At 42.7% G+C, this 71481-nt stretch overlaps 3 protein-coding genes across 3 annotated transcripts; 2 read left to right on the top strand and 1 right to left on the bottom strand.

Annotated features, from left to right (window-relative positions):
• Positions 1-6623: 6623 nt before the first annotated feature.
• GCNT2 (glucosaminyl (N-acetyl) transferase 2 (I blood group)) lies at positions 6624-13394 on the top strand. Its single transcript, XM_068396810.1, has 3 exons — positions 6624-7332; positions 11922-12014; positions 13204-13394. The coding sequence occupies exons 1-3, from the start codon at positions 6708-6710 to the stop codon at positions 13392-13394; spliced, it is 909 nt and encodes a 302-aa protein (XP_068252911.1). The 5' UTR covers positions 6624-6707.
• Positions 13395-22873: 9479 nt separating this feature from the next.
• LOC137661504 (transmembrane protein 14C-like) lies at positions 22874-27354 on the top strand. Its single transcript, XM_068397075.1, has 4 exons — positions 22874-23033; positions 24431-24532; positions 26508-26592; positions 26816-27354. The coding sequence occupies exons 1-4, from the start codon at positions 22958-22960 to the stop codon at positions 26871-26873; spliced, it is 321 nt and encodes a 106-aa protein (XP_068253176.1). The 5' UTR covers positions 22874-22957; the 3' UTR covers positions 26874-27354.
• A 2496-nt stretch (positions 27355-29850) lies between these two features.
• Positions 29851-58978, bottom strand: MAK (male germ cell associated kinase). The gene is made up of 15 exons (XM_068396546.1): positions 58955-58978; positions 56936-57275; positions 54011-54065; positions 52938-53059; positions 51797-51876; positions 49943-50075; positions 49677-49848; positions 45274-45441; positions 43173-43493; positions 41930-42120; positions 41261-41391; positions 39454-39582; positions 37449-37523; positions 34587-34715; positions 29851-31264 (listed from the first exon to the last, which is right to left on the bottom strand). The coding sequence occupies exons 2-15, from the start codon at positions 57034-57036 to the stop codon at positions 31110-31112; spliced, it is 1962 nt and encodes a 653-aa protein (XP_068252647.1). The 5' UTR covers positions 57037-57275; positions 58955-58978; the 3' UTR covers positions 29851-31109.
• Positions 58979-71481: the final 12503 nt, after the last annotated feature.

Raw genomic sequence — 71481 nt, 5'->3', positions numbered from 1 at the left:
CACAGAATCACAGAATCACAGAATGTTAGGGATTGGAAGGGACCTCGAAAGATCATCTAGTCCAATCCCCCTGCCGGGGCAGGATTGCCTAGACCATATCACACAGGAATGCGTCCAGGCGGGTTTTGAATGTCTCCAGAGAAGGAGACTCCACAACCTCTCTGGGCAGCCTGTTCCAGTGTTCAGTCACCCTCACCGTAAAGAAGTTTTTCCTCAAATTTAAGTGGAACCTCCTGTGCTCCAGCTTGCACCCATTGCCCCTTGTCCTGTCAAGGGATGTCACTGAGAAGAGCCTGGCTCCATCCTCTTGACACTTGCCCTTTACATATTTATAAACATTGATGAGGTCACCCCTCAGTCTCCTCTTCTCCAAGCTAAAGAGACCCAGCTCCCTCAGCCTCTCCTCATAAGGGAGATGTTCCACTCCCTTAATCATCTTCGTGGCTCTGCGCTGGACTCTCTCTAGCAGTTCCCTGTCCTTCTTGAACTGAGGGGCCCAGAACTGGACACAATACTCCAGATGCGGCCTCACCAGGGCAGAGTAGAGGGGGAGGAGAACCTCTCTCGACCTACTAACCACACCCCTTCTAATACACCCCAGGATGCCATTGGCCTTCTTGGCCACAAGGGCACATTGCTGGCTCATGGTCATCCTGCTGTCCACTAGGACCCCCAGGTCCCTTTCCCCTCCGCTGGTCTCCAACAGCTCTGCCCCCAACTTGTACTGGTACATGGGGTTGTTCTTGCCCAGATGCAGGACTCTACACTTGCCCTTGTTATATTTCATTAAATTTCTCCCTGCCCAACTCTCCAGCCTGTCCAGATCTCTCTGAATGGCTGCGCAGCCTTCCGTTGTGTCAGCCACTCCTCCCAGTTTTGTGTCATCAGCGAACTTGCTGACAGTGCACTCTAATCCCTCATCCAAGTCATTAATGAATATATTGAATAGAACTGGTCCCAGTACCGACCCTTGAGGGACTCCGCTAGACACAGACCTCCAACTGGACTCTGTCCCACTGACCACTACTCTCTGGCTTCTTTCCTTCAGCCAGTTCACAATCCACCTCACTACCCGATCATCCAGACCACACTTCCCCAGTTTAGCTGCGAGGATGCTGTGGGAGACCGTGTCAAACGCTTTACTGAAATCGAGATAGACCACATCCACAGCTTTACCATCATCTACCCACCGGGTAACATCCTCATAAAAGGCTATCAAGTTGGTTGAGCAAGACTTCCCGTTGGTGAAGCCATGCTGAGTGCCCCTAATGATCCCCCTATCCTTGATGTGCCTAGAGACAGCACCAAGAACAAGTTGCTCCATCACCTTTCCGGGGATGGAGGTGAGGCTGACCGGTCTATAGTTCCCCGGGTCCTCCTTCTTGCCCTTTTTGAAGACTGGAGTGACATTCGCTTTCCTCCAGTCCTCAGGCACCTCTCCCGTTGCCCACGACTTAGCAAAGATGAGGGAGAGTGGCCTAGCAATGACTTCCGCCAGCTCCCTCAGCACCCGCGGGTGCATCCCATCAGGGCCCATGGATTTATGGACGTCCAGGTTGCTTAATTGGTCCCTGACCCAGCACTCATCAACGAAGACAGATTCCTCCTCTATCCTGACTTCTTCTGGGGACGCAGGGGTCCGGGGCTCCTCAGGACAGCCTCCAACAGTATAGACAGAGGCAAAGAAGGCATTCAGTAACTCCGCCTTCTTTTTATCCTCTGTCTCCAGGACCCCCACCTCATTCATCAGTGGGCCTACATTGCCTCTAGTGTTGGCTTTACCTGCAATGTATTTGAAGAAGCCCTTTCTGTTGTCCTTGACCTCTCTTGCAAGGTTTAATTCCAAGGAGGCCTTAGCTTTCCTAGTTGCCTCCCTACATCCTCTGACAACAGACTTATATTCCTCCCAAGTGGCCAGCCCCTCCTTCCATGATCTGTACACCCTCTTCTTCCACTTGAGTTTGCCCAGCAGTTCCCTGTTCAACCATGCAGGTCTCCTGGTACCCTTCCTTGACTTCCTACCTGTTGGGATGCTCTGATCTTGAGCTCGGAAGAAGCAGTCCTTGAACGCTAACCAACTATGTTGGGCCCCCTTACCTTCTAGTACCCTGTCCCATGGGATTTCCCCTAGCAATTGCTTGAAAAGGCCAAAGTTGGCCCTCCTGAAGTTCAGGGTTGTGATTGAGATGCAATGAGTATTGCCAGTCCCATGAGAAGAGCTGTTAAATCTTCAGCAATTCCCTCAGGCTATGAGCTGCAAGAGAAAGTTTGCGTGCAGCAACTGGCTGTTACAGAAATCACCCTCTCATTCCCTGCCCTGTTCGAGTGCCCAGTTATATTCTGGCAACGGAGCAAGGCTACAGATGCATCCTGCCATGCTAGAGCAGCCCTTTTAAGCTTCCATGAAAAGACCCTGACCTGTGGTTCCATTCTCTCCCCCAAAATGCTGACGATGTAGCAATGGTGTCATGCTCAGCAATTCTTTGGTTCCTGTCATTGCAGAGAGCAACAGCAACAAGTTTGGGGTGGTTTGCCCTTACATGGAGTGCAAGGTGGCTAGCAGTTGTGCCAGCCATTAGCCACAGTAAGTCACCTCTCTTCCCTGCTCTCATTCTGGCCAGCACAAAATTCACCCAGCCACCCATGGACAGTATGGTCCCACCTCTGGGATGTGCCTTGGTCATGCACATCCCTCCATAGAGATGATGAATAGTGTTTGGCAGGCGCTTGGTGTTAGGGAAACTGGGGTGGGGTGCAGTGAAAGTAACAGGACAGAACCACTTTTATTCCTGGTTTCTGCAAGAAGTCTGCAGAATGGGGACCAGCTGTGGGTCATGTGTCCCAGAAAGGGAGGAAAAAAAGGAGCACCATGTCACTTTTGCTCTCGTGCCAGCCTGAAAGGGATGTTTGGTACACAGCATGTCATCACTGCCTGCTGCAAAACCAGACAAACTTCTGCATCTGTGTGAACACAAGGTAGCTGATTACCAGAAGGGGTGACGCACTGTGTCCTGTGCAAGCCCACAAGGCAGATCACAGAACCACAGGGCCTCCAGCAGCTTCCCATCGAGCACAGGCACCTGGGGACATCAGCAACCTCAATCTGGTATCTTTGAGTGAGGTTTTTTTCTCCTGTTGCTTCTAATCTGACACAGAAATTGGGAAGCCATGGAAGATGATGTTGCATTCTAGCTTGTGCTTGCTTTTCCAAGGATTCACCCAGCTGTGTGCCAACCACAATTTTAAGTGTTTTTGACATAGTTGCATATTGTGTCTGTCTAAGTGCAAAGAATCAGACTCACCTCAGCTCTCTTCAAGCAGGATGAAGGCTGCTAACATATTAATTCATTTTGTCAATGATTGGGAAGGAATGAAAATGATGGATAGTTTCATTTGTGAGTGGAGTGTTAAACCACCCCAAAACTTTGAAAATATATTTGCGCCATCCTGACGGTAACTCTTAAGTTGGGAGCTGAAGCCTAGACCGAAAAATAAGGAAGAGACTTGGTATACAGTGTGTCTGAGGTAACGGCAGGCATGCGGTGGGTAATTCTGTGAGGCAAGCTAGTACACTCTCAAGACAGACGGGAGTTGTCCTCGTTAGAATTTCTCTGCAGTTTATCTGAAGCAGTAGCTTCACATCCAAACGAGAGCTGGTGGCTTTCAAGGAACATCTCATTCACATCCCTTGGGTGTGGGTGTGAGATACAAGAGGAATACCAGAAAATTCTGGGTAGTATTGCTAGCACGTTTTAAGTTTTTATATGGCCATTTGCCAGTACAAACAGGCCTGTTTTTTTTCCAGACTATTTAGCTTCCACTGAACTTCTCATTACAGCAACTTAATAATTCAAAACTACTTTGGTGCCTCTCCACCCCATTGTCATTTGTAGACAGGCTCCTGGAACGACCTCTCCGCGACTCATGCATCATACTAACTTGCACCATTGCAGTTCCGTTCTGCCTGTTAAAATTGTTCCTTTTCCTTAGCTTAGTGCACACCCTTCAAAAGACAGACAGACAGACAGACAGAGAGGCAGAAGATTTTTAATATGATTCCAGACAGTGATGCTAGTTGAATAAGCCATGTTCTAGAAAAAAAGTATTTTGTACTTATGTCTGCAGCATTACTCATAACTAATCCTTGTTCTCTTGATCATGTTCTCTATTATTTTAATGAGACTTCCTGATTGAGCAAGAACTTCTCATAGGAATAAGGTATAAAAATAATAGGGATTTTCCTGTGACTGTTATTGAGTCTCATACCCACAAAGCTGTTGTAATCTCATCATCAAAACCTTCCTCTTTCGGAAGAGAAGGTGTTGCAAAACAGTCGCAGCAATCACAAATACATCTTCTTCATGGCAGAATTTTCTGAAAAATCACTCTTGTCCTCTATCCACCATTCAGATATTATAGTTCATCTGAGAAGATACAACTTAAAATAAGGTTTGGTCTCCATGCAGTCTGCAGTCATTGGAGTTTAAGTGCTACTTTCAAAAGGAGCAATATTTTGCTCCTCAACCAATTGTTTGCTTCTCACTAAAACACTAAGTGATGACGGGATAAGGAAGGGTATGTCTTGAAGAAGTCTTTTTGAAAAGCCACAGCTAACAAATGGGCTTATGTTCCTTTGCTTGATTCTCCTTTATCTTCGCAGCTATCAGACATAGGTGTAATAGGCTTCATCAGCACAACTCCTTGAAGAACAGAATCAGATGAGAGTAATTCAAGGAAGAAACTTTCTTTCTAAATTCTGGCATCAGGTAATGTCTGTCACAGCTCATGCATGTAACCAACTAAACTTCAGTCCAGCTGCAGTAACAGGGGCTTTTCTTGACGTTCCCAGATGCTGAGCTGCCAGCAGCCCTTGTTTTTGTTAGGGGGGAACTCCAATCAGGACACCTGAACCTGTCCCCTCCTTTCACCTATGAGCAAATTCATCTGACCACACCTAAAACTGTGTTATGTGTGTTGAGAGACAAACCCTGCTGTCAGCACCGTGCCTGGGCAGCCGGGGTGGAAGTTGGCAGAACCATACCTGAACGGGTGCCAGGGTGGGCACTGTTGGTTCCTGCAGAGCGTCTCTCCCGTTGGCTGTCCTCAGCACCTAGCATGTCCCCACAGGTCCAGCTCACTTCTACTCTGGGAAGCAGGTGTTTCCTGAACAGCCCTGTAGAGTTCAGCTCCTCTGATGCAGGACTGCAACCCTGCCAAACACACCAGAGTTAGTTTATGGGTCAACAACAGCTCAGAAAAAACCTCCCTCAAAACATATAATCAAATAAAGCTACTAGAACTGAGACCCTTTCCTTATTATCCTTCAGATGATTCAACACAGGGGGTGCAGTTTAGCTCTCTTACGGCTGTCAACAGCCTGACTGCTTAAGGAGGTAGTATGTATTACCTTAATTCAGACCGCTGTCTGGAAAGAAGTAGTTTTAAATAAGCTTCTCTTTTTCCTGAGTTTTATTTCCTTCTCTCCAGGTTCTGAGGTCTGCTTTAAAGCTTGACAATCTCGAGTCTATTTTAGTTAACCCCTCACCTCTCCACACACACATTTTTGCATTCACATACCCCACTGAAATGAAAATTTATGGTGGCAAAATACGAAATTGAGCCTTTGTACATTTCTAAGGAGAGGCGGTGGGTTTTTTTCTCCATTGTTTCAATCTTATCTTGAAAGAAAATATCTTCTTCTGAGGACTCCCTCATATCTTTACCAGCTGACTCCCTCCCATGGACAGGTGGGAGAACTTGTCTTGCAGGACAAACAAGAAAACAGACAAACCAGGATTTCAGATCAAATTGTTCTGGCATGCTGTCTTAAGGGCCCAGTCAGACAAATTCTTGTTGCTGTACAGGGTTAAGAGGTAACCGTTTCCATCCTACCCACATTTACTCATCAGCTTCTCTCCATCCTCCTAACACTGACAGCTTAACTCCTTGATTTCTCCCTATGGCAGTTCTGTAAGATGACAAAAGTTGAAAAAAAACTCAAAACAAACCAAATTTACTGTTGGAGAGCCTGGAAGGGACTAAAATAAATTGGATGAACATGGGAGTGAAGCCCTATGTCCACAAGTGGAACTTCTCATGCAGCTAGGAGGGTTGCAAGTGCAGTGTCCACCACCAGAAGGCAGGGCCGGCCCGCGGGGCGTGTGTCCCCTTGCCCCCAGCACTGCCAGCACCAGCCTGCGGGCTCTGTCTGGAAAGGCGCCATGAAGGCGGCTGGTGCAGGGAGCACCCTTGGGTGCTGGGCCAGCTGTGGGTGGTGGTAAGGCCTCCATTACTGAGTGTGGGAGGCAGCTCGTGGTGGTTTCACGGGTCGGCCTCACATTTGTGTCCCCTCAGGGTGAGACTTCTTGGGAGGTGCCGGCCAGGCCAGGGGTGGGCCGAGGCTGGTGGTGTGGGTCATGCGGCGGCGGCGAGTAGTGGGGCTGCTGTCAGCCACCACGGCACTGCTGGGTGCTGCCATGTTGCTGAGGCATGTCAGGCGGTGGGTGGCTGGCAGCGGGGACTTCATGGAGGCCACGGCACTGGAGTGGGCGTGTGGCATGCTGCTGGCCGGGCGGGCCCCCCACCTGCGCGGTGAGCCACTGCGGCCAGGGCCAGGGGCAGCCCCCTGCAGCGCGTACGTGTCCCACAGCCACTACATCACCCGTGCTCTGTCGGCAGAGGAGGCTGCCTTCCCCATCGCCTACGTCATGACCCTGCACAAGGAGTTTGAGACCTTCGAGCGGCTCTTCAGGGCGGTGTACATGCCCCAAAACATCTACTGCATCCACGTGGACGCCAAGGCACCGACCCCCTTCCAGCAGGCGGTGCAGCGCCTGGTGGGCTGCTTCCCCAACGCCTTCCTGGCCTCCCGGGTGGAGCGGGTGGTCTATGCTGGTGCCTCCCGCCTGCGGGCCGACCTGCACTGCATGAGAGACCTGCTGGCCTCAGCCGTGCCCTGGCGCTACCTGCTCAACACCTGCGGCCAGGACTTCCCCTTGAAGACCAACCGGGAGATCGTCCGGCTGCTGAAGGGCCTCGGGGGGAAGAACGTCACCCCCGGGGTGCTGCCTCCCCCCCACGTCACCGCACGCACCAAATACGTGCACAGGGAGGGGGCCGGGCAAAACACCTCTGAGCTGGTTACCCCCCTGCTGCGCAAGGCACCCCCGCCACACAACCTGACCATCTACTTTGGCTCTGCCTACGTGGCAGTCACTCGACCCTTTGTGGAGTTCGTGCTGAAGGACCAGCGCGCCATCGATCTTCTGGCCTGGTCCGAGGACACCTACAGCCCCGATGAGCACTTCTGGGTGACGCTCAACAGGATCCCAGGTTGGACACTGGGTCTGAGGAGGGCATGGGGGTCCCCACCCTGGCACCTGCTGCCTCGGTAGAAAGTCTCGATAGCTGGCACTGCTTGGCTGCTGTGTGGTGCCAGCCCTTTGTGGTGGCCACCACAGCTCACCTCTCTGTGGAGGAATTCCCTGCTGTGGCTCTCCATGGTGCCCACCAGCAGTTTGTCACCACTCCTATTGATTCACATGGAGAAACACCCAGGCAGGTGATAGCCCATGTTGGCAGCACTAGTGGCAAGCAAGGAAGGTGTACTGAGCCTCCTTAAGTTTGATGTCCTGGAGATCACCTGGCTGAGCTGTCTTCTGGTGGGAACAGTACCTGTGACAGGTCCCCAGGGATGGTGGACTTTGCAGTGTGATGATTTTAGGGATGTCACATGCCTTCCTGCTTACCAGAAGCTACCCTGCCCTGTGAAGACTCAGGGATGCAGGTTGGCATCCACTTGGCTTCCACTCGGCTTCCACTCTCTTCAGCCTTACTGTCTCACAAGTCTCACGTGTACTTTCTTGTACTATCTTTCTTCTCCAAAAGCCAGCAAAGGGGTTTGTGAATTTCCGGGTCCCTCACACACACTGATGGGCGGCATGCCTTCACTCGCAGGAGAGAGGGTATGCACTTGCCCACCTATATGTGGTCCACCCCAAGTCCTGCGTGTTTCCCAAACATAAATACATGGCCCCACAGTCCAGCAAAAGTTATGGTTGATTACAACCAGGTCTAGCAGAATACTATTCCCAAGGGTGATGTGTACACCACTTCAGGCAGATTTCTGAAGTACATACTCCTGTCCACCAGCTTATAAAGTGCAGGAGAAAAGCTCGGATCAGTTGGTGGCACAGAAGTGTAAAGAAGTTCTCTCCTTCCCTAGAGAGAGATGCCAACGAGGAAGCACAGGGTGCTTCAGGGGACTGGTGGAGACTAGCCTGTGGGCAGCTAGGTTTTAACTGATGTTTTGGGTTGATCCTGGAGTCACAGGTATGGGACTTGGAAGGTCAAGGCAAATCAGGCAACCTTTTATGCTGCAAGATTTCCAGCCCAATGCCAGTTTATGTGAACGTTAGAGAAATGCCAGCACAGTGGCTCTTTCTGTGTAAGCTGTGGATGTTTGTCTTCATAATACATGGTAGCGATGCAAGGAGGAAAGGGAGTTGGCTCCTCTTGGAGCCAATGCATGCAGATCAGCTCTCACTGGAATTGCAATGGCAGAAAACCAGGAAGAGCTTAGCAGAGAAGCAGGTTGTGTTGCCCTTGTCCTGTGGATGAGGTACAGGCTCTGAAGCAGACCGTGTTTTTCTTGCCTCCAAACCTCTGCCACCAAAGGAAGACATGAAATTAAAGGGATCGGAAGGGCTGGCCTGTCTTTCCAGTCACTTGTGGCTGTCTGCACACCTGACCACTGCAGTTCCACTGGTGGCAGCAAACTCTTTTCCAGGGCAGCGCTCAGTACTGCTGCCTGTGAGGCGGCTCTTCCCCGCTCCTTGTTTTCGGGGACAAAACTCTGCTAACCTTGATGGAGTGGGAGATGAAAGTAGAGTGAGCAACTTCTGCTGAAGTTTACATTAACTTTCACTATGATTTTCAGACAAATCGTATTTATAAGAACAGGACCAGAGAACAGCTTCCGAATCTGAAATCAGTTGCTCAAATATTTAAACGAAAATGTGGCAAATCCAATTTTTTTCCCAGTGCTGAGCTACACTTTTTCCCACTCTTTAATTAACTTACAAAAATGCCTAGTTTACTCAATTTGGGAGATGATGAATAATGTGAAGTCATTAGTTTTGCATTCCTGGGAGGCAGTGCCTTCCAGTGTTTTTGTGGATGTCCTGGGGTCGTTCCTGTTTTGACAGTCATCTTTCTGCTTTCCCACTGTGTCAGCATTTTCCAAGTCTTTCCACAAACCGCATTTAGTGCCATCTGTTATGAACAGGTTTTTAATTCGGGATGGTAATGCACGTCCCAGGACATTTAAAGTGTTTATCCCCTACCATTACTGCCTCGTTTTGTCTGTTATAAAGTGTTATCTTTAGCTTAATGCTTTTTGTGAAAGAGTAACATTTTCTGAATTTTCCCCAGGACAAAACCACACTTTTTATTTGGTAATGGCCCAATATACACAGGGGGCGAAATAAGGTAGTGAAGTTCTGTCTGTAGCAGCCATGCGTCTCTGTTTATGGCAAGGTGCTATGGTGGTTCTGCTGCTGGATCATACTGTCTTTTTGCACCCAATATAAAAGTCATGACTTGGTATTTGCAAATAGCACTGAGGGTTTCTTGTGTGTGCTGCAGTCACCAGCTGAAATTGTGCTTTACAGAACTGCTGGCAAATTACCCTGTTTAGGATTGTAGTTAACCAGCAAAATAAATAGTCTATATTAATACACATTTTAAATGAAGTTACAAAAATCGGGAAGATGGGCTAATTGGCCTTGAAGAAAGAGAGAGGTCAGAACTGGGATTAAAGTGTGTGTTTTACTGTAGTTAAAATACCTGAGGGGCTTATGTTCCCCATCTTTGCACAGGTCCCACAACCCCAAGCCAGTGCTATTATGCATTCTGTACGAGCTCTAACAGGCTTCGTTCTCATCTCATTGTAAATCAAGGGAAATTGCTGCCTTTTCAGTATACAGAGTCAGTACAAATGATGGATAATAATGCAAAAATTATGAAGATGTTTTCATAAAAAGCTGCATGGTTCCCTCCCTGCCCCTCATATAATTGTTTCCTTTAAATGGAAAACAGGAGGAAGTAGGAATAACAGGCCTTAAATATCCCTATTAAAAATCTGGAAGAAAAACACTTGAAAATGTTTAGCTGTTAAAACAGCTTAACTTTTGCTTCAGCTACTATTAGATTATTATCAGGATTTATTAGCATTGATTAAGAGTAATAGTACTTAACACTGGTATCACTATTGGACTCCCCACCCACTGTGTGTACAACTGAGACTGACAGATATGGCAGTTTTGCTAGCAAGGAGGGCTATCCGCTACGGGGGGGCTCTGGGGTAGGGGATGAGCTTCAGCGGCGTGAGCAGCACAGAGCAGCGATGCCCCAGCTTACCTCTGTCCCTGCCTTGTCTCCAGCCTCCCGCTGCGTTGGGGTGTGCGAGGAGCAGCTCAGTTGGTACAAATCCTCTCCTCCTCGGTCACTGCCACCAGTCTGCGCTGGCCCTTCTATTGCATTTGTTAAAAAGCTGGAGTCCCAGGTACGCCTCAGCGGTAACACTGCAGTAATTCTTTGCATTTGAGCAAGTCACTCTTTTCCTTTGCTTTCAGCTTCATGAGGTGAAAGCAAGAACAATGTCTGTGGTTTTGTACCTGCTGGCGTGCATGTTGGCTCCCCACACGTTGCCTCTTCTGCCTTTTGATAGCTCAGGTACAGCACTGCGGTCATTGCTTGCTGAGCAGGAAAGAAGTTTTTTTTCCAAGCAGGCAAGTAATTTATATACAAGTGTTTGTGCTGCAGTGAGAAACTGGGGCTTTTCCAGCTTTTCCTAGCAGAGTGATTTGTCCATCGGGTGGCGGGTACACAGTCTGTATCGTTGTTTTTTTCTCCAACAACTGATTGAGCCAATAAGAAAGATAAAATTTGCTGAAAGGGACGAGTTCATAGAAAGCTTTTATTATTTCATACCTTTGCTTTTTTTTTTTTTTTCTGTATTCTGAAGACAGTGTCAGGAAGTACTTCAATAAACTTCTTTCTTTGAATTGAATACGATACTTCAGTACAGATCAGGCACGGAGGTTTCCCTACACGTACCTACCTGATCAGCTCTTGCTTTCAAAGGCAAAGACTTCATCCTGTGGCAATGGTTTGTTACAGTTACTGTCTTGCACTGAAGATACTGAAATTGCCTTGACTCATAGCATTGCCTACACGTTACATACATGTTGCCTGTTTACTCTTCAGCAAATACCAAACACTGTGTGTTCAGCATTTCCCCATTAATTACTTGAAATGGATGTTTGCCAGGTTATAGCAGGACTTGATCATTTACTGATGAGGAGAGGTCCTCTTACCACTTTATCTCCTAGATAAGTAAGTCCTGTGACCTGCCTAGACTTACATATATTATTATATAACATTATAGGCTATACTAGAGTTTCAAGAGCTCCATCCAGTGATATCATGCTTGAATTTGTTTTGTTAGCCTCTTGTCTTTAAAAAAAAAAAGGAAAGTATTTACCACTAAATTCATGTGAAGGTATTATGTGTCAGTGGCCCAGTGTTCAAATAGCACTTGAAGGGCAGTGCTGGTTGGGAAGGTTACATGAGTGATCATACATGCGTGCAGTATCATACAGTATCATAATAGCTAGTATCATACTGAGGCTGTTGTGAAGGAGGGATTTTATTTCTCAAGTGAAATTATTTAGGTCTTTATGTCATGAAAGCTGCTTTCAGTGAAGAAACTTGACAACAACGTTAGCAGCCTATGTTGATGCATATTACTAGGTATTTCATCCCAGTTCTGTGGAGAAAAATTTCAGAGAGTGGACATAAACCTGAACACATAGTTGTTACAAGGACTAATTATTTGATTTTCTGTTACCTAACTGCAGGTGTCCCGGGCTCCATGCCCAACGCATCATGGGAAGGTGACCTGAAAGCAGTGAAATGGATTGATATGGAAGACAGCCATGGAGGTTGTCATGGTAATGTGTACATTTTCCCCTGTTTCTTCTTCCTGTTCATACAGTGAAAAACACTCCACTGTTGTTCCTGTACTCCTACAGCCTCTAACCATGATGTGAGACAGTTTTTAGACAGCACTTCATCAGAGAGAAGACATTAAAAAGGAGTTATCATCTCCTTCATAGTCCTTATGTGAATGATAATAGCGACCTAAACAGTGAGAAAGCTGAAACAGTTACTTCTTCATCAGGAATTTTATAGAATATATCAGCCTTGGAAAGGGGGATATTTGTCAGCACTTAGGGTTCACATGAGTCAGCTGACTATTTTCTTGAAGGCCTTGTGGGAATTTTCTTTCAGGAGGGCAGGAATAGCCTACATGTGTATCCCACACTGGGACATAGATGCGCTAGAGCCAGCAGCAGTGTGCAGGGCAGGTGCCCTGGGTGAACTTGGACAAATCCCAGCTCTCAGCTGGGCAGTGATGCCTGCCAGAGCCACAGCTGACGGAGAACCTAAGGAGCTGAGAGCTGATGATGGCTGAGCTTTGAGTTTTCCTACGCAACATTACTTCATGACATGATATCAGCAGTACATAATCTTCTGTATGGCACACTTAATTTTTCAGTCACTGGTTTGTCCATTGTGTACTGCTACTACTTCTGACATATCCAAGTGGGATGAGAAAGGGAATGCCAAAATGCTAAGGATACAAATTTTATTTCAAGAATTCTTAATCCATAACATAGTTGTTTGTGTTGAGGAGAAAAATTTTCAGAATTTCAGTCAGCTTCAGTTACAGCAGTTTCACGTTGGCATAACTACATTGAAATCAGTGAAATTACACTAATATCACCCAAAATTAATTAGTGGAAAATCTAGTATGAGTAAAAGTATCAGTTTCTCTTCACTGACAGAAGGAAATTCCCCTTTGCTATGTTTCACTCTTGTCTGAGAAACAATCTCAAGTAGTAACACTTGTTTTCTGAGTTATCTATCTCCTTATATTGCCCATTATTTATTTTGAAGTAACTTTCTTCATTTCATTCAATTGTTCATACTTATTCCCATTGCACATCCAGTAGGACTTTTAGCATGTTTGTTGTGTAGGAGTTTACTTCTAGTGGCTTTGCAGATAAAACTTCTTGAAAAGAATAATTTGGATCCTTGATTCTGACATCATAGCTTTTTTTCTTTTACTTTTGGCAGGCCATTACGTCAGAGGCATTTGTGTCTATGGAACAGGTGACCTCAAGTGGCTTTTTAACTCCACCTGTATGTTTGCAAATAAGTTTGAGCTTAAAACATACCCCCTGACTGTGGAGTGCCTGGAGCTGAGGCATCGGCAGAGAACCTTGTCCCAGAGTGAGGTTCAGGTGGAACCCAACTGGTATTTTTAGCTAGCAAAACCCCAGGCTACAACATCCATAAAAGCTGTCAAGAGAATAGCAGCAGCAGTCTTCATTTCTGCTGTGCCAGAAGCATAAATTCATGAGATGGGTTTCTTTAGGATGTTCTGCAGATGCAGCTCAGGTTGGCTTGTCTCACACTGCCTGCAAACCTCACCTTCCACTTAACATCTGGAGGCCAAAGCGCAAGAGATCTAAAAAGAGACTCCAGGGCAAAGCTCCTCTTGCAGCTGTAGGAGCTTTGCCCTTTTGCCATTTTTAGTGGGCTGTTTTCCAGCCCCAACTTTTGTCTTGCTACACTGTCATTGTTATCTTTTTCTATAAAAGTATATACAGAGTGTGCTGTTTTTGGCTGTGATAGAGTTAATTTTCTTCATAGCAGCTGGTATGGGACTCTGTTTTGGATTTGTGCTGGAAACAGTGTTGATAATACAGGAATGTTTTAGCTATTGCTGAACAGTGCTTAGACAGCATCAGGGCCTTTTTTGCTTCTCACCCCACCCCACCAGTGAATCGACTGGGGGCGCACAAGAAGTTGTGAGGGGACACTGCTGGGACAGCTGACCCCAACTGACCAAAGGGATATTCCATACCATCTGACATCATGTTCAGCATATAAAGCTGACTGAAAACAAGGTATTCATTCAAGTGAGTGAATTCCTTGGTTTGCTTTGCTAGCATGTGTGGCTTTTGCTTTACCTATTAAACTGTCTTTATCTCAGCCCATGAGTTTTCTCACTTTGACTCTTCTGCTTCTCTCCCCATCCCACTCCGGGGGAGTGAGCGAGCGGCTGTGTGGGGCTTAGTTGCCGGCTGGGGTTAAACCACGGCACAGAGTCATGCACCCCAGCATTTCTTGTGTCTATAAGACAAATGTTCACATTGGTAAGCAAAAAGGTAATGAGTCACAGTCAGCAAGATCTTAAAAGCAAAAACACAACTGGTGGCTGTACATACAGATACTGTTTTGTCAAAGACACTGGTATTTACTGCAGAGAACTGATGAGAAAGTACTGGAAAAGGAAGAAAGATGCTGCGCTTCCCAGATCTTACGTGTTCTTCAAATATCTGTCGGGACAAGGTTTGTAAGAGAAAACAGCATCTTTTACTAGATCAGTGGGTGTGGTTAGAAAAATCAGAGAGGCTTTCAGGCACAGGAGCCCTTCTCCATGTCTGTAAAATGGGGGCTTGCATATTTGTCTTACTTGGCCAACTAACAGAACTGAAAAAAAAACCCCTCTCTACATGCAGATTTTGGCTCACCAGTGTCCTTAGATCATCACGTGTAAGGACTGAGGGAGAAATGGAAAGTGGGGAAGGAAGTAGCAAGATAAATATTTTCAGGGCTGAAAGAGCAGTAACTGAGCTTTGGCAATAAGTCAGTAATTCTGTGTCATATTTGGTATGACATGAGCCTTCTTCCCAAGTTTACTTCCTTTCATCTTCGTATAATGGTTACTGCACATACTTAACCTTGGGGATTCACTTCACCATAGCCCTGTTTTTATCCCCCAATAACAGCCACTAGAGGGAGGCCACCAAATAGCTGAGCAGATTTTCCCTTCCCAGTCTACATAACCCTCTAAAACACACAAAAATCTCAACAGACTAGACGTGCCGCAGAGAAAAAAAATCAGTGCTCGGGAATATTTTAGTATGGCAAACAGAAGGTAAAAGTTAGGGGTCTCAGTCATCGTGTTGTAAAAAACAAAGCAAGGAAGCAAAACTATGAATGCTTCTTCCTGTAGCCATGACAGTTGTATTTACGTGGCGTTTTAGCAGCACTGTCGAGTGACACAGTCAGCAGCACGGAGACTGTATAAATTGTGATGCCTGAATCTAAGGAGAGTGTGTGCTGCTCTCTCGTCTCTCTTCTGAACAAGCGATGATGGCTCAAAGGGTACCTCTTGAATAACAGCAATTTACCACCAACTTTATTAAACAATTGCTAATTTCAGGATCTTTTGATAAACTGGATTGCAAACTGCAGCAGTTCAGAAACGACAGCACATCATATTTAGATGTCCTGAAGCATGGCTGGTAACCCCCAGGGAAGGTTCTGAACAGGCAGGATCTGCCTCAGTCAGCTTATTCTGCATTTATAGCTGCCAACACCTAATAACGCAGATCCCTGCAGAAAGGCACCAAGAATTTACCTCCAGAGCAGAACATGTGAAAATCCTGTTCAATTTTTTGGGGAGGGGAGAAGAAGAGAGCTTTGCTAAATTGCTGCCACAGTGGCACCTGAAGAGTGAAGTATTTCAGAGAGAGTCATTTTTTAAAAGAGGGAGGTTTAGGGTATCCGACTTAACAGAGGTCTGGAACCAGCTCCCTGCCCCTTTGCTCTAACAAGCTGAATATCCCCCAGATTGAAACACCTCAAATAAAATAAAGGCATTCTCACCATTTTATGTGAACATTTAAAGTAGCCCGGAGTACAAACAAGATTATATTTCATTGTTCAGACTCCACAGGCAAATGGCAAAATATCACCCAACAGCGGAAGCAATAAGCTTGGCAGTTTGAAACTATGTATATAAAAGGGTGGTGTACTCTGAGCCTGAACAAATATAAATATTTTAAGACTGGGTTATATTACCTGTTTAAGTAAGAACCCAGAAAAACATCACAGATTTCTGTCCAGCTGTGATTTAGAGGGCTGTTTTTTTCATGAATGCTACTCCAGGTTATGTTTTTCTGTAAGTAAATTAAATGTTTTTACTGTGTGACTGATTTTTAGGTGCAACACTTGCCTCATCAGCCTCTTCTTTTTTTTAAAAAGAAAGAACATTACAGTTAATCATTGTAGAAGAGAGAAAAGAACAATTTCGGGCAGCCAAGCTTAAGAAATGCATCTAAACCAATGAGTCCTAGCAGTATTAGCAGTACTTTGGAAGAGCAGTAAAAGACAGGTAAAAATGAAAAACTGTTGGATGTGGCTGGTAGGAAGGACATTAAGGAGGGTTAGACTTCTGGGCACAACAGTAACAGCAGTGATTCAGTTCAGCAGCTGCTGTGCACCTCCATAGAGGGAGCTTGTGCTCTGACTAACCCACATCTGTACCTCCTCGTTTTCTACAGTTATGGAGAGGCAAAAAAAAAAAGTAAACTCTTTCTCAGTGCTACTTGTAGCTGCCTTTCTGAATCAGTATGAGCAGCGGAGCAAAGTTTTCAGTTGTGTTCAGTTGCTCACTGAGATGCTGACTGGGATGGGGCACGCAAAGGACATGCTCTCTCTAACGGGATTTCCAAGCAAGTCAGAGTTTCCACTGAAGTCAGTGTGACTTGCTTAGACAACCCACTGGATGCCTTTCTGCTTATTGAGCTCCTAAAGGCTTTTATACACCTTGCCCAAGGAGCCAAAGTCTCACTGTAAGATGTAAGGCACGTGCACCCACAGCCTTTTGACTCCGAGGACAGTAAAAAGAGCACAGGCACAGGCTGCGGCAGGGAGGCCGTGCAGTCTCCATCCTTGGAGGGGCTCAGGAACCCACTGGACAAAGCCCTGAAGTCATGACAAGTACATCTGCACAGCCTGTCATCACTTGGGACTAGGATTCATGCGTATGAATGAAAATCATCAGTCCTCTTTCCTCAACCTTTGTGCATTCCTAACATTAAGGATGTTTTTACATACTGTATGATGCTGCACCAGCAGCTCCATGACCCTGCAAATTTCTGTGCCTCTTCTAGATACTACAATGCTTTTCCTCCATTCCCTGTCATTTCAGACTTTCAATACATTAAAAACAAAAGAAAGAAGCAGCATGCATTCCTCTTTTGTCACTCCATATGTGAGGTAGGGAGGAGAGGACATTTGGAGGAGCTAGCATTGCACCTTCTGTCAGTGGTAGGGAAGAGGCGTCACCACTGCTTCACCCCTTGCTTGCTATCATCTTAGCCTAGGACAAATCTTGGACTCATCATCACTGATCTATTAATGCAAGTAGGTAGCCGTGCAAGACATGGAGTACTCTGCTATGCGACTCTACACCATAGTAGTTGGGCCTGCAATGGGGCATATGAGCTGACAGAGCTGGTGCTTGCTCAGTCTCAAATTAAGTGCAACTTTCTCCTACAGGGTTTTAAAGTATCTGTTGGATGTGGGAGTTGAGAGTTTCTTCCCAAGCTTTTATCTTCCTAAGACACGCTATTTCTTCAGGTCCAGTAGGCACCGCCAGGTGCTCGTTTTCCACCCTGCAGTACAGCATCGTGAAGTTAACAGGAGAGCTGAGACGCTAGCCAGCTCCCAGGGCCTGATCCCAGTCAGCAGAAAGGGCTGCAGATCAGGCTGGGCTGGCGCAGCCAGCGCTCAGCGTGGGGTGACGAGCAGAGCTGCTGCAGACGGAGACCCTGTGGCCGTGCATTCCCCAGAGCCAGCCGACATCAGCAGGAGCTGCACCTTCAGGCTTACACAATGTGCGTGGCCGCAGGTCTGCTCTTCCCCATCGTGAATAACTTGCAGGTTTCACGCTATTTCCCTTTCATCTGAACACACCCAAATACTTCCAAAAATCCCCCACCCCTAGGAAGATGCATGTTCTGTGTGTGCCTGCAACATCGGAGGTGTTCACAGCAGCCAAAAATGTCCGGCAGCGCGTGCCAGGACACAGGAATTGTGAAAGAGTCCCTGAGAGCACAGTTGTGAGAGCGGGTCCACCAAAAGCAAGATACAGCGCGGTGCCTCCTCACGTTCACTGAGGGGCTCGAGCCTCATACTGCAAACCGGGCATCTGCACAAGTGCTGCTCTAGGGCCTGAATTAAATTCCCTGGCAGCAGGTCCACGAGCAGGATTTTTTGAAGAGAAGGGAGGGCAAGTCTTAGGCCTAGATCGTGGCTCGCTGTCTGGCAGCAGTGCTGCAAAAGCCAGCCTAAATCAGCAGGCTCCCAGCCCTCCTGTTCCCACTCCTTCTGGGTTTGTCCACATCCTAGCTGTATCAATTCCCCAGGCCTCTACCAGGAGGCCAAACAGTACCCGTGCCAGCCCAAAAGCAGGGGTGGCAGAGATGATCCAAGGACTAGGAGCCAGGCAGCTGCTCAAATTGAGTCTAATGATAAAAAAGAAAAAAAAGAAAAAAAAAAAGGAAAAAAAAAAGAGGGTCACCAATTTGTCCTTTTAACTTCACTTGAGGCATGAAAGTAATGTGGATGTATGAATGTTTTCAGTTTTACCACTACTATTAGGCATCACCTTAGAGGTCAACTAATATGGGTCCAATATTAGACCTCCCCCCCCAAATGAATAACAGAAGTGGTATAAGCGAAAGGAGAGGTGACAGTGAAGTTACAGAACAGAGCAAAAGCCAAGCACACTTTAATGGGCTTGTGGCCTGGTTTGGTTTGCTTTCTTGCAATACCCCACTCCTCTGTGAAAGTACACTGCTTTGTCCTGCAAACCTTGGCTCACTTAATTTGTGGGCACCACAGCTACCACAAACCCACCATTTTGGCATCCACAACTGCAAGACTGGAGCTTTGATGCACATGAATAAATCATCGCATAGTCACAGGAGGCATAAAACTAGGCAGTAGGACTGTCTTCTCGCTGGCTTCTGAGTCAGTCGCTGGCTTCTAATTCAGTTAAAGCATCAAAGACTCTGGTGGACCTGACTTCCCCAAGCTGTGAAGTCAGCAATGACATCAGTAACACCAAACAACTAATGAAGTAGAAGTTGCAGGTGCTGCAAAGATCACAGAGGATGGTGTGAAGATCTGCCCGTTGGCACACACTGATTCAGAGGTCAAGCCGCAGCATTATGCCGTGATGTGCAGGAATACAGCTACATCCTCAGCTTCCACCAGGAACGAGCCTGTGAACATACAAACATCTAATGAACACAACGTCTTGACATAAGGCTTAAAAAAGTTTTACTGGCATTGCTCCACACCAGAGAGGCACATTTGCTGACCCTCTGCAAATAAATCCATTCTTAATGTATTTGAAAGAAGATGGATTTTCGTTGCTCCATATTCACAGTGCCACCCACCCTATAGCTATGGTTTTCCTTGCCATCTCCTTCCTCTCCCCTTGCGTGAGCCAGGGATGATTCAGACCTCTGCCAACAGCGGACCATCCAAGAAAAAGTATTTGCCTAACACATCCTGCTGGCTCATGGCTGGTGACTGCCAGCAGAAATTTTAAGGTGGCACCGTGGTGGTTTGCTATGTGAGCATGAAGGCATGAAGGAATGATAAACAACTGGCTGGTGTGCAGATGTCGTTTTTGGGAGGGGCACCTGAAAAGGCTGGAAATAGGCACTAGAAATAGGCCTAGAAGTAGGCACTCAAGGCAAAACAATGGCATCAGGTAGGTAACAGGTAAACCTTACTATCTGATCTGATTAGGTATGTCAAATCAAAAGCAAAGGTCCTGCTTTAAACAAAGGAGCAAGCCTGGTTTTGATCAGCAGCTCATTGCAGACGGTCATTAGCACTATATTGCCTAGATGCTTCTGGCTCCACTGCAAACCCTATGTGCCTAAACCGCAAATACTTGCAGTGCATCTAATGGCACAAAGATGCAAATCACATTATCTCTGCAAAAGACAGCAAGCTTCAGCAAATCTGATCTTAGTCTTTTCCATGCACCCACCATTAAGGGCAGCAGAGGAGGTCTTAAAAGGATATATGGAGCTCAGAGCAAGGGGGACTAGAGAACTTGGGGAAGAGGAGGGCAGTTGAAAAGACAGAGAAAACCTTAGGACAAAAGTGGGGAGGAGAGGGAGGAAGGAAAACAAACACGGGAGAAGGAAAACACAGCACACGAGAGAATGAACTGAGAATGTGAAGAGCTGATAAGCTAAATCGGATAAAAATACTGTTTTGGTAAGTGTCATTCATTCCATGTAAGTCTTCTTTTCCAGATAACCTGGGGCAAACTGCTGGTTTACCATAGAGTTCATAAAACTCTATAGGTGGCCCTTTTTGGGTTTTTTTTGCTCATTTAGTGAAAGCCTGACAATTGTATTAGCTTTCTCTTGGTCGAAATATGTTTGTGTTAGTCTCTTAACCATTCGTATACAACAGAACAAAGGTCTAGCCTGCACAGCTCTTCTTCGGAGTCTTTTATGGAAGCAAGTGCAGAGGACAGTTCATTGCCTTGTGAAGGAATTGGTCTGACCATAGTTTGCAGCATGCAAGCTTCAGATCTTCCGATTTTTTTTCCTTGCAAATATATCCAGGCCCAAGCATAGCTACCATCAGTAGTGAAGTTGGGGAAAAAAACCCCACAAAGCAGAAAGCATGATCGGCAGGTCACTTGTATTGTCCTACAGGCAGGCCTTGAAACTTGCCAAGTTCAGTAAACCTTTGGGTACACATTAATGAACAAGCTCTGCCAGGGGTCAGAAGGTAATTTGTTTCTCATGTCAGGTGGACCTCATGATATTTTCCTTTCTGTAAAACACATACAAGATCTTGTCACAAGCACAAACCTCAGTTCTCAATGGTCAGTTCTCAATGCTCAGTTCTTAAAGCGCAGCTGGGAAGGAAGGAGGCAGAGATCAGCTGGGAAATCTGCACAAACATCATGGAGTTTGTGTCACACAGAACCACGGACCTGCTGAGGTTGGAAGGGACCTCTGGAGACCACCAAGTCCAACTCCCCTTTCTCAAAGCAGGGTCAATCTGCCCAGGGCTGTGCGCAGTTGGGTTTTGAATATCTCCATGATGGAGGCTCCACAGCCTCGCTGAGTGCCTCTTCCAGTGTTTGGCTGCCTTCACAGTGAAAATTTTTACTTAAGTTTAAATGGAATTTTCTGTATTTCAACTTGTGTCTACTGCTCCTTGTCCTGTCACTGGATACCACTGAGAAGACCCTGGCTCTGTCTTCTTTATTCTTCCCCATCAGATATTTATACACATTGATAAGATGCCCCTGAGCCTCCTCTTCTCCAGGCTAAACAGTCCAAGCTTTCTCAGCCGCTTCTTGTATGAAAGATGCTCCAAGCTGTTAATGATCTTCATAGCCCTTTTGTTGGGCCTGCTTCAGTGTGTCCATGTCTGCCTTGCACTGTTGAGCCTAGAACTGGGCCCAGCAGTCCAGCTCTGTCTCACCACAGAGCAGAGGGGAAGGATCACCTCCCTCGACCTGCCTAATGCAGCCCAGTATGCCATCTACCTTCTTTACTGCAAGGGCATGTTGCTGCCTCATAGGCAACTTCTTGTGACACCCTGGGATGCCTAAGGCCTTTCCTGTAAAGCTGTTCTCCAGCCGATCAGTCCCAGGCACCTCTGCAGTCCCAGACTGGGAGAGCTGCACACTCCCTTGGGAGCTGGGACTGCATCCAGTGCAGTGCCCAGACAGCTTCTCCATGTGGTGCCAGGAGTTGTGCCCTTGTAGCACATCACCATTGTCACTGAGCACATGCATGCTGTGCTCAGCAGAGTTTCCAGGGAATCCAGATGCTTTCTTTTGACATCTAGGTTTACATGGCAAGGTTCTGGTAGCTGGGAGCTGCAGGGGTGGCTGCTGTGAGAAGTCATCAGGAGCTGCCCCCACATAGGGCAGAGCCAGCTCCAACCAGCTCCAAGATGGACCCATCGCTGGCCAAAGCTGAGCCCATCAGTGACACTGGGGGTGTCTCTGTGATAACATATTTAAGAAAGGGTAAAAACACTGTGCAGCAGCAGCTGGGAGAGAGGAGTGAGAAAACGTGAGAGAAACAGCCCCGCAGACACCCAGGTCACAGCAGAAGGAGAGGAATGCTCCAGGCGCTAGAGCAGATTCCCCTGCAGCCTGTGATGAAGACCATGGTGAAGCAGGCTGTCCCCTTGCAGCCCATGGAGGACCACGGTGGAGCAGATATCCACACAGCAGCCCTTGGAGGACCCCACACCGCAGCAGGTGGACATGTCCTGAAGGAAGCTGCAGCCCGTGGAGAGAAGCCCACGCAGGAGCAGGTTTGCTGGCAGGACCTGTGGCCCCGTGGGGGACCCATGCTGGAGCAGACTGTACCCCATGGGAAGGACCCATGCTGCAGCGGTTCGTGAAGAACTGTGTCCCGTGGGAGGGACCCCACACTGGAGCCAGGGAAGAGCGTGAGGAGGAGGAGCAGCGGGGATGAGGCATTATGGACTGAAAGCAACCCCCACTCCCCATCCCCCGAGAGTCTGGAGCGATGCTGACCCTGGGAAGAAGGGGAGGCGGTGGGTTTATTTTGCTTTACTTCTCACTTTCCCACTCTGTTATTAATTGGCAATAAATTAAATTAACCTCCCGAAGCTGAGCCAGTTTTTGCCCGTGTCGGTAACCGGTCATTAAAGATCTTTACTCCCGCGGAACCGCAGGACGGGCCGCCCTGAGCCCTCGCACTCAGCCAGCCCCGGGGGGGCCGCGGCGCTGCTGCCTGCCCCGGCCCCAGCCCCGGCTCCGGCCCCGGGAAAACGGCTGGCGGCCGCCGAGGCAAGCGCCCTCCCTCCGGGTGCCCGTCACGGCCGGCGGGCGGGACCTCCGGGGGAGGCGGCGGTGCCGGCGCGGGGAGGGCGGCCCAAGGTCGGAGCGGGGCGCGGCGGGGGGAGGCCAGGCGCTGCCCGCGGCTTGCGCTGCCCGCAGATGGAGTACGACTGGCTGGGCTTCGGCTACGCGGCGCTGGTGGCGACGGGCGGCGTCGTCGGCTACGCCAAGGCAGGTAGGTGCTGCCGGCGGCGGCGGCGGGAGGGGTGTCCCGGTCCTGCCCGCAGGCAGCCCTCCGCTCCGCCCGGCCCCGGCCCGGCGGCGGGCGTCCGAGCGCTGCGGGAGGGAGGGAGGGAGGAAGGGGAGGGCCGCGTCGCTACCGGGCTGGCCGCAGGGCCTGACGTGCCGCCGCGGGAGGTGGCGGGGTGTCCACCGGCGCTCGGAGCGCCCCGCGGCAGGCGGCCGCCGCAGCCGGGGCTGCGGGAGCTCCCGGTCCGCTGCGGGAGTGACCCCGGCAAACCGTGCTAAATCCTTGGTGCGTGGAAACGGTGCTTGGCCGAGGTCTCAGCAGATTTGCAGATGACACCAAGCTGGGTGGGAGCATCGATCTGCTGGAGGGTAGGAAGGCCCTACAGAGGGATCTGGACAGGTTAGATAGATGGGCCAAGACCAACGGCATGAGGTTCAACAAGAACAAGTGCCGGGTCTTACACTTCGGCCACAACAACCCCATGCAGCTCTACAGGCTGGGGGAAGAGTGGTTAGAAAGCGGCCCGGTGGAAAGAGACCTGGGGGTGCTGATCGACAGCCGGCTAAACATGAGCCAGCAGTGTGCCCAGGTGGCCAAGAAGGCCAATGGCATCCTGGCCTCTATTAGGAATAGTGTAGCCAGCCAGTCTAAGGAAGTGATCGTCCCTCTGTACTCGGCAGTGGTGAGGCCGCATCTTGAGTACTGTGTCCAGTTCTGGGCCCCGCACTTCAAGAAAGATGTTGAGGTGTTGGAGCGAGTCCAGAGGAGGGCAACCAAGCTGGTGAAGGGTCTGGAGGGTCTGACCTACGAGGAACGGCTGAGGGAGCTGGGGTTGTTCAGCCTGGAGAAGAGGAGGCTCCGAGGTGACCTTATTGCAGTCTACAACTACCTGAAGGGAGGTTGTAGTGGAGTGGGAGTCGGCCTCTTCTCCCAGGCAGCTAGCGATAGGACAAGACGACACAGCCTCAAGCTTCGCCAGGGGAGGTTCAGGTTGGACATTAGGAAGAATTTCTTTACAGAAAGGGTTATTAGACATTGGAATGGGCTGCCCAGGGAGGTGGTGGAGTCACCATCTCTGGATGTGTTTAAGAAAAGCCTGGACATGGCACTTAGTGCCATGGTCTAGTTGACATGGTCATGTCAGGGCAATGGTTGGACTCGATGATCCCTGAGGTCTCTTCCAACCTGGTTGATTCTGTGATTCTGTGATCTTATGGATAAAAACAACCGCACCCCAGTAGCTTTTGGTTGGTTTAGATTGCTTTTGTGATGTAAAATTTTTTGTTAGTAGTGACTATGAACTCACAAGTGCTTCTGTTTGGTTTGCAGGCTTGCTTCAGGTGTGTTCTTTCACTAAATGCTTTATTTTTCATTTATTCAAGGCAGCGTACCTTCTCTAGCTGCTGGTCTTCTCTTTGGTGGCTTAGCAGGACTGGGCGCTTACCAGCAGTCCAAAGATCCAAAGAATGTGTGGCTGTCCCTCGGTAAGTTTGTTCAGCACCCATGTACTGAGTAGCAGTGGGAAGAGAAACCTTTTTTCTAGCACATTTCAGCTGATCTGTGCCCTTTTATTTATACAAAGGTTGTAAGTGGTGGCAGGGCCTCCTGCCCGTATCCAGGAGGTATTTGTGTAAGAGCACAGTATCCAGTTCCAAGACCTAGGCTGTCCTTTAGGAAGCCAGAGTTGGTGAGAAACACCTATCTATCTCCTCTGCCAGATTAGATACCGTGTTAAACTAATGTAGGCACGTGGAGTGCATGTGAAAAATGTTTGGTTGTGAAGCAGCGTTTTTAGCCTGTGGTCATGGAATAGGCATTTTAGCAATAGTGACAGCACTGTGACAAGCAGTATGTGGCTCTATGGAATATTGGTTTGCACAGGCATCTCAGAAGAAGAGCAGTATATGTTTTAATGCATCACATGCTGTGGAAGAAACAGTCTGAAGTATATAAAAGAAAGGAGGGAACGATCTATTCTCCTTGCTTGGTGTAGATGGGACAAGAAGTGGGCTTAGCTTGCAGTTAACCCTTCAGGTGAAGGAGAAGGATAAAATGACAGTGGAAAGTATTATGAAGCACTGGGAGAGATCAGGTGAACCGCAGGGACTTCCATCACTGCAGGACTTTAATAACTGGTTAGACCATTGTCTGTCAGGAATTGATCTTGTCTTTGGGCACTAGGTTAGCCTAGATGACCTCTGGAGGTTCCTTCTAGTTCTGTAACTACCCGTAGTATTATTAGTGTTATGATACTATAGTGTTACAGTCATTTAAAACTATTGAAAACCAATGGACTTGATCACGTAATGTGCTGAAACGCTTTATGAAGCCCGTGGTAGATACTGTAGAGGACCAAACTGCCTCATCTATAAGAAATGAAATGTAAAACAGAGCTCCATGGGAAGCAGGGTTCCCATTTGTGAGCTGTCTCTTCTGCTCTGGCATGCCATGGTAGTGGCTGTGCATCTCCGGCATGAGCTTTTAGGCAGTGTTGTGACGGAAAGATGAGCAGCTTCTGTATATCCCGATGCAGTGCCATATAGTGCTTTCAAGTGGGCCTCCTGAAAGTGGTGTTGTGTCCCAATCTAGTACACCTCTTTATCCATCCTTTCCTCCTCAGCCCTGCTGCGATTTGCTGTTGTGGCTCCTGCTGAGCTTTAGGTTGGTCACAGTACATCAAGGGTAGAAATCCAGAAAAAAAAACTTGACAGAATATCTTTAGAGTATCTTTTGGCCTGTCTGATGCAAAGAAACTTGAAGCTTTGGAGAAAGGTATAACACACCTCCACCTGTCTTTTCTCTTTGAAGAAACAATGGCCCTGTAACGGTTACATGAATATGGATGGGATTTTTTTTCCCAGACTTAGAGATTAAATAATTTGGAGTGATGTTTAAAACGTTAGTCATTCTTTCAGTTTGATCCTTGAGATTGCTTTCTGTTTGCAACTCATATTTTCGAGTGGGACTGTTTTACTTCTGGTTGTAGTATTTAGTGCCACCTTCCAGTTCAGAATGTCACAGAGAAATGGGAGCTCTCATATTTGCCTCCCGCATAGTGAACTTTGTCACCGTCGCAGCTTTCTCACAGTTTTGAGCCTATCTGTATCCAAGGAAATAATCATTCTTCTGCCAATAAGGAGAAACTGAGGGAGAGTTATCGATCTGCCCAGAGGATTGGAGGTTGTGGGTGATTAGACAGTGGTCTCAACTCTGATGAGATCTACTCGCTTCTACTGAGCAGCAGAGCATGCTTCCCAGAGCTGCTGAGAAGCTTGCAACAGCTCTAATGTTTAAGAAAAACAAGTAAAATATTTGGATGTGCTTGCTTGCGGAGAGGAGGGAGGCGATCCTGTCTGTAGACAGAGGCCTGTTTGGTTGGCACTTCTACATATCCAACCGTAGCAGTGCTGCACTGGTATTTCTCTTTCAAATAGATCTGACTGGGCTTCTTTTCAACAGTGGCATCTGGAACCTTGTCTGCTGTTATGGGAATGAGATTTTACAACTCCAGAAAAGCAATGCCTGGGATAATTGCTGGTGCCAGGTAGTCACCTGTCTTTTGTTCTTGTCTGTACATTTGAATAAGCATTTAACTTATTTGTGGATTATATTATTATAAGTTCTGTGAAAAATGAAATCTGGTGGAGTCAGCTAAATGAAATCATGTCCATGTCCAAGGAGGAAAAAAGGTTTTCCTCCTTTTTGTTCTTTATGGGATTTTTGCCTCCCTTCCTGGTTTTTTTGGTAACAACTATTCTGTTCAACAGTTTACTGATGGTTGGACGACTTGGATTGCAGATCATGGAAAAGCCTCTTAAGCCATAAGTCTGCATCAAGTCACTTGAAGATACGTGAGTGAGGAGCCTGAAAATGCAACTGCCTAAACGTGCTACACAGAAGTGGAAAAGGCACTGCTATCTGTGCGTTGTATTTTTCATATCCTAATGCGTGTGAGTTGTGTTTTTAAAGGACCGCCACTGAGAGCCCTTGTTATGTCTTCCAAAATGGTATTTGTCTTAACAGTTTCTGCACTGTGAAGCAAGAAAATATGAGTATAGCATTAGTTTAGACAATCATGAAGCAGGCTGTCAAGGTTCTGCTGTAATGCAATGAATGCAAACCTGTTACTTGCAATTACTTGTAAGCAAAAGTGCCCAGCTAAATGTCATTCATTTCACTTTTACAGATTATTATTCATAAATCAAAAATATGCTTTATTAGACAATGCTGAATTGTAGGTATAGCTCTTGCATTTCATGAGAATTAAAATGTTATTCTAAATAAACCAACAAATTATTATTACAAACTTTTGTGTTCTACACAACTATTTTTTTTTCTTTAATTGTTCATCTGGATTGATACAGTTCGGTGCTTTTCCTGCAGGGTGCCTGCATATATTTGCAAACATGAATTGTAAAAACTGTCTCTATTCCATTCCCTGAATCTAGTGACTTGTATAAAAGTCCCATGAACTGGGAAGAAGCGTAGAGAGCAAAAGCATACAGACCATATATTCAGACAAATGTTACATTAAAACCTTTTTTTTTTTTCTGAGAGGAATCATCTATTTCAGGTTTGAAAAGTGCTTTATGAAGTTTATTTAAAGACTGAAGGGCTCAGTTGTTCAGTCGTTGTCCTCAGTTGATTCCCTTGATGCCTGAAATAGCAGGCAGCGAGGGCTCTTGGGAGAAACTACTCAGGACACCTTCCTAGAGCCCTTATTCATCAGCCTGCAGAGTTCAGCTTAAGGTGCTCACCCATATTTACTTTTTCCTCTTACCTCCCTGCACCGAAACAAAGGCCGTGCAGGACAGCAGATGGTTTGTTTATAAATCATCCTTTTAAGTGCCTAATCTGAGGCTGTGGAGCCAGTGTTGGTGGGTAGGTGTCTGAATGACTTTACACTAGCTTGAAAAGGTTAATAAGCCAGACATTAGCATTTAAGACACTTCTCTTTAAACTACAGTATGGATTATTTGCCTCTTTGTATTGCTTTTGAAGCAGTTATCTTCTATGGAAGTGAGATGCAAATATAAACGCATCATCTCCTGCAATACACTGAGAACAGTCACGATCCAGCAGTTTTCTAATGGTGTAATGCTGGTCTCGGATCAGGTAACTCACGTATTTGGGCTGCAGTTGTCCTTTAATGGAATAAAGACAATAGAAAGCAGGGAATTGGACTGATAAGCTTTTAAACTCATAGACCAAAGTGTTAAGCCTTGCTGATGTTTCATGAGCTTTGGAAAGTGGTAGCTTAAATTGAGAACTGCTGGTAAAACTCTTGTTACCAGTTTTCATGTTCAGGAGAAACAGTAGCAATCCAGACAAGGGAGGAGAGAAAAGCTGGAACCTTATATACTTTTTACTGCCTTGGAACTTTTACGGCATATACTAAATTTCTTAAGCATTAAACATTATTTCTGCACTATCAGTTCAATGTGTGTCAATGAATCAGCATTAAAATGACTGTACAAAGCCTATTAGCCTCTTCCTACTGTTTTTTCTTGCTTTTTACAAGAATTTCTTAACACTTGTCATGCTTAGATTATGGATACGTAAAGGCTGTTATGGTTATGTCAAAGCAGTTTCAATGTTCGTTAGCATATGGTAAGGACAGCATGTTTGTTCTAGCCATATTTAGAGCCATAGATAGTACCTATTTATTTTTCTGCTCTAGGTGATTTAAGGACATGTGAGCTATGGACACATTATTAGTTAATTCCTTGACCAGACTGTGATTTTAACTAAGTCACTGGCATCTTGTACTAGAGATGAGTGATTAATTTCTCTTGTTTTCTAATTATAAAACCAGTCCATTTACGCCTGTTAGAGAAAGTCTGAGGTTGTCCTTCATTGCCACAGCCAGCTACAGATATATTCTACAGATAAATTAAGATGCATTTAAATAGCATAGGGACATCTGTTAGTACTAAGGGAGTGACAAATACTTAATCTTAGGCCAATGGCAATTGTAGTCTCTAGTGCATTACTAACCAGATATCCCTATCCCTATGTACTAAAGTGGCATTTTCTTTAGGTGCAATTTTCATCATAAAATACTTTTTGGTACAACTGTTTTAGATTAAATTGATGTCCAGTAAGTTAACGTAACCAGTTGTTAAGGTAAGTGATGTCCAGTAAGTTCTGGGCCCCGTACTTCAAGAAAGATGTTGAGGTGTTGGAGCGAGTCCAGAGGAGGGCGACCAAGCTGGTGAAGGGTCTGGAGGGTCTGACCTACGAGGAACAGCTGAGGGAGCTGGGGTTGTTCAGCCTGGAGAAGAGGAGGCTCAGAGGTGACCTTATTGCAGTCTACAACTACCTGAAGGGAGGTTGTAGTGAAGTGGGAGTTGGCCTCTTCTCCCGGGCAGCTAGCGATAGGACAAGACGACACAGCCTCAAGCTTCGCCAGGGGAGGTTCAGGTTGGACATTAGGAAGAATTTCTTTTCAGAAAGGGTCATTAGACATTGGAATGGGCTGCCCAGGGAGGTGGTGGAGTCACCATCTCTGGATGTGTTTAAGAAAAGCCTGGACATGGCACTTAGTGCCATGGTCTAGTTGACATGGTGGTGCCAGGGCAACGGTTGGACTCGATGATCCCTGAGGTCTCTTCCAACCTGGTTGATTCTGTGATTCTGTAACCCATATATTATGGCACATTAAGTCAACAACAGGAATTTAAATTTTTATATGCAGTTATAAAAGCCATACAAATACATTTCTTTTTTACAATCCTTAAAGTAATCATTAACAGCTTTACATCTTTAAAGAACATACTCATTTTGTACTTTAAAATGGCAGGTTTAATATAACTACTAAGACTAAAGCATCTATTCTAAATCCAGTTAACAGAAGTAGCCTAGCTCAACATCCTAAAAACAATTTATTGTACATTGCAAGGTCCTGTGCAGGATATTACTATAAAACTTACTTAGCATAGAAGCCACGGAAAGTACTGAATGAGCATATAAACATTGAGGTATTGCATTATTAAAGTTTGTATGTGTTTTCAGGTACCTAAGTTGGCCTTTTAAGATCTAAACCAGAAAGCAACGTCTTTGAAGAACAGCCCAGTATCCTCCCTCACGTAGCTTATTCAGTTTCTGTAGTTTAGTTTGATCACCCAATAAAGACATGTAGAAACAGGAGTTTACTGATAATTTATGCCTTTTTGGGTAGTTCACCCTTAAAATGACTGACAGACTGCACTGATTCACGCTCCTTAAAATGTCACTGTGACACTCCCTTGGCAGGACAGGTACAAATCTCTACAGATCTTCGACCAAAGATAATCATATGTTGATTATAACAGGAGAATCTAATTTTTAGGCTTCACTACAGCCTGGCGAGGTAAGCCTAGCATTCAGTACTTGTTTAGCTGTTTTCCAATATTGCTATATCATTCTATAGCCATATATGGGCCAAGTTTTTAGACCTTCCTTGTGTAGTATTTATCAGTGGGTTGCTTATGTCCTACCACAAAGAGTTAAGTTCTCCTTGCTATTACCAATATTTGCACATTCCAGACCCTGAGTAACTCTTAGGTACAAGTGAGTTATGAAATCCTTGTAGGAGAGCATGGTGTTCTTCACCAAGCCCAATCTGTGCTTTCACTCTCATCTTTCTGGTAAGGAACCAGCCTAATACCTGAAAGCCTGATGCTGCTCTGCTTTAGCCCTGCTTTTAGCTGCCTGTATACATGAAAGCAAGCACATGCCACTAGTGGATGTTGCATTGGGCGAACAACCATAACAGTTGTTATAAAAGAATGAGGATAGGAGATCCATCTATAGAAAAATGTCGAGTGAAATCTACTTCTCAGTAGTTTTGGCAATATGTGTTATACAATACTTCAACAAATCCTACTTTATAGCCAGTATTTTACATGGTATTATATGTTATTACATTTTTCTTCCACACGTAATGGAACACAAGGTGTTTTTTTCTTCTCTACTATTGCATAGTCTTAGGAAAAGTTAGAGCAAATAGGCATTTCAGGTTTCCAGTGCAGGAGAACTGAACATAGCTCGCATAATATATATACAGGATGGCATTTTCTATCATCTGTTTCCTCCATATTTGGCCACCCAGTCTGTTCTTCCAGGTAGTGGCTGAATTGCTGGTGGGCGAGTTAAAACAGTCATGCTTTTTGCTGCTGAATTGAAAGTAGGACCTGGTAACTGAGCACGAACAGCTTTGGTTTTCCAGGAATAATCTGAAAGGCAAAAGAACTCAGAATTAACTACAGCTCAAAAGGTATTTCACTCCTTTACAGATAAAAGAATGAGAGCTTAAAGATGACTTGTGGTACTCCAGGATGCTAACACAGCAGGATGCTTTGGTCTCCGATACCCTGTCTATGCTTGTTTTCAGATAAGGTTAATGTTTCCTACAGTTTGTGTATCTTATTAGTAATTCTCATTTACTGGATACTTGTTTTGCAGTGATCCCTTGAGAAAATGTTGAGACTGAAATTCAGTGGAAAAACTGATGTGTATGTCTACAACGCTGTATCTCCTATTACAAAACTGCTACAGAATGGAAGCGTTCTTTCCTCTATCTCAAATATTTGAAAAAGCATATAATTATAACACTGATAAACTTATTAAGACCCAAGCAGTCTAGACCAAAGGAGAGCCTCTGAAGACCTTCTTCCTTTTGAGATGTTATGCCTTTTACTCCCGTCCCGCTTATCTGAGAACTCCTGGTGTACCTGGTGGCGAGTCCTCTTCATCTCCATTTCCTGTTTCTCTATTGATTTTGTAGGATCTGTTCCAAGTCGTTTTTTTTCTCCCTTAATATTGGCATCCACCTGGTCTCAGGCACTGGGAGTAGTGCACTACTGTATTCCCGGCCTTCCTACTCAGATTTCCCCTTCCTGCATTTCAGATAGTCGCTACTCTCTCAAGCTTCATGTGATTAAAGTAATGGCCCTGCTGCAGGGGCTGACTGCTCATGGTTTTTTTCATGTTCATAACCAGTTCTGCCATTTCCCAAGCTTTTAAACTCAGTCATTTGGGACCTCTCATATATAAGAGGAAACCCTATTAGGATTTCTATATGTAAGAAATATATATACTCCTGTTATACTTTACCATTGTTTCCGTAGCATTCCTAAAGTATGTCCTGCCCTTTCCATTCCTACTTTCGTAGTTCAGTCTTCTTTTATTAGGTATTACTGATATTTTTTTTTTTTTTTTTCACATTTAACATGTGATGGCTAAAATACTTTTTTTTTTGTGCCTATGTATCATTTTGTTTCTTATGGAAAACCACCTATTTTTGGTGGTATTTTTCAACAGTGGGTTGAACCCGTTAAGGAACAGGTGAGGATCAAGACATTTAAAAAGGAGGAATCTCAAGAAACTGAAACTGGGGGTCAGGTCTCCACCTCTCTGAAAACCAATACTGTTCCTTTTTATTGTAGGCTGGCATTCCCTATCTTTCATCAGCAAGTACGATTCCAACATACCCTCTCTTGGCAATGAAGGTCATTTTTCTCACGTCTTGGCATTGCATTTTCCTCAGAGAAACTGATCTTTTATACTACATTAAATTATTTAAATCATGGCATTAAAAAACTTAACAAATGAAGAGAGCAAAACCAATTGAAAGCGTAACTTATTTCAGTTTGGATAATACAAAGCAAAGTGTCACCAAAAATGTTAATGTTCAAATACCAACAGATAGGAGATAAAACCTGCCATTTGCTTCATCCTTATCTCTCTTCCTATGCAAGTCTGCAGAGTTTAGGCTAAATATGAGGGATTTAAGCAATAGGATTCTTGCTCTTCTCCAGGACATGGAAGAGTCTCTTAATTGACCTCCATCTGACAGCCTTTCTGACTTTTACTACACATTTTCCATTTCTAATTACAGATTAACAGTGGATTTATTTCCCTTTGGATCACCGTAAGTAATTCCTTTTCATTCTCACTATTCACAGCAGTCTAGAGATAGTTGCAGATTTTGTCCTCCTGTGAACTTCTTGATCCACACACTGTGACAAATCAAAACTTTTGCTGTTGCGTTTCAGCAGTGAGTTGATAAGATAATGAAGTGCAGCTCCAGCCTTCCCTGGTGGGCTTCTGAACAGCTCAGACTCAGAATATGCATGCACGTAAGCGTATTTTATACATGCGTGCCATTTCCTTCCTTCCCTCCCTCTCTCCCTCTCAGAAGGCAGCTGCAAGTTTCTAAGGGGAACAGGTCACCCAAAAGAGCAACTCGGCAAAAAGACATTATTAAGCAGGACCATATCAGATTGGTCTGCCATAGGCCCTTTAGTTAAACAATTCACGATTAGTTTAGGGCCTTGCTATTTCCTCTGAAGTAACTAAGAAGCGTGCGGTTGGGTTTGGACAAGGGCTCTAAATCTTCACTCGCAAACCAGTTTCTCCTGCATCCTGAGCACTTCCATTCATCTTCTCTGAATCGGAACCATACCAACAAAGAAGGTGCTCAGAACGTCATCCCTACCATAGAGGATCCAAGGTGACAGTTACATTCAGAACAGATTTCACATTGTTTTTAACTGATGAAGGAAACAGTCTTTTAATGTGTTCGTTAATGTAATGTACAGCTACATCGTTAGTGTATCATAACTCTTAAGAACTGCTCATTTCATTCTCTTGATTGGCTTTTACCTTCTATAATGTAGCAACGTTGAAAGTTTCACTTCACAAAGCACTCGCGATATTTCATGGGTACAAGAGTAGTGTCATCTCTGTATCCACAGACTTACATAGCCAACGTAGTGAGATGAAGACACAGTGAAAACCTTACATGACCACCGCAGAAAACAGAGGCCAACTAGATAGGCCCAGTAAATGAGAGCAAATAATTTTAATTTACTGCTTATACCATATCTGTAACATTATTTACTGTGAATTTACTAAGTCACTTGATGAAGGTCTTTGCCTTTTTTGAAATTGTTGAGGCCACTGTAAGGATGATCAGCATCATTCAGTTGCATTAAGTGACATTAAACTGATTAAAGACCCCACACAAGACAGCCCCAAGGCTCCATGAAACTCACTGTCAAGAAAGTTCCTCCAAATCCACTCAAGTATAAGGCTTTTTTTTAAACTTGAATTTTTCTATTTTGCATACTTACTAGTTGGTGACTGTACCAATTCCTACTAGCTACATAAATCATGGATTTATATGTGTCCAGTCTACATGACCATTTACTATAGAGTTGTGAAGTTAACGTATTTTTACAACTCTGCTTAGCCCTTCACCACTAATGAACAGTAGTTTAGCAAATGGTCCAAACCTTCTAGAAATACAAAAGGTTTGCACCTTTATTTTCTCTTTTACCTAAAAAATAATAGTAGCAAAAGTTTCTCTAGCTATCAGGACTGCCTCTAGACACCAACATTCAATTCACTTATGTTAAGGACAATTTATGCCCAAGAATTTTATTTACAAAACTTGAGGAAAACCTTACTAAGGGCTAATCAATCTTTTAGGAAGTATGGGAAATGAACATTTCTCTTTGTCTCAGATATGTATGGTAAAAGGATGTTTCTTACCTGATACAGATGCACCAAGAGGAGCTAGCTGTATCCGTTGTCCAGCTGATCCAACTTCTTTTTTATGAAAGGAAGGGATATATACTCCTGATGGGTTGTGAGCAGCACCACTTACAAAGCCAGGGTTTCCTGTTGACATTACAGAGTTTTAGTATTTTCAGATGCATTCAGAAAACCTTGCCTGCTTTTTATAGTCACTTCAAAATATATTTGCAGTACCACAAGAGTACTAAGTATGAGTGTTGTTTAAAAACTCCCTAATGCTTGTCTGTTGAAAACAAGTATATATTCATTCTTTGCTTTGTACGTTAGTCGGACCCTACACATCCAGTACATCTGACCTGCAGTTCAGCGGGAATGAAGACAACAGAGCAGCATGAACATTTCATTAGCACTTTCATTAAACTTAGACCACATAGAAAGGTTTACACTGAGTTTTACAGAAAAATAGGATCTTACCTTTTACTTACAGCTACTGGCTTTACTGGAAGCTGGTTTAAGCACTTCAGTATTGGAAAACTAGCGCTCAACAGTACTCTGGTGCTCAACATGTTCGGCCTAAGTCTATCTAAAATAATGGAACCAAACTTCTCTTGTGGGAAGTGGTGCACTACTTGAAGTTGACTTTGCCAGTTCCACAGTGAAAGGCCTGCTATAAAAGCCAGACCCAATTACCCTCTTTCTTTAACCCCAGTTATAATTGTGTTGTGCCTAGTTTTGGTCCAGATCTTTCTTTAAAGCAGTGCTACCTTGGGAAGGCTGACATAACCATCATTTGTAAGTTGAGAAACATTGTTAATTTACACACAAAATTAGTACTGAAATGATTGTCCAATGGCAGAGGGATCTGTTACAATACTTAGACTCCCTGCTCCAAGGAAATTTCTTACCTTCTCCATGTCTGTCATCACTTGAGACAGTGTTAAGACTCTGCTGGCACAATGTCCAGAGAGAAATGCTTTTCTGTAGCCGTGTGATTCTGTATTCAGTAGTATTAAATTTATGAACTACAAGGCCACACACAGTAGTTTTAATTTGACCTTTATCAAGTGTGTGCATTTTTATCATACTAATATTCAGCATGGTTTCAATGGTATTGCAGTAAAACACGCAATATCTGGTTTGACAGTTTTTCTGTCTCCTAAATCTCTGGCCTCAGTGCAATCCCAAAATGTTCCTCTTCACACAAACACTCACACTCCTTTGTGATCATTTCTGAGCTCAGAGCAGTGGATCTATAAGCTGCAAAATTGGTCATCTACAAAGCCAAAAAGGTATCCTCAGCTAATTACACCTGTGTTGGGTCATTGCATACCTCCCTGTTCAGAAGCACTAACAAAAAGCATTCAGTTTTGCCAGTATCCCCACATTGTCACTTCTATCAGTCCTGCAAATAGTTGGGTCTCCATGTGGCTTCCCTGTGTCCAGTTGATGCCAGTCTCCAGCACCGTAAAGAATGACACAAAAGTCCTGGTGAAAAATGTAACTTTAATAAAGTATTCCAATAAAATTTAACTTTCTTGTAGTCTTTTCGTTGTTCTTCCTTTTCAGGAATTTGCCTGAAAAACAAAAGCAACAGAGTTTTAGTGGTTCATTCACCTGCCTGTGTGCACACACACACACATTCTCTTATTCCCCCCAGTTCCTAATTATTTCACTGGGAGTGGTTCATAGCTCTGACAGCTCAGTAGCATTCCTTAAAATTCTGAGGTCTGAAAATAATAACATGACAGGCTTCAATTAACATAACCTCAAAAAGACTCCTTCTGTCTGCTTCTTATCTACAGCTCAGCAAAGCTGCCCATCTGTCAAAACCTACTCAACCATTTTTTGGTTCTTCTTACCTCTCCATGTCCAGTGTCCTTAAGGAACCCTTATGCAGGAAATGGAGGAGTGCAGCCAGGAGGAACAGTCTCGGTGAAACAGAGAGGTCTGGAGGGGTGATCTTTTGTTGGATGAGAACAAGGGAAGGAGGAAAAAAAAAGTTCAATATAAAATAATAGACTAACTACAAATAAAAAAAAAAAACTATGGAAGAGAACAGTTCCTTACCTCTGACCACTGCTGTACAAAAGAAGGGGTTCTTGCTATAGAAGTATTCATCCATCAGGTATCCAGGAGGTCTGGCAGCAAGTGTATAGGCAAGCACCCATGGCCATGTCAGCAAGTGTAAGTGTGGCCCAGGCTGTATCCCCTACCTCAAACAACACACACCCGATTCTTCATAAAGTCACTGAATTGTTTGAGCTGGGTAGTGAGCTCAAAAACCCCTAAGAATAGTTGCAATGAGACGTACCACACAGGCAGTACACACCAGAGGCACAAGGAAGTGGGAGAGAAGTGAAACATCCCAGCGGCTTTACAATGCTCGCAGTGAACTGTGTGTTTAGAGACAAACTAGTCTGCCTGGAAACCTGAGATTCCACCCTCTTAACGTTAATGTGACTCCACCAAAATCTATGCAATCGCAGCACTGTAAAATCAGTGTAACAGATAAAGAATCAGAATGCAGTCGATGGTGTGAGTCCCAAGTGCTGTTATGAACAAGCAGTCCTTCAGGAGAGATGCATATGCTGCTGCTTTAGGATCGCTTCTTCACCGTTATCCAGCAACAGTGCAGTGACGTGCTGGGGATTATAAGCAGGGTAATAAAATATTCTCTGTCTTTTAAAGCACAGTAAGTGGCAAGAGTCCAGAAGAAGTCACAATGAAGAGAGCAAGGTTTGACAAAACCGATTACAACTGAAAGTGAAGTATATGATCATCTGGAATCTGCATTATTATAAGTGCAATTTTTACAAGAAAACGTAAAACATAAATATGAAATGTGCAAAGAACCAGGCTATAATTGCTATAAATTACCTTTTGGATCCTCTAATTTTTCACTCAACCTTTCTTTGCATGATAGCTTTTCAATAGGTACAGTTAAGTTCTCATCTGTAGACAAGGAAAATGAAAGGAAGAAAAAGATGGAAAGACAGAACTTTAGAAAAAGTGTATGAAGAACCTGGCTAGGTGATGTAAAAGAAATGAGGGAAAATAAAGCAAGAAAGAATAAATATCTGACATGTTTGTAAATATAATGTCTCATTCCTATGTTTTCTCAAGCAGGAAATATTACTCTAACTAGTTACTTTACAAGGCCCTTTCTAATAATGGAATAAAAATGTGATTTACCAACAATGCAATCACATTCCAGTCACACAAATATATAAATCACAAATTTAAGCACTCAGGCGTATCTGCAAAGTTGACTGATCATCACCTTACAATTCTTCATAAATAAAGTATTTGTAACTATTTGCCCTTATCTTATTTCACCTTAGGGTAATGTTGTGGATGAGGAAAAAAAATAAGCACTTAAATAAACTAAACATAGTTATTTAAACAGTAAACAGCACAGTGTCAACTTTCAATTCTGTCAATATGAAAAAAGAAAACATACACAATTTACATGTGTTGTATTTCTGTGATCAATGCTCCAGCTATCCTGGTTTCATGTGTGTCTGTCTTAAATGTTGTTGCCTCCCCGGTATATGAAACATCACATGCAATTTAAGATACTGATGGAAATAATACCAAGTATTTTCAAACATACAAAATAATCAGTTTTATTTTTTTTCTCTTTAAAGTAGATACACAAAGTAAGCCAGTAAGACAAAAGCAGGATTTTTACCATTAACATTCATCTGAATTTTATTTTCAGTGCAATTCAGTAGGTAGATGTCTAGCTTATTGATGCATACTTGTAGAAATAGCTCTTTGCCTTTTTGTGCCCAATTCCCTTGCAAGACTATTTTATGAATATATTAATTAATTCTGAGGCATCCAGATACTGTATTTTGGAAAACAAAAAAGTACATATAATGATTGCTTAAATAATTCTGTTCTATTCCATCAAAATTCTGGTAGGTGCTGTTATTTTTCCACTTCCTAAAATCTTTCACATAATTTCAGATGAGCAACTTACAGCTCACCTGACTTTCAGAGGGAAAATCAGGTTTGTTGACACTGCAGAATGGCTAGTAAAGTTCTATGAAAAAGAACTTTCACAGTGCAGCATCTGAATGTAATCAAACCTAAAGCTCTTTCTGTACAAGCATGTAAGGCTAAGTCATTTATTGGCATTAAAGTATTTGGGAGTGACTCGTGCTAGCTGGACAATGGCTGCGAAGTTATTAACAAGGTAACCTCCTATAACAGGGTGATGGGTCTGTGTACTTAAAGTATAGGGCTTGGTGGTCAGAAGATAGATTTTAGTCTTGAGTCTGATGCTTTCATGAGTGAAGTCTTAGATAAGCTGTTTAACTAGTCTTAGTCTTCACTCTACAAAATGCTGATAATAGTGGTCACAAAACATAGTATCAAAAGGCACAGTACTGCAGGTTCCTTGCTGAAAATAAGGGGACTTTTTATGCAGCAAAGTATTTAGGACAAGGCTAGTAGATTGTTAAAAGACTTGTTCAGAATATTAGGCAGTACTTTATTATATAGGCACATCACCCACCATCTTGTTTTCATATGTGAGACTGCTGTTTGATAGAGTTCCACGGCACGCTGACCAGGCAGTAATGAGGTCAAACTATTTGCTTAAATTAACACAGTAAAATAATGGTCTAAGAGGATTATAGACAAAATTTATCTTGATTGAACTTTGTAATAGGGGCTGGTCTATACTTCCTTTATGCTCTGAATGCAAAATACATAGTTTACATATGAAGAAGTTGTTATTTTAAGAGTCTGTTAAGAAAAAAAAAATGCTAGCCTAGAAGCTAAGCCTGACAACAGAATTTAAACCAGATGGTCTTACCTAAATTAATGGAAGTATGATGAGATATAATGTGACGACTTTTAATTACACTTTTACCTGTAGTATTTCTGTTTAAAGTCACTCCTCCTCCAGTATGTGCCAGTGGTTTAGAAAACTGGTTGTTCCAGGTTCCATGTGATCCTTCTTTACTGACTGCTACTAAAGAGACACTCTTAGGGTTTACACCTTAGAAAACAAATTACAGAAAATGTTATAAATATCAATTTTCAAACATGATTCAACCAATGAAAAATGGACATTTCTAGAACAGTAAAACAACACTGAATTATTTGTGGTATAATGTAAACACCATTAATGTAAAAAGAACAATGTCCATTAATTAGGTTAGATTCTTCAGCCAAACCATGAAAACTAGAGACACTGATTTAAGGACAATTCTCTTTGTGCTTTCAAGAGAACTTTAAAAAGCCTTTTTAGTACAGTTACTTGGTTTCTATAAAACCATAATATCATTATTGATATTTTTGACTCTCAAACAATTAACACAAATTAAATATACCTATCAAAAACTAGGGTTCTCAAGGCCAAAAAACTATTTCTTCAAGGAATAAAAGTTAAAAAGTAGGACAAAGAGGTTCTTGTTACTTCAGCATGTTACAAGCATTACAAGAGTTAATGGGATTACACAGTATGAAAGCAACTCCCAGATCTAGTGGTAACAGAACTAGAGCAATATGGATAAATAACAAATATGCTCTTTGGAGCTATTCTCTTAAGTGCTGAAATTAATTATTCTTTACATCTATGACTTTCTCACTGAAAACTCTACTAAAACCAGAGCGACATTAGAAGTGTGCTTAAACAAAGATAAGAAATACAGATGAACTTTCCATTTGTGTTACCTTCAGATAGGGAAGTTCCCCCCCCCGCCCCGCACCCTTTTTTTTTTTCTTTCTTTCTTTTGGACTTAAACTGTTGAGTCTCTGGGCATCCTATTTAACATTCAAGAAGTGATTTAATATTCAGAAGTCATCATTGGCCTAATGAATTACTGAGAAATTAGTGATACGTTGTAACAAAACAACTTGCCTGACAATCAGGCATTCCTCTGTGAGCCACCTAAATTCTCATATGTGGATTACAGTAAAAGTCATGATACACTTACTGTAATTGTGCAAACCACCATGGTAATCCAGAAAAGATACTAAGTGAGACACCAAGGAAATAATTTGATTATAGAATATATTCAGAATACTAACTGAAGGAAACATTCCCTTTTCTTTCTCCTCCTTCCCATTCTCATTCCTAGCAATTACATCATTTCTGTTATTTTTCTGATAAAAACACCCAGATTTAGACTAAGCTATCTATTCATTTTTAAGGAGGATGACTACCTTAGGAAGGGAAGTGAGTGTGTGAATTCCTACCAATGTGAGTGGCTATTTCTAAACACTTCCTACCAAGAAGGGTAACTGGGCTTATCAGAACTTTTAAGTTCAAAAAAACCTAAACCTCCTGACACTGCAAAACTAAGAACTCTGCACTATATATGCATATATATGGGTAGTTTCTTTAGTCCTCAGATACACTTGCTTATGGGTCAATCAGGATGTATTCCTAGGAATCCAAGAGATGTTGGATTTGTATTACTGAGGGTTTATATGTTACTGGTCATAAGAGGACCTGTGAACTTTTATGGTGTACAAGCAGTGTTGAGCTCCCTTCCACATTTACATAGCCAGGAACTTCTGCATCAATAGTGATGAGAGATGTTCTGGGAAAGGCATTTAGTCCAAAACTTGAAAATTTAGCCTGCTTATGAAAAGCAAAATTATCCATAAATGTACTGTATGTAGATTGTTCACAGCTTGTATTTTCCATATGTTTTGACTTTTACCCTTACCAGGTAGATATCTTGATTGTCTTAGATAGTACTGTTTTGCTGATGTATTTGATCTTCCAGAATCATTTCTCATCAGAGCCTTATTTTCCCCTCCTGGCTGGATACAGCACGAAGCTTTCGGTTCTGGCATACTGAAAAATCAAAGTGTTCAAACAATGTGACCAACACCTCCAGCTCAGAATACCACAAGCTGACCCTAGCCTGAAGAGTAGAGTGCTCTTCTCTTATCCTACTTTCATCAGTAGAATTTATTCCCACAAAGAAACAGCCAAATCTCATACCTCATGAGAGTCTGACCTGTGACTCTGGAGAAAAAAAGTGTATCCAACACTACGGTGTAAAAGCAAATGTGGATAACTGTGGCAGAACTTAGTACCAAACTTATCCAACAAAGGAAATGAAGTCAGTGTATCTGATTTGAGTAAAACACACAGTTTCTTAATAACATGAAAAACACCTAAACCATACAGTGCCTGAAAACAAATCTGATTCTGTTTGGATATTACTGGTCCTATATCAACACCACACCCAAGCTGGTCTGGTCATACAACTCTTTGCATTCTTGCAGAATTTTGGCTACTTAAATTTTAGCAGATTTGTCTTAATCTATAAATCTAATAGACATTGTTTACTAAAAAAAAAATGCGATTTTATAATTAGAGGACTTACCTAAAAAGACATTCCTTGTTTTTCTTTTCTTTTAAGAGTGCAATGCTAGGCTTCTTTGAACATGACATTCCAAACTCAGTGTCATCCAAGTCATCCCAGCTATCCACAGCCTTTACCAAAGTCTGACCCCATCGTCTTCTGCAGCTTTTAGGACCTACTGCACCATTCTGAGGGCCACTAGCTGCTTGTTTCTATTTTGAATAGGAAAAAAAAAAAGCTTCAATTCAATTCTAAAATTTTATATTTTGTATCTAGTTCACTTCCTGACTACCGCTTAAGAACTTTGAGGGAATTTTTCCCATTGTGTTGTGCCTATTTTGGTCATAAGTCTCAGAATGATTTTAAACACAAAACATAACAATAATGGCAGAAGGTGTTTTGAGTGCAGCTCTTTTGGATTGTCATCCTTAAATTGGTCAGATCTACCTGAAGTAGTGAAGTTAACATTCTATTTGCAGACGCAGTTCAGTGCTCAGCCTCTACTACTGGTATCTTGCTGAACTCACACTCTCAACAGTGGTAGATGAACTGTCAAGAAGCAGGGCACAGTGGTGCAGAACATTCATGGCAATCACGCTCAGGGTTTAGTACTGCCAGTTCCTGCGGCCCCAAAGTATATCCAGCAAATCAAAGAAGTTAGTCAGGCCTTTCCTTAACATTCTCTTCCACAGAAATGGTAAGATTTTAAAACTCTCCTTTCATCTGACCATAGTTTGCTTTCCAGTATTTTCTGAATACCTATTATTTTTAACATACTTTATATTGTAGTTCAGTGAGTATAAGTGGAAAGCAAAATGATAATTGCAAACCACATTTTAATATTCATCTTGCTAAAAATCTTACTTATTAAATTCTTACAAGCTTAGGGATTGGATGAACTTTCTCAGGTATTTTCCTGCTTGAGGCAAGTAAATTTCTCCGTTTCCACTTCTCTATTGTACTGTAACAATATTTTTTGAATTGTTTCTCAAAGGTCTATAAACGATAGCAGTTGTAACTACGTTACTGCATAAGCATGTCAGTAAAGGCTATTATAAATGAACATACATTGTTGTGACAAGCAATCTATTTTCTGATTTGCTGTAAAATTTCAACAGGTGGCCAGTTACATCCTTAATTAGTCCCTAATTGTCTATCTGTATTTCCTCTAATAAAAAGTATGACAATTTTCAAGGGGTTGCCTGGTTGAATACAGAAAGAACTTTTAATAAAACCACCCAAGTATTTATTGAAGATAACTTACTGGCGATGAGTTTTTATTGATAGTTGGAAAAAATGGTTGTGCCTGTGGCTGCTGCTGCTTAGGTACTTGCTGGTTAGCTGTATTCTGAGGCAACTGAATTTGCTGGAGAGGCTGGTGGTTAACCTTTGACAGGGTCTGTGGCTGTGTTTTGTCAGGTATATCAGGTGAAGACAAAGGTTCTGGCTTGGATATAGCTTCCAGTTTAGGTAAAGCTGGCTTTAGCTCTGTTGGCTGAACGGGTTTAATAGGAGTCTGCTTCTCCAGATACTGTGGAGGAGGTCCTAAAGTTTGGCCAACTTGAAAGTAAGAGTACTTCAAAGCCTGAAGAAGAAGATAAAACATACTAATTTTACTTCAAAAAGTTGACTTTGGTAACCTCATCAAGGATCTAAGCAGGTTTCTGAAGCATTTGAGCAAGCGCTACAGCACAGATGCAAGATGGATGAATGAGATCATATGTAAATAGTGTGTATTGATATCTGTCAGTTCTGTATTTTAAACTCTTCCCATCGTATAATTTAGTAAGATGGATCCACTTGTACATGTTACAACAGTCATGTCCTTCCTTTCCCTCCTTTACTTCTAGGTTTTGTGGAGTCTGTATTTTGAGGTGCATTTTACATTCAACACTATTCTATATTCATGCAGTAACAAATTGCAATCTTAAAACAGGTAGTCTCCACTACCTTTACCACATGCTTTATGACATGTTTCCACTGCTAACTATGTTTTGGCAACTTGATGAACTTTTATTTAAAAAAAACAAAACCACAAGTGTGATGATTGTAAAACCCATACATTAATATTAAATGGAAATTAGAGGACGTTAACAAGCAAAGTTTCTCCTTCATTTTCTTATCACCAGCTTTCCCTGGTTCTGTTTTGCTTTGAAGTACAGGCTTGCTCTGCCTTCGTGGTGTTTATTAGGAAACTACAGTGTCTGTCTTCAGGCAGATGTGTATTTCATTCTTTTTATCTGACCTTTTCATGTCCACTGCTAGATGCACAACATGGACATACCTTACTAAGACAGCTCCTCCTATGTCAAAACAACGCACTGCTACTCCTTCTGGGTAGGATCCTACTCTTTGTTAGTTCTGAAAGAGATGTTTTGCCTCAGCTGCACCTGAGAATTGCTGCCTTTGTATGTATTTCCATGCATATGCATTAAAGTCTCCCTTTTGGCTGGGGATTACACAACCGCTGCAGCTGCTTCCTTGACAACTCACTTGAGCAAAAGCTGGTTATTTGCTTTCATAAAGCACCATGCACTATTCGGTGTAGAGATATATAGCACCGGACTACAGTTAGATCTCAGGAACTGTAACAATAGATATGCTTTGTGAAGTGGACAGAAACGGTGCCTCTACTTGGTACCATCTGCTTAACCACTTCTGAATCACTTACATTACATCCACCTAGGATAACGTGCAATATGTGCTTTTTCTTTCCCAATTGTATTCCCCTTTTAAACCTCCTAAATAGGATTGCACTAGGTATGAATACTAAAAAACCAAACCAAAACAAAAAAACCCAGGAGAATGTAACCATCTTTGGTACTTGAAATATACTTTTATAAATTAACTTGGAGGAAAAAACTGGGACCTTTGTGACCCATTGGTATGTTCTTCACAAAGTTTTTTCCTTATCACTTAGTAGAGTTTATGTCCCATCTGCAAGTAAAAATAATCCTTAGCTCTTCCATACTGCATTCCATCTGCAGCTTCACAAAAAGCAAAGCTTAATTTTCAGTATCTCCCTTCGTACAGATGGGGGAGGAAAAAGAAGGCAGGAGAAGTGACTTATAAGTTGCAATTCAGGAAACTTGCAGCTCAAATTTTTCTCTATCCTGTACAGAAAAAGTTTTAGAATATGCCAATACAGAGGACAACATTGCAGGAGTAACTAAGAAGGTTATGATATCTGCTGAGCCAGGTTTAGACTTTCCTCACTACTCTGTCTCATTCCCACCAAAGCATTCAAAATGAGGAAACATTTCTCTGGCCATCAGTATTATGACAATCAATTGGTTTCTGTATCTACAATTTTTTAACAATGCAAGGAAATTCAGTCTTATACTTAATCATTCAGGTGCTCAGACCTGACTTGCTGTAGGTCTCTTCTTTGGATTCCAGTTCAGCATATCACTCATAAGCTGTATTGCTTCATTGCTTGCATTTGGGATGAGAGTTTTTAGGCTTATAGGGACACACTGAGGGAAACGGAAATTCATGGCAGAAGCGAGGTGGTATCCTTCTGGCCAGTCATTCTGTTTTAAAGGAAAGAAAAATGAGTACAAAAAAAGAACAAAGACTATGTATCTTTGAGGTATTAGATCAAATTTAATTTTATGCAGCTTGAGTCATGCTTGGTCTGCATAGCTCCTTCCTATATAGTGGAAAACAGGCACTTATTTTCCATTACAATTACTACACCACCAGTGAACACAGCATCAGTCTCTAATGGCAGTCCTTCTCAAGTTCTCCTGTAGGTAAAGGTGGAACCACCACTGTGGATACCACACTTGGACATATTCTATCTGAAGGAGAAGAGAGTGCAGCAGTACCAGGAGCAGTATCAAACATCCCATCTACCACAGAAATAAGCTCAAACAGCTGTCTTCAACGTACCTTCTTTCTGGGAATAGTAGAGGTGAGGCCCTTCCACCCAGCATACCACAGTTGTGTAACCCTGATGCAGCCTATACAATATACCACTGATTCTACTATTAAGATAGTCAATGATTAAATTACAACTAGACACTACTGCAACAGAAAAAAGCCATGACCACCAGACGAAAAAACTTTTTTTTTTTTTTTGAGTGTTTAACTTTGCAAAAGTAAACCCTGAAGTCTTTCGTTGCTTGATAATTGCATTCTGTTTGAATACAGAACCATAAGATTATCAATGACCTCCAGAGATCAACTAGTTCATGCCCTCGTCCCTTCCTGACAGGTCCTAGTGTCAAAAAGCTTCCAGTTTCTGGCACTCCACAACTGCTCTAAACAGTCTATTCCCGATCTTAATTCTTCAAGATTAGAAAAATGTAGGTTTCTCTTATGACAATAAAAGACCATTGCTGAGTGTGCTATCATCCATGGATACCAAGGATGACTATTTCTTTCTTCTCTCTAGAACAGCCTTTTTATACATTAGAAGGTGTATTTCTTCTCCTTTCTTCCAGTCTTCCTTTGTATAGGCTAAAGAAACCTAAACAATTGAATTCCTGGGTCTAGGCTTTTTAAGTTTTTCTTTGGACTCTGATTTTTCTGTCTTGAAAGGCAAAGTTTTAAACTGGATATAACAGAGCAAGCGGAACAGAAAGATTAGTTCATACGTCGGTGGACAATACTCCTTTCTCTACAAACTGGTATGGTATTTGTCTTTGTTGCAACAAAATACTGTTGACATACAATGCACTATATAGCTTTTACATCCTCTTCTACAGATGTGTTAGCTGAATAGTTATCCCCAGATATTTATGCGGCTGATTATTCCTGCCTAAGTACAGCACTCTACACACTACTAAAGAAATTTTTTTAAAGCTACATCTCTAATTTTATAAGAAACTGAATTCTAATCTTGTCTTCTAACACACTCAATCCTTCCCATCCTGCTATCTACCAACTTAAGAAGTAAAATCTATTCCATCAGAAGGGCTTTAATACAATTTTAAAATTTCATCAGATACAGAACCACTCAAGAGTCCTATGCAATCTATCGTTCATTTTAAATGCAAACCAGTAAAGCTTACTTGCTGAATAATGCTTTCAAAACAGGTATGCACTTATAATGCAGTTTGTTTATATAAATATGCTGATAAGAATGTTATGAGGGACAGCATCAGAAACCTTACTGAAGGCAATGTATGATATTAGTGCTTCTCTTCTATCCACAAAGCTTGTTACACTGCTACAGGAGAAAATTGGATTGATTTGATAGAATTTGGTTTTAAGATACGATGTTAGCTATTACTCATCTTTTTATGTACAACAGTTTTAGCTCTGTTAACACAGTCTATGGTAATCAAAGAACTCAAATATAATTATAAACCAAGTCTGGTTAAAATAAGTCTAAAGACTTCAAGTGACTTCCTACCCACCTCAGAGAATAATTTGTTCATTTAAATTAATGGAGATAGACTCTTTCCTCCTCTACTGCATCTCCCTCCTTTATTGGAGTTGGTGACATTCTGTCTGCCAGAGGTAGTGATAAAGGAACAGTTTAGAACACAGTAGCAAGGGCTTCATGTTGAACTGATGATGTACAGGGATAGGGTGAGAATAGTACAAATGCAAAAATGAAAAATACATTTTAATTAAAAAAAAAAATTCGAATTATTTAAAGTGCCATTGCCGACCTTCAACTAATGAAAATGCACTTCATTAATCTCCTTTTCAGATCGTCATCAGCTTTTGCATTAAATTGGCATGCTACAAGTGCACCATCCCTGCCAGTACTTGAATGGTGGAACTTACCGCTTTATTTATAAAATAAATAAAGCAACATTTTATAAATAAAGAAACTTCATTTATAAAATAAAGCAAAATAGCTGCCTGTCACTATTTAAAAAATCCAAACTCACAGAAGTCATTAATATGGTATTATGGACTTAAACAAACGAAGGCAAATTAGAATGAAGATAGCTACTGGGCATAATTCCTGTAATTCCTTATTAGCAGCATAATGGAATAAATGAAAATGTATGTCTGAAAAAAAATACTATTTGTAAAACTATCTGCAAAACCAGACTATTAAAATAACTTCTTGTTTTTTCAGATTGCAAAACAGTACTTCACTTGTAACAAATGCATCGTTTGTTGTGATAATTCCTGTCATAATATTTAAGTACTCTTCTTCCACAGTGATCTCTGTGAAGAATGCCTTAGCATTGTCGTAAGGAGATAAAATTCCCAAGTTTGCCCAGCAGATGACAGGGCCACAAAGGAACTAACTAGTGCTTCCTGATCCTAGAGGGCTGACCTACAGTGCCTCTAACCCTTAGGGGCTTTAGAAGAGGCTACAGTTTTCTCTGAAATACTGAGCTGGTAATGCTCCCTGCTTTCCCAAGCGATCAGCTTGCTAGCCAGGGAACGACAGAGTGTGAACAGTCATGATTTGCTTCTGTCCAACTACTTACAAGGTTAGAGAAAAACCACAGCAGTCAGGTCGGCGCTGCTCTGCTACTACACACAGCGAAAATCTCCCTCTTGATCTCCCTGCACTTCCAGAATTTGTTTATGCTACACATTGAAAATGTTCCAGAGGCTAGGACGTTGCTCTCTTTCACATTCTTAATATACATCAAAATGTTCTTCTTACTATCCTAGACTTGTGAACTGCTTAAGAAACTTATGTTTGAAAACTCAAGTCTTAAAATACTGCTCATATTACACATTATTTCTGATGCACTATTGTCATAGCAAGCACTGTTTTACACATCATAGCAATTTGCACTTAGTCCTCTAGACTCATCCACAACATATCATCTGTAACTCCCCACATCTGACCTTTTACTCTTTGCTCTGTCATGAGTTTGCACCTGTTTCTCAGTATGCTCTCGGATATTTTCTCACCACTTCAAGCTCTGCATGTTCCTAGCTAAGCTTAATCTATTTCTGTTTGAAGTTTTCTGTTCTTCACTTCTCTATTGATAACAGCTCCTTTACTGGACAAGAATTATGCTTTATTTTGTATCAGTAGAACACCAATGAAATTGATGTTATTCTCTCCAACCCTTAGGTTTTCCAGATCTAGAGACTGTGTTCAGTTAGTTATTTCAAAAAAATATTTATATAGTCTTTTTTCAGTTTATTCAAAATTTTGAAGGTAAATTTATTCTTTTTTTGCATGTTCATGAATCCATTTGCTAAACCAGCGTTTTAAATAAATATAATTGCATACATTTTTATGGGCACTACCCAAACCTTCCTTGTAATTTTAAATTTAGCCCTTCCAGAAAATAATTGAAAATAATTGTTTCCCCTCTAAAATATTGCACATTTTTCCTCCATTACTTTTTATTGCTAATAATATTTTATGAGACATCCGTGTTCGAGATAAAATGTTTCCTTTATGCTTTAAAAATAAGAAAAGCATAATTTGTCTTATTATATCTTCTATAAGCTCCAAACTCTGAGTACCAGCCTCAAAGAATTATACTTTCAGGAAAGGAAAGGAAATCATCTGTGGCAAATGAAATCGTAGGAGACTTCTGATTTTCTTTCCAATATGCACAGTTTTAAATAACTAAATTAAACAATTTTATCTGGCTTTCATCGGAGAAGAGCAAGGCTGTTCTAACAGTATGATATACAACAGATGCTAATAGACAACAAAAGACTACCAGGTCTTTTAGGTCTTAAGTCTGTAGGAAACTTACTAAAACAATAATTTATATGTATGTTCTGAAAGAGAGATAATATTCAATGTTTTATAATAATTTTAGTTAACTTCTTAAAAAAATACACTTTTTTAAAGAGTGTGATTTTTTCTAAGTCTTACCTTCTTTGGAGTCCCTAATACTTGGCAAATTTTGAAGATTTCATCTACTTCACTTGTACCTGGGAAAAGAGGTCTTAGTGTGTATAATTCAGCCATTATGCTGCCAACTGCCCAGATGTCAATAGGTGAGCTATAAATAGATGATCTTAGCAAAACTTCAGGAGCACGGTACCTATGAGGATGGAAAGAAGTAATAGATATATTAAAATGGTAAGCAGAGAAAGGTAATTAGTTAAGATCATGTATTAACTTCTTAATATACTTACCACCTGGTAGAAACATAATCTGTATATGGTGGCTGAGATCTTAGTTCTCTAGCCAAACCAAAATCTGCTATTTTCACAAGTTCTGGTCCAATACAAAGAAGGTTTTCAGGCTTCATATCTCTATGAAAAAATCCTGTAGAAGACCAGACAGTAAAGAATGACAAATAATTATGTCATCACTTCTTAAACAGCAACCTCTAATACAGTCATCCAAAATTTACTTTGGGATGTTTTAGAAGAATATAGCTTTTCTTTTTCTGTTTTTAAATTCAAAATAAATGAATGGTAACCCTCCCCTCCCAACAAACACAGACATTTTCCCTCCAGTGATTATTACACCAAGTGTTCTTAAATTAACAAATGTAACCTGTTATTAACACACTAAGGAAAATGAATTGGCTATTGCAGCAATATCAAATAACAAACCAATTTCAGAATGAAATCTTTTCCAAAAACTACAACTATTTTGTCAGCTTTGTACGATGGAAACTTATAAAATTTCTTGAATGATTTTTAACTACTTTATTTATCATTGTGACAAGTTGCAGACACAGACATGTAAAAGATATTAAAATTTTGCTTGGGAATACTAATACTAGTAATGCAGGCACATTTTTCTTTACTGATTAGTGTTGACTTGAGCACCTGTGTACCTGGAGAGCGGTTAAGTTGCTGAGAAAATAAATTCTGCTGTTTAATTGCTATATACAATTTGTTATAAATCAATTTGAAATTCACTCGCTACAATAAAGCATTTGATTTCTGCATGCAAAAACTGACAACCATGGTAAGAAATTGGCTGAAATTATGACAGTGAAATGTAAATGTTCAAATTTATCATACCTGTCATTCCCAAACACTTATGGCCAAAACAAAATATTAATACTGTAACTTAGAAATGGCAGTTTTTAATAGATTCTCATTTTCTTATTTATTTCATGTAGAAATGAGGAAAGAAAAGAGGATGCTAATAATGAGAGGACAGTATATGATCTTGATCAGAAAGACATGAAACAGCGATTTCTGGGTATTTGATAGTACTGAACAGAACTGATTATTTATTTGAATTCATCAGCAGGCCTCGCCATTCAGCTAATATTTTATTCTCTTTGTTAAGTTTTAAGAATAACAATGTGATGTGAAGGACAAGTATAAAATAAGAGTTGAGCAAGAGAGTAAATTACTAGTTTTTTAAATGCAAAGGAGCTGAATACCAGTATTTCTGAATGCAGTTTGCAGACAGATATTAAACATGAGAATTAAAAGTTTTGTAAATGCTGTGGAACTTTTTCTTGTTGTTGTGAGCACACTGCACCTCTTCTTTAGACTGTGCTTATAATTTCTAGAAAAGTCACATCTCTTAAAATATTTAATTCCAGATTATATTTGATAAAGAGACTGTTTGAATTACTGAGTGAACAATCTATTTTAACTTGTTATGGACACGGGGCACCATGTTAGTTATAGTATCTCAAGACGGGAGAAACTGCCATCTGTAAAGTATCCAGGCTCCTTAAATAGATCTTTTTGAGGAAAAAAGAAATGCACAGTATAGCACAGCAGACAGGTTTCTTTAGTTTGTTTATTCATCTGGCATCTAAGTTTGAAAAAAATACTGAACAGTGTATGAACAATATCCGATGCTTTTGAAAAGAAAGATTAATACCTGATTATAGAAAACAACATGTAACTTCAGGTATGGTTTAAAAATGCCCCATACTTTAAGCAGGTAAGAATAATTTTTATTAGAGATAATTAATAGCCTTTGCTAGATATTTTTATTAATGTTATTACTGTGCATTATCTTATTTAAATGTGTAGCACTTTTTTAGAAAACTCTAGTATGAAACCTACCGTGTTTATGGATAAAAGCTAGCCCTTGTAATATTTGATACATCATGTTTCTGATCGCTGACTCGGGGAACAACTTGTTTCTGTGAAGAAACAGATTAACAACTTCACATAATTAGAAAAAAATGTATTTTCAGAACATATGTATTTCTTCATTTCGCACAATACTTCATGAACAGATGAAAACAGATTTGTCAAGTCTTGAGCACAAAGACAGATGCAGCTAGCTCTCATCTCAGAACTCGCTTGCTGCCAGGCCTTAATTTCAGTCACTTTAAGTGCTGTAGAAGGACTTCTCTGTGGGGAGGTTCGTGATCCTGTCTCTCTGTAGAAGCTGGCTGGTCAGCAGCGTGCTTGACTAGGTGAACATAGAACGCACAATAACGTAGCAAGGAAGAGACCACACAGCATAGCACTGTAGTAGGTGTGCTACCCAGTGGTACCCTTAAGGGAACCCTGATCAAGAGCAGTGTTTCTCAGCTGTAGGGTAACACTGTGCTAATACCACTAGCAGCTATCTCAGGTTATGAACCTAAGAGCTTTGCACATTAGGATATAAAGGTGCACGACAACGTCTGAAGGAAACACACATTAAAAGGCAAAAGAATTCAGCAAAGGAAAATGCTATTGAAAAGGCAGGTCCTATTCCGAAGTCCACCTTCCAAGTCTTGCTATATACTGTTTGTTCAAGATTGCAACATCACACAGTTAATCCATATATAGGTCTTTCTTACGAGCATACATGCACGTACATGCAGATGACCATCCCCACCTTAAGCCAAATCCACAAGCAAAAGCAGAATGAACAGTGTTTATCCAATCCTTCACATATTAAAGTGAAGGCTAATAAAGAAAAAAAAAGTATTTGGAATTTCTCTCATGGCTCTACACACCAAAGACATGCAAACTATCATGTTAACAACTGAACAAACTTATTTTCAAAAGCATTACAATAGGCAATATTGTAATGCAGAGCAATGCAGAATTCTACCCTCAGATAAGCAGGTGCAGCAACTCGTGTTCACATCAGTGGGGCTGCAAGAAGAGCCGAAACCAGAAATTCCAATATGTTCTTCAAGATAGCATAAAAATCATTAAATAAAGCATGACAGCACACACAGTTTGTTGTGTGAAAAAGACATACCTGTCCTTCATTAACTGATAGAGATTTTCCTTCATGTATTCAAATACAAAATAAAGGTGGTCATTTTCTCGTATGACTTCTTTCAATTTTATTACATTGGCATGATTTAGCTTCTTCAGAGACTGTAATAGAGGAAAATACACCTTCAGATAACTTGACAGTGACTTTGACTCCTTATCAGAACTAAATTTTTAACACGTAAAAGTTTCTAGCACGGAATTTACAAAACATTTCCGTCTGATCGTCCGTATTTATCCTGTAATCATTTTCAAAGAACAATAAAATAGCATTTTAAATTAATTTCAAAATAAAAGCAGCAATGATATTCATAGTAGTTTAAAACTTCTGTTTCTAGGGATTACATCATAGCTGAGGTGAAGATTAACACAAAAAACTAATTCCCTACAATGAAAGGCAGTTCTGAAGCTGTTAACAGCTCTTGCTCACAGAACTGAACAAGAAAACCCAGCAATTTTTTTGTTATGAAATTTTCATGAACAAGGGTTCTCTTACAGGTGTTCTTTTTGGAGATACTGTTTATGTGCAATGTCCAATAAGTGACACCTAAATTATGGATACCCAACTCCTTTGTCAGGGAGTTTTGTATATCCAGAAAACCAGATGCCCAAAATATGGGATGACTTGGAATTTAAGCCCAGGTTTTCAACTGTTATTTTATCATTTGGCTAGCCAAAACTCCTAGTGCTTTCTACAAATGCCCCAAATACAAGAAATGAGGACTGGTTATACACTTAAAATCTGCCAGTAAAATGAAAGAGCAGGATGGTAAAACACAGAAACACAGACACACAAAAAATGAATTTATTTACCTCCTCTCAAAGACAAGAGGCTTGGCTATGAGACATGGTCGCTGTTTGAGAACAGTGGGATATTCCACAAAGCAGCAGGAGCTCTAGGGGGAGTGCCAGCAGCCCACAGTTTTGTGGAATCTGTCACCCCGTTTAAAGAGTTCACAGAGTTTGGCCTTATGCTTGGACATTGTAAATGCCCTCTTCCTTCATCCAAACCTAACCCGACACTTATTTTCAAATGTGGTATGTTCACCACTTTACCTTGACTTCTCTCAAATTCATACATTCATCCCATGAATAGAACTTTCTTTTCATTCTGAAATACAAGTCCGAGAAAGTATTTTCAGTGAACAGTACAGAATGCTTTGAGAACAAAAAGATGTAAACATGTTATTTTCCAAGCGTAGCATCAGCTGTATTTTGAACTCAAAACATTCTAGAATACCTATCAGCAACATAATTAAAAATAAACTCAACTCTTAGAATTGCTAGAAATTTAATTGTATGATGATTAATCACTGCAAACATATTTTTAGAGGAGTAGTTAGCCAGAGAGATCAAGATACTCCAAGGTATTTATAAAAACATCAGGGACACAAAATCCCTTTGTATCATTTGAATTGTAGTCTTAAGAACAGGGAAAGCAACAGTGACACTGCACATAAAACATGGATATTTCAAACCAGAAAAATCACCTCTTTGTGCCTAAGTTGCACATTCTAGGAAAACAAGAAATTATATTTTTGAAATCTGCAAAGTATCGTGACTGCTTAACATTATAATTGACTGATCAGTCATTTTTACAAACCAGCATCCTCCTAGACAAACTAGCTGCCCGGGGCTTGGATGGGTGGACTCTTCAGTGGGTTAAAAACTGGCTGGATGGCCGAGCCCAGAGAGTGGTGGTGAATGGGGCAAAGTCCAACTGGCGGCCGGTCACTAGCGGTGTTCCCCAGGGCTCAGTTCTGGGGCCGGTGCTGTTCAATATCTTTATAGATGATCTAGATGTAGGGATTGAGTGCACCCTCAGCAAATCTGCAGATGACACCAAGCTGGGTGGGAGTGTCGATCTGCTGGAGGGTAGGAAGGCCCTTCAGAGGGATCTGGACAGGTTAGATAGATGGGCTGAGACCAACGGCATGAGGTTCAACAAGAACAAGTGCCGGGTCTTACACTTCGGCCACAACAACCCCATGCAGCTCTACAGGCTGGGGGAAGAGTGGTTAGAAAGCGGCCTGGCGGAAAGAGACCTGGGGGTGCTGATCGACAGCCAGCTAAACATGAGCCAGCAGTGTGCCCAGGTGGCCAAGAAGGCCAATGGCATCCTGGCCTCTATTAGGAATAGTGTAGCCAGCCGGTCTAGGGAAGTGATCGTCCCTCTGTACTCGGCACTGGTGAGGCCGCATCTTGAATACTGTGTCCAGTTCTGGGCCCCGCACTTCAAGAAAGATGTTGAGGTGTTGGAGCGAGTCCAGAGGAGGGCGACCAAGCTGGTGAAGGGTCTGGAGGGTCTGACCTACGAGGAACGGCTGAGGGAGCGGGGGTTGTTCAGCCTGGAGAAGAGGAGGCTCCGAGGTGACCTTATTGCAGTCTACAACTACCTGAAGGGAGGTTGTAGTGAAGTGGGAGTCGGCCTCTTCTCCCGGGCAACTAGCGATAGGACAAGAGGACACAGCCTCAGGCTTCACCAGGGGAGGTTCAGGTTGGACATTAGGAAGCATTTCTTTTCAGAAAGGGTTATTAGACATTGGAATGGGCTGCCCAGGGAGGTAGTGGAGTCACCATCTCTGGATGTGTTTAAGAAAAGCCTGGACATGGCACTTAGTGCCATGGTCTAGTTGACAGGGTGGTGTCAGGGCAACGGTTGGACTCGATGTTCCCAGAGGTCTCTTCCAACCTGGTTGATTCTCTGATTCTGTGTTACAAGGTATTAAATACCAAATAAAATGCTTTCATTTTTTCAAGCAATACACATACATACATACAATAGTCTCTAAACTAATCGTTATATATAACAGTGTAATACATTTATTTGTAAGTCTTGCATAGATACAAACATGGATATTCGGTACTGCTTAGATGTTGGGACAGGGTTGTGAACGTCATGTTATTTGCCGTGTTTCTGTGAAGTTCTAGCACCTAGAGCGAAGCAATTTAAACCGAAGATTTTAATTTAAAATAAATGCATCTTCAACCAAAACTGTCCCCCCTCAAATCCCAAACTTAGAAATCACACAAGAGAATTCCATATCCTGAAATCATGAGAATGAAAAACACTTCCCACAAAATGTTGTTCCTTTTCCCTAAAAATAATAAAAAAATAATCAATTGCAGATTTTTTTTTAGTTTAGATTAAGATTATTAATTTAAGTAACAGTACTAGCAGTATATGGAGAAACCTGAAATTCTCAGAAGTTGTTAAAACAAAAGCCATTCAATTATATTACAATTATCTTTCTGCAGTAAATCCATAAGTGAAAAAAAAAAAAAAAAATCTCAGCAACATCCAACTTCGGTATTTCAACTTACACTTTACATCCTGCCTGCAATTCTGTAGGAATACAAGGGGAACTTCCCCACTCCTCTAGTACAATTTTTGTTGTTTTTAATAATCTTTTTAGGCAAGTATGACAACACTGATGATTACGCACAACACAACTTCATTACATCCAAGGAGACAGCCTTTATTTACCTGACCAGATTGTTACCTGGTATTTATCATTGTAGCAATATCTGAAACTTACTGCAGTAGCTAAAAAGATTTGGGGAGGTGGGAAGGTATTTCAAATCTACCCATTAAGATGGGTATTCTTACAATTCATATAAATAAACTCCCTAATTAATCAACTGCATGTTCAGTTTTGCTTTTCCTTTGGTGTTGGCCTAACATTTTTGGCAGGAAGCATGTTCGAACTGAACAAAGGCAGCATGCAATTTTATAAGCCAAGATAAATCAGTAACTTACACCAACTGATGTGTCTTTCTATTGATCTGTTAGCTGAAGTATGACCCACGATCACCTTGTTAAGCATCTTAATTAAGAAAATTAATTTTGGTATGTTAATTTCCTTAAAAAGAAAAGGGACACTTTTTTCTATTCTACACAGATGGCAGACAACAATAAAGTTAAAAGTGAAAATCTTTAAGCTTTTTCAAGTACCTTTACTGAATTTAGATATTACATACCTTTTGATAGCCACAAGTTCTCCTGACTCGTTGCTCTTCCCCATCAACACACTGCCATAGGTGCCATCACCTAGTTGTTTCATGATTGTGTAACGGTTCATTTTTTTTTTAAGACCCAGACAGCCAAAAGCTTATGAAATTCTAAATGTCTTCTGTTTTATTAAAGGATTCTATGCTCTTTGATTTTCTTAGCTAAATCTTCTTCCGGACTGTTCTACGTTGGTGAATGTCTTCTCATAATGGAGCAGGATATTCAGTAGTCTCCTCTAAATTTCAGCTACTTTGAGATCCAGATATAAAGTTTAAGAGACAGGAAAATGTGATCATTCTCACATAGACCCTTTAAAAAAAAAAAAAAGAGAGAGAGATAAATATGTAATTTTGCAGTATTTTAGGAAAGAGACACTCTACTATTTGTATCTAACAATAACAACCCCCAGATCTGTATGTGTTCTTTAAATACAACACTTCAATATAACTAGTTCCTTTAAACCCTTCAAATCACAGAAGGTGCCGAGTCTAGGATTAGGGCTAGAGTAAGCAGGTACTGGAGAGTCAAGATTACTGTTGTAATTCCCTAGAACCAGAAGTGGGTTTAAGGGTGATGTCCTCTGATGGAACTCCTTATTCTTAATTTGCAGACAGCAGCAGGTTCCTAATCTGTAACGAAGGCAGGGCTGAAGTTTGGGAAAGCAGACAGAAGAACCCAAATTTTGCACGGGGTGGTATGGTACACCTGGGGTTCTGGAACGCTGGGTTCTGGACTGGTAGTGCAAGCAGGCTTGCCATGCTTAAAGTTAGCGAGGAAGGGAAGTGAAGAAGCAAGGTATGTGCTGCATTCTTCCCCAAGGTAAACTGAGCTGTTATAAATGTACTTGGATACCTTACTCTGAAGTTCACAGAATTCTTACTCTACAGCCACAGTTAGGATTAGGCACAGTAATGGCTGAAGAGTTAAGTTTATTGTTCAGTTGTACAAGGCCTGCAGAGAGGAGTATAGAGCTCGCGTGCATTGGTGTGGGAGACCAGATCTGAACTGTCATTTGGAAAATAATTCACACTAAACAATGTTGAATCTTTGTCTTTGAATATATGTAAGCCTTAATGTGAATCCTGATCCAAACTTAAATCTGAACCCTGGCTTTTATTACACACAATACAATCTACCACCGACACTTCAGATGTAGGCCTGTTCCCATAAGTCCCACGCACAAACCCTAACTCTAACCTTAGCACTGGCTGCCTACTAGACCCAATCCTAAAAACTGATGTTAAGGCACTGACGCAAACTCGCAACAGTCATCCAGTTATTTATGCAGGCCTAGGACAAACTAACAACCAATCACTGTACCATTTACTCACTGTAACCCAAACGCTTAAACACAAAAAACCTACTGATTGATAACCAAATTTCAGTGTTCTCTCTACCTTTTGCCTCTGCTGTCTGAAAATGCAAAATAAAGCTCAAATCAACTGCCAGCCTACCTCTACAGTATATGCAGAATTCATCATGCAACTCTGTAGTCCTTATCCTTATGCCAGAATTAGCTACAGGCTGGTAAGGCTGTCCAAACACATTAAGGAACAAACTCAGCTGGCAACAAGCCTCGGGCCTGAGATATACAGGCTTGGCAAAATTAAACAATAAAATTGCTCTCTTACGAGCATGAACACAGCGTTCTCAAGTAGACTATCCTGCTGTGTAAAGGAAGCATCTGCCTGGACAATATATCAACGTTTCTAAGCTGTTATTACTTGAAATGCTGCTTCCTTGGAGCTACCAGGGAGGAATCTTACATCAGCTGTGACCTAGTGGACATTTCAATTATAATCTTGCACCAGACAACGACCAGTTTGGCAGTGAAAAATATAAAGAAGTTTTTATCCACCCCCCAAAACAGCCATCGCTACAGTAGAATCAGATTGCTGGTTAATAGCGTATTCTGTAACAAAAAGTAAGAGTCATTGACAATTCAAATTATGACTGGGTTTTAAATTGGACTTTCATATATCGCCTACCGTTTTTCTCACAATTCAGCTTTGTATCTTATTCCCCAAAGTGCCTGCATGTACTCCAGTCTTTAATACCTTGAATAATGCCATTTCTTCAACATGACTATTTGTTGGCTCCTGTAATAAGCAGATGATTAAGTGTTTATGCCAAGTTAATATACATACTACATACACATCTCGCAAGTTATCAATTGTTAGTTTTTTATATATATATATATTAAAAAAAAAAAAAAACAAACCAAAAACTTTCTGAAAGTAATCTAACACATTTTAAAACACAGCATCTGTATTTAAAGCATCAGCAATGATAAACTGTGTACCCATTTTGTGTATAGGTATACAGAGACATGTAACATGGGGTGAAGTTAAATGTAACAGGATTTGGGCACCTGCGTTTCTCTGTTTCAAATATCATTGTACATTGTTGAAGACATGGTTTTCAGAGGGGATTCAGCAGTATCTGCCAAAGATGGCCCTAGCCTGAACTCCTGGAGTTACATACATTAAAAATTTGGAGAACTTGCATGCATTTCATGCCCAACCTTTTGCTCTCCAATGAAGTCAACCAAAATACCAAGATGAAAACCTCTGTATTTGCAATAAACAGACCCAGTTCTAGACACAAACCTCAAGTTTTGAACTTTAAGTCCTCTAATTTTGGTGCCTAAATGCTATCCGCTTTCCAAGTCATTTTTGGAATATAAATTAATCACATGCTTTTACAATTATTCCTTTTGTGCAATTCTATTATTTTGGCACATGCACTTGAAACAACATCACATGAAGTGCTTCCTCCCTCCAGAAGTCCTATGTAACGTAACACATCACAGACATAATTGTGCATTTTGTCTGTTCTGTAATCTATTTTATTGCCTTATTCCTTTTCTGCTGCATACTATAATTTTTACTGTACAAAACCACTTAAGTAAAGTACAGACATGTCAGTACATTCCTTCAATAGTCAAATGGAAGTGTCAAAACTGCTCTGTGGAAATGCACAAAACCAGGTGTGAACACTACGCACCCTGACAACAATATTTATGTACCATCATACATACTGCATACATTCACCACCACACTGATGCACGCCAGGCCATTCCACTGATAACTCTTGTGAAAGAGTTGTCTTAGTCACTTACAGTTAACAAAAAATGCAAACGAGGGGACTCTTATAGTGAGACACCATCAACTGGAAACTAACCAAATGCAGTGACAAAAATGACTGCAGGTATCACACTTGACCCTAAGCTCTTCTCCAACTTTTTAGAGAATTCATCCTTCATACAGAAGTATCTAAAAAAATTGATAGAGTTCAGTGGAAAACTGAACAGTCAGCTTTACGCAGTGCCATGGCACGCAGTAGTCCGTAAGAAATGCAAGAAGGTGACAGAGGTTTGCTGACGAAGTACAGCACTGCGTCCTGCAAGACTAACTGCCACCGTCACCGATATTAGAATAAATGAGGCTGCTAAGTATTTGGGTTTATCAGCCTGCTGTGACATCAGGGTCAGGGGCTTCTTTCACTCTTACTGGAATTATAGAGCACGATGAGTTGGAATATAAACACTCTATAGATTCACATTTCACAACAACAGACTTTTGCACACTTTGTGCTACACATACCCAGCTCAGGGGTGCAATTTTTTCTCTGTGGTCTCTATTTTTTTTCAAATTTGCAGTTCAGTTTTCTCTTTTGTACCAACCTGGGGAAAAGCAAGGGCTCAATCTTTTTTTCTGGTTTAACACAAGCCTCTGAAGTGGCCTTTCCCAGCATAAAGCTTATATGGTATTATATCCTCAGTTACATGAAGCTCTAAAAAGTAAAGTTGTCATAATAGTCAGCTACCAAACTGAAAAGATAAATCCTACTGCAAACAGCAGCTTGTTTTATACTCTTAATGACATACTGCCCATAATCTCGTCACACAGGATTAACGAAGGATTAAAGCAGGGGACAAAGAGAGGACAAAATACAATAGCTTGAAAGAATCTAGTAATTTGTGTAAATTTAGAAAATCTGAACAAGCACTAAATAATTTAAGCAAATTTTCACTTTTACTATATTACTGATGTTTTATTTTAAGCACTAGCAACAACCTTAGATTATTGTAGACGTTTGAATTACATTTCAAAATATATTGAATAACAGCAAATTATCTGCATTACTTCTGTACAAGTATTATGCATTACCAAAAGTTTTAAATTTACATGCTAAACAGGCTACTCTCAAATTAAAATACAAACTAGAATATATGACCCAATAAAGACCTCCCACACAGATAAGCAAACAACTTACCACCCAATTTCAGCAACCTGTTTACAGTAACAGCTGACATCACCAAAACCGTTCACAAAGCATGGTTCTACTCTCAATGATCAAAACTGGCAGTATTGCACAGTGCAGAATGTATGCTGATACAAATTTTAAATTAAAAAAAAAAAAAACAAACCACCAAGAACCAGCCACAAACCAACCTACAAGAACCTTCTTTGTAGTGACTGTATATTACTAAAGCTGACAGTAATCAGGACCCATGACACGTGTATCCAGTTCTGGAGATTAGCTACAAATCCATTACTCTAATCAAAGACCAGTGGTTATTAGAAGCATGACTGTTCAGCTGCAAGCAAGAAGTTAATAACATCAACGATAAATATTTGTACTTTCAAATATACTGCCTTAAATAATTTTTTTTAAAAAGTCTCTTCAAAAGTCCAATATGTTGTTTCACGTATTTGTATGGGGCATTCAGGACTGGGCATATTAAAAAGCAGGAACTCCAGTTTGCTGGAAATAGTTTTCCCTCATTTTGTTCCAAACCAGCTTTGGTCTCAAACCAAAAGGATCCACACCAACTTTTTCAGGATGTTTCAGCAGTGACCTGCCTGGATGCTGCCACCCCACGCCAGCAAGGTTCTCTCTTCCCACCCCTGTGAAACCTCTTCCCGCAATGCAGTGAGCAGTACAGTGAGTTTCAGGACAGTAATGGTTTCAGTGAGACCTGCTGCCGGACTTTTGAGTCTCCAGCCTTGGGTGGAGGACTTGGATGGAAGGAACACAGCCTACTCATCTTTCAACATCTCTGCACCACTGTAAGTTTCAATAAATGCCTGTTTCCACACCGGTTTTAGTTTCACCTGATGGCATTCAGTTATCTCCCTTAATACATGCTCACAGCAGAAAGGGGAGCCCAAGTCTCCTCTCGCTTATTCAGGCTATGAAACTCAAGACCTGATTCTCATGAATAAAAATTCACCGCCTTTAATTAACTCTGAACATCTCGGGCCGTCAAGGCCTGGGCCTGCCTTACCCGAGCCAAAGCAGGCAGGATCCCCCTCTCCACGCCCTGCCCACCCACCCAGAGCTCTCGCCCCTAAGCCCAGCACCAAGGAGCGGGAAGCTCCTCACACACGCGAGGGAAGGACACCAGGGACCCGGCCACCTCACACCGGCCCGGCGCCGGGAGCGGCCGTCCTGCTCGGGGACGGACGGCGCTCCCCGCGCTGCTCCCGCTCCAGCCTAAACCGGCAGCTCCTTCTTCCCGGTGGGACCCTGGGGCCGCCCCGAGCGGCCCGGCCCTGGACATGCGGGACGGCGACACGGACACCCGCCCGGGACGCCCACCGCCCCCACCGGGAACCCAGCCCCCCTCCCCGCCGCCACCGAGCGCGGCCACCCACTCACTGCGGCGCTACGGGCGGTGCCAGCCGGGCAGCTGCCGCCTCCCACCAACGCCAAGCGCCGCCGGGCCGCTCTGCCTGGTCGCCGGGGCGACGGCGCGAGGGCGGGATGGGGCCCGCCGCCGGCCCCGCCCCTCTCGCCGTGGTCACGTGGCGCAGCAGGCGGGCCCTGCGAGGCGCGGGCGGGGGTGCCGGGCGGCGCGCGTGTGCGCAGGGGCGAGGGCGTGCGCGTGCCGAAGGGCGTGCGCGGGCACGTGGGGGGGGCACTGACAGTGATACCAGAGGGTTTAGTAGAAGTAGGCCTCAAAGCAGGCCCCGAAAGGCCGCCCCTGTGTAACCTTTAGACAGAACACATTTTTATTTCAGTGATTTTTCCTTTCAGCCGAATAACTGCCTTTTCTGAAACCAACTGTGTGTTTTGCAGGCAGTGTTGTCACCGGCTCTTGCTTGTGCTTATTGGTAGAGAATCCAAGGTCTCCGTTAAATTTCTCACTAATTACAAAGAAGATAAACAAGGCTTCGAACAACATCTTTGTAGTGTCTTAAGTGACTCGATTCGCAGCTCTGGCGCCAGGATAAGAGATAAATCCTGTAAGAACCAGAACAGGATGTTTTCCTTGGAGCCACCTGCACGTGTCAACATAAAGGCCTCAACTATGCTTGTGCAGAAGCGTGGTCATACAGCGGACAGCATCACTATGGGGGGGATTACGACCACTAGAGCCCACCCAAGACCCCTTCCCCAATTCAGTACGCATGCGCAGAAACAGTTACACAATGTATTAGCATATGCATAAGGTTTCTTAGAATAGGCGGGCTTTTCTCGGGAATTGTACAAATATTCATTTTTCTATAACGTATATAACGAGTGTGCTTTTGTCCCTACATGTGCGTGCTAGGAGGAGAGATTTCCCCATGCACTCAGCGCTGCAATAAACCAGTGTCGGCTTTCTAAACAATCATTTGGTTCGGAGAGTTTTCTTGGTTACTGTTTTCTGCTAACAACTCGTCTGGGTGTGCAGGTGGTGTCCAGGAGGGCTTTCAGAGCAGGGCCAGAGAGAAGATGGCAGGCGATGACCGAATACCGGTGTGGGAAGCAGTGATGAGCCAAAACTGTGTGAGAAAGGGAGTCGTGTAAAATAGGGTCTGTGATGACGACAAGAGCCATGTCCCATGTTTCTTGAAGGTGGCACCACGATACACGAGATCATCTTGAGAGGGTCTTTACTATTGTTAATTATATATTAAATAAAGCCACCAGCTAAGCCACCACATACGTAGGATTTGTACAGAAATTCCTGTCTGCAATATTCACAGCTGCAATGAAGTCTGTTAGCATTTTTCTTTTGTTATTTATTGCAAGCAATTTATTTAAATGCACATTGCTAATATTGATGCAGGGGGGAGACTTTGAATGCTATATGTATTCTAAAATTATATATATTTCTATTACAAAAATAATCCTGACATTTCTTCTCGGTCCATTGTAACACACATTTCTCCAGTGTATACAGAAGGCATGGTTAATAAAAATGGTTTAATAATAAATGAGTCAGAGAGTGATTTTGGCAGTGGAGTCCCATTTTAAGCTTTAATTCTCAACATTAGTTTGAACTTCCTATTTTTTCATGTTTTTTGAGAGCAAGGGCAAGAAAAGGAGGAGATCTTTTCAACACTGTAACTACTAGTGGCACCATGGAAGGAAAGGCAGAAAATTGTTTTAGAAATTCAGATCCATATCTGCTTCACCAAGCTGGCCGCTCAGACTTGCTGAGCAAAAAGGGGAAGCTGTCTTAGTTATACCTTTTTTTTCCCCTGTCCTGTTCCTCATTAGCTGGCGTGGTAACTTTGTGATGGTTTAAGCACCGTTGACAGATGAATTGCTTCTACCTCAAGTCAACTGGGTGGAACATGGGGCTATGGGAATCGGTTTTCTGGAATCCAAAGGATTCAACCACTCACACATAGTTTGCTGAAATGGAAGTACAAGAAAACAACATTATATTTTCCGAAACAGAATATGCCCATTTCCTTTATTGAAATAAAACATCAGAGGTGCCTCCCGGGTAAAATGAAGTTCAAAGGTGAGACTTGGATGTGAGTAGGGAGAAGGTACCATCACCCACGCGGGCAGGATTCAGGCAGAGATTCAACAGGAGCTGATCATACATAGCAAAGCATTTAACCATGTGTTCACCTGTAAGGATGAGTTTGAACATTATTATGTGTATCCATTATGTGCATGGAAGTCCGTCTCCACCGTCAGTGGCAATGGTGCAGCAGTTGCCCTGTGATGTCCCCTCCCTGCCCTTGTGTCCTTTCCATCTCTTCAGCTTAGCCTTGTCCTGCAGCTGCCTTTCTTTCCCAGTGATGGGCTCCCTCCTCTTCCTCTGGTGCTGCCACCCAGTTTCCACAGCTATTCCCTCCAGCTACCTTCCTCTGCAGGGCCATGGGGCTAACGTGAGGTTTCCTGGGATCTTGGTGTGCTTGCGTGCCTGAGTGTTATGTGGCCTGTAAGACTGGTTTGTGAAAATGTAATCTCTTCTCCAAAGAGATTAGACTGTGGAAGGGAAGGAAGCTGCAGCCGCTTTCATGCTCTTAGCTGGGAATTCCCTGGAAAAATGTTCTTGGTTGCTTCTGGGGCATTTGTAGTCTAATTACAGTCACTTTTAAAAGAGATCTGGCACAAGCAAGGGATATGATGTTTAAATAATTTCAGTATTCTTTTCACGCAGGTGCAGCATTGAAGTCTAAATTCTGTTACCAGGACCTTGTGTCTATCAATTGTTGGTACTTTCTGTAACACTCCCCAACATTTCACATGCATGAAGACAGAAAGGCTGTAGACAGAACTTGCCAGTGTTTAAGGCAAACTGCAACATGGTGCAGAGTTGCAGGACAAGCACTGCAACCCAGTCACTTAACACTTCATTTTGTCATAAGGACAGGAGAGAGATGCTGCCCTGTGCTCTTGCTGTGAACCAGGAAACTGAAGGAAAGGCAACAGGCTGGAACAAAGAGACCTGGGAACTGCAGCGATGTTTGTGAACCTTGCGAAAGGACCACCAAGAACATCCTCGTGCACCTGCTTCCCTGCTTGTTTTACACAACAACAGGAGCAGACCCACTGCTAATTTTCTGTTGAAAGAACTGTCTTTGGTTGTGGTCTTTAAAGGTGGCGATGCTTTGCTCAAATGCCAGCCTAAGTGTCAGAAACCAACTTCTCCCAAACACCATCACAAGTGACAGAATGCATGTTGAAGCTAATAGGAGTTGTGTAAACTTAATTTGGTTTCTGTTTGTTTGAATGAATTTGAGCCAAATGAGCGATGTTTCTGTGTGATACTTATTTGCACCTGTCTCATCCCACTGATCCTCGTGTTGCATATGGACTCCTACGAGCCCACGGAGGTGTTGTGTTGAAATGCACTCTCCATTTTGCACAATCCCAACTGTAGTGCTACCTAAACAGTAACAGGTTCACCCTCTCTTTGCTCATGAGTGACAGGCAGATATTTACTTTACACAGCTAGAACACCAAAGGCAGTTATCCAGACAAGGGACACCACCATATGCTGGTCTCATTACTTCTCAGGCAGAGGGATTTTAACAGGCCAGGGCTAACTTCTCACTCTGCATGTTCGGAGGAACTACTCCAACATTAAAGGTCTCCATTCTTCTCTTTTTATCTGCATGTGACTGCTATTGATTAGGGTGGGAATGACATGAACTTCCCTAAATGTGTAATCCAGCTCTCCAGAAGACCTCCTGCATCTCTAGAAATGCATTGTGCAGCCTGTTGTCTCTCAAGAAGCACAATCTGCTTTTGTGAATGGGAGCAGCTGGGTTGTACTAGATAGCTTCCCCCAAAAAGACACAAGAAAAACCCCTAGAAATCCAGAAAAAAATCCCAGAAAACCTCCAGGGGAAAAACAAAACCAAGACAGTTTCAGAAATCATATTCTGCTCTGTTGCATCATCAGTGTCCATAGAGAAGCTCTGGTTTGCAGCCATAAAGTTTGGAGGAAAGCTTGCCTCTATCTTTAAAGATGACAGTCTGTACGCCAAACAAGATCAACTACCTCAAGCCCAGTAAGCCCAAAATAGCCAAGTTTCTGTGTGCCTTGTTTGTAGCATTTAGTGTATTTGAAAAGCCCAGAGGTAACCTGCTTTTGGAAGAGGAGCAAGGGCTAAGCATATTGCTTGGACTCTCACCGGAGGTCTTTGGCAGGACTGGGTGGACACACGTGGCCATGGAGTGGGACAGTGCACCAGGCTCTGTCCTCCCAGCAGGAGGAGATGGGACCACAAGATGATGCCCACATGTAGCTGCCCACATCAGATGTGTGACATACGGCTGCATTTGGTGGGTACGCGGTTGAAGAACTTTGTCATGTGGCCTCTTGTCTCTGGGAGGCACCCATTCAACGCTTGGGCTTTTAAACTTTGCCATTAAGAGGCTGCTGTTTTCATACAAAGGGCAGCTTCAGCCTGGGGACAGATAGTACTTTTACCTCAGTAGGGCCCTTGTAGTCCATGTGAAGATGGAACCACCCTTGGCCGAGGTTTGAAAGCACCTTCTTCCCCCTCCCTCTGTGACTTTGCCATAACAACTGGAATTTGTTAGATGAAGATGTCTGCCACAGTACAGGATGTGGGCTGGCGAGAGGCTCCTCTCCTGTGCTCAAGGCAGGACCAGAAACCGCACTTGAAGGGGATGATTAATGGAAGAGAAGATGCTTACTCACAAGTGCATCTTTCTTCAGGATGTTGCTTTGCTTGGGAAACACACTTTTAAAGTAAGGAGGCTTTCAATTTCAGCTTTTTTGTTACAGAAGCTCGCATTGCCTTTATATATTTTGGAGAAAAAAATATGTACAATACTAGACGTTATCCATCTGACCTTTTATCTGAAAAAGGTAACATACAGATATCTTATCCCAGACACTTGTGCATGAAAGGGAGCAAAGTGAAGAAAGACTGCAATAACCTTTAGAGAGGTTTTATTTGTTCTAGTGCTACAGATGATGCAGTGAGGTAATTGCTACCGTAGCTTTTTACTGTGCTTAAACAGCTGTCATGTTTATTAGAAGTAAGTCCACACCCAGAAATAGCATCTTAACACAATTGGCTGCATTTTGACTAGTGTACAAAGTTCTGCTTAAAATGCTGTGTTTAAGAGCATGGCACAATGATTTAAGCATACAGTTACAATGACAAGTTTTGTACCAGTAATATTAACAGCATAACCCCCCCCTCCAGCTTGTCTGAATGTTTTAATACACTTGAAGCTTGAACTGCGGTTGTCTAACTCCGGTAAATCAATATAAAAAGGAGGAACTTACAGCCTTAGAATTTTCTTTGACTTTTGCATCTACTGTGAAACTTTTGATATTTTTTAGTCATTTTGTTTGCCCTTATTCCCCTCCAATGTGTTTCTTTTTCATCTAGAGTTAGAAGGCTGTAAATCTGGATTTTTATTCTACATGCCAAATACCTCAATATGATTTGGAGTACAGATGAGAAATCTCAGTTCTGTAAACGAGCATAGTGTTACGTGTTCCTAAACTCTGAAACTTTGCATCAGTCTTTCTGGGTGGTAACTTTTTTTTTTTTTAAGGTTAATATATGGGCTAATCATCAAACTGATGTTGCTCACCTGAATTGGTTCTTATCAGTAATTTAAAACACCTGGTAGAAGAATTGCCATGAGAGATTAACAAGTGAGGTATACAGTAAATACCCTAAAAGACAAGGGAAGCTTGCTGCAGATGAATTAATTTAGTCTTTTTGTAAATTCCAGCTTCAACATGGCTTGAATTTTTAAAATGCTGAACAATCCACTGCTGAAACAGGATGCTATTAGCTAAATTCCTGTGGGGCTCAATTTCACATATCAGAGTGCACACATTGTTTTCATAAAAATACAAAAAGAAAGAAAAAAACTATAGCAGAAATAATGATTTTAAAAACTCAGGTATTTGTACACCATGCTTTGCAAGTAAGATTTGTTTAGCGGTTTGATGACAGCATTACAAGGTTCTGTATGTCAAAGCCAACGAGCCAGCTGCTCATGTTAGTTTATGTGGTGCTTTGTTTTTAACTGTGATTTCACAGAATCACAGAATGTTAGGGATTGGAAGGGACCTCAAAAGATCATCTAGTCCAATCACCCTGCTGGGGCAGGATTGCCTAGACCATATCACACAGGAACGCGTCCAGGCGGGTTTTGAATGTCTCCAGAGAAGGAGACTCCACAACCTCTCTGGGCAGCCTGTTCCAGTGTTCAGTCACCCTCACCGTAAAGAAGTTTTTCCTCAAATTTAAGTGGAACCTCCTGTGCTCCAGCTTGCACCCATTGCCCCTTGTCCTGTCAAGGGATGTCACTGAGAAGAGCCTGGCTCCATCCTCTTGACACTTGCCCTTTACATATTTATAAACATTAATGAGGTCACCCCTCAGTCTCCTCTTCTCCAAGCTAAAGAGACCCAGCTCCCTCAGCCTCTCCTCATAAGGGAGATGTTCCACTCCCTTAATCATCTTCATGGCTCTGCGCTGGACTCTCTCTAGCAGTTCCCTGTCCTTCTTGAACTGAGGGGCCCAGAACTGGACACAATACTCCAGATGCGGCCTCACCAGGGCAGAGTAGAGGGGGAGGAGAACCTCTCTCGACCTACTAACCACACCCCTTCTAATACACCCCAGGATGCCATTGGCCTTCTTGGCCACAAGGGCACACTGCTGGCTCATGGTCATCCTGTTGTCCACTAGGACCCCCAGGTCCCTTTCCCCCTACGCTGGTCTCCAACAGCTCTGTCCCCAACTTGTACTGGTACATGGGGTTGTTCTTGCCCAGATGCAGGACTCTACACTTGCCCTTATTATATTTCATTAAATTTCTCCCCGCCCAACTCTCCAGCCTGTCCAGGTCTCTCTGAATGGCTGCGCAGCCTTCCGGCGCATCAGCCACTCCTCCCAGTTTTGTGTCATCAGCGAACTTGCTGACAGCGCACTCTAATCCCTCATCCAAGTCATTAATGAATATATTGAATAGAACTGGTCCCAGAACCGACCCTTGCGGAACTCTGCTAGACACAGACCTCCAACTGGACTCTGTCCCGCTGACCACTACTCTCTGGCTTCTTTCCTTCAGCCAGTTCACAATCCACCTCACTACCCGATCATCCAGACCACACTTCCCCAGTTTAGCTGCGAGGATGCTGTGGGAGACCGTGTCAAACGCTTTACTGAAATCGAGATAGACCACATCCACAGCTTTACCATCATCTACCCACCGGGTAACATCCTCATAAAAGGCTATCAAGTTGGTTGAACAAGACTTCCCGTTGGTGAAGCCATGCTGAGTGCCCCTAATGATCCCCCTATCCTTGATGTGTCTAGAGACAGCACCAAGGACAAGTTGCTCCATCACCTTTCCGGGGATGGAGGTGAGGCTGACCGGTCTATAGTTACCCGGGTCCTCCTTCCTGCCCTTTTTGAAGACTGGAGTGACGTTCGCTTTCCTCCAGTCCTCAGGCACCTCTCCCGTTGCCCACGACTTAGCAAAGATGATGGAGAGTGGCCTAGCAATGACTTCCGCCAGCTCCCTCAGCACCCGCGGGTGCATCCCATCAGGGCCCATGGATTTATGGACGTCCAGGTTGCTTAATTGGTCCCTGACCCAGCCCTCATCAACCAAGACAGATTCCTCCTCTATCCTGACTTCTTCTGAGGCCTCAGGGGTCCGGGGCTCCTCAGGACAGCCTCCAACAGTATAGACAGAGGCAAAGAAGGCATTCAGTAACTCCGCCTTCTTTTTATCCTCTGTCTCCAGGGCCCCCACCTCATTCATCAGTGGGCCTACATTGCCTCTAGTGTTGGCTTTACCTGCAATGTATTTGAAGAAGCCCTTTCTGTTGTCCTTGACCTCTCTTGCAAGGTTTAATTCCAAGGAGGCCTTAGCTTTCCTAGTTGCCTCCCTACATCCTCTGACAACAGACTTATACTCCTCCCAAGTGGCCAGCCCCTCCTTCCATGATCTGTACACTCTCTTCTTCCACTTGAGTTTGCCCAGCAGTTCCCTGTTCAACCATGCAGGTCTCTTGGTACCCTTCCTTGACTTCCTACCTGTTGGGATGCTCTGATCTTGAGCTCGGAAGAAGCAGTCCTTGAATGCTAACCAACTATGTTGGGCCCCCTTACCTTCTAGTACCCTGTCCCATGGGATTTCCTCTAGCAATTGCTTGAAAAGGCCAAAGTTGGCCCTCCTGAAGTTCAGGGTTGTGATTCTGCTAGCTATTCTGGTCCTGCCACATGAGATCCTGAACTCTACCATCTCATGGTCACTACAACCAAGGCTGCCCTCAACCTTCACCTCTTCAACCAGACCCTCCTTGTTAGTGAGGATAAGATCCAGCAGCGCTCCTCTCCTAGTTGGCTCATCCACCATTTGCATCAGAAAGTTATCATCAACGCACTGGGGGAACCTCCTGGACTGGGGATGGCTGGCTGAGTAGGCCTCCCAGCAAATATCAGGGTAGTTGAAATCCCCCACAACAACCAGGCCCTGTAATTGCGAGACTGCTCTCAGCTGCCTGTAGAAGGCCTCATCACCCTCCTCATCCTGATCCGGTGGCCTGTAATAGACACCCACAACAGTATCACCCCTGCCAGCCTGCCCCTTAATTCGCACCCACAAACTCTCAACTCGCTCCTGATCCGCCTCCTAAATTTCCTGTTTATTGAAAGGGTACAGTAGCATACTGTTACTCAAAGCATAGCAAAAATATACAAACACCAGATTTTCCAAAATATTTGAATGTCCAAAAAGTTAAAGATACTTGGTAACTTAC

This window comes from Nyctibius grandis, chromosome 3, assembly GCF_013368605.1.
Source record: "Nyctibius grandis isolate bNycGra1 chromosome 3, bNycGra1.pri, whole genome shotgun sequence".
Lineage (NCBI taxonomy): Eukaryota > Metazoa > Chordata > Aves > Nyctibiiformes > Nyctibiidae > Nyctibius > Nyctibius grandis.
This window is presented reverse-complemented; position numbering and strand designations above follow the sequence as displayed.

Excerpts from the sequence above, each read along its gene's own strand:
- MAK (XM_068396546.1), bottom strand. The coding sequence starts at position 57,036 with ATGAACCGTTACACAATCATGAAACAACTAGGTGATGGCACCTATGGC. Across the intron at positions 53,060-54,010 it reads TGAATTTGAGAGAAGTCAAG|TCTCTGAAGAAGCTAAATCA; the intron begins GTAAAGTGGTGA and ends CCTCTATTACAG. Across the intron at positions 34,716-37,448 it reads AAAATTAGAGGATCCAAAAG|GAAACCCTGGCTTTGTAAGT; the intron begins GTAATTTATAGC and ends TAATGTCAACAG.
- LOC137661504 (XM_068397075.1), top strand. The coding sequence starts at position 22,958 with ATGGAGTACGACTGGCTGGGCTTCGGCTACGCGGCGCTGGTGGCGACG. Across the intron at positions 23,034-24,430 it reads CGTCGGCTACGCCAAGGCAG|GCAGCGTACCTTCTCTAGCT; the intron begins GTAGGTGCTGCC and ends CATTTATTCAAG. Across the intron at positions 26,593-26,815 it reads GGGATAATTGCTGGTGCCAG|TTTACTGATGGTTGGACGAC; the intron begins GTAGTCACCTGT and ends TCTGTTCAACAG.
- GCNT2 (XM_068396810.1), top strand. The coding sequence starts at position 6,708 with ATGACCCTGCACAAGGAGTTTGAGACCTTCGAGCGGCTCTTCAGGGCG. Across the intron at positions 7,333-11,921 it reads GACGCTCAACAGGATCCCAG|GTGTCCCGGGCTCCATGCCC; the intron begins GTTGGACACTGG and ends ACCTAACTGCAG. Across the intron at positions 12,015-13,203 it reads CAGCCATGGAGGTTGTCATG|GCCATTACGTCAGAGGCATT; the intron begins GTAATGTGTACA and ends TACTTTTGGCAG.